This window comes from Nuphar pumila, chromosome 1 (genome assembly GCF_984573655.1).
Source record: "Nuphar pumila chromosome 1, dmNupPumi1.hap1.1, whole genome shotgun sequence".
Lineage (NCBI taxonomy): Eukaryota > Viridiplantae > Streptophyta > Magnoliopsida > Nymphaeales > Nymphaeaceae > Nuphar > Nuphar pumila.
In genome coordinates, this window is record NC_143249.1 from 26,366,200 (window position 1) to 26,438,288 (window position 72,089).

At 38.4% G+C, this 72,089-nt stretch overlaps 3 protein-coding genes across 4 annotated transcripts in view; 1 reads left to right on the top strand and 2 right to left on the bottom strand.

Moving 5' to 3' along the window:
- Positions 1-6,296: 6,296 nt before the first annotated feature.
- LOC149848451 (small GTPase LIP1-like) lies at positions 6,297-30,527 on the bottom strand. Of its 2 annotated transcripts, none has more exons than XM_089995495.1 (8): positions 30,239-30,527; positions 26,529-26,636; positions 10,991-11,082; positions 10,757-10,898; positions 9,414-9,715; positions 7,910-7,963; positions 7,305-7,435; positions 6,297-6,793 (listed from the first exon to the last, which is right to left on the bottom strand). In XM_089995495.1, the coding sequence occupies exons 2-8, from the start codon at positions 26,614-26,616 to the stop codon at positions 6,598-6,600; spliced, it is 1,005 nt and encodes a 334-aa protein (XP_089851621.1). In that variant the 5' UTR covers positions 26,617-26,636; positions 30,239-30,527; the 3' UTR covers positions 6,297-6,597. The 2 variants fall into 2 exon arrangements, with proteins under 2 accessions (XP_089851621.1, XP_089851612.1); XM_089995486.1 differs by having other exon boundaries at positions 26,529-26,647.
- A 31,386-nt stretch (positions 30,528-61,913) lies between these two features.
- LOC149848452 (uncharacterized) lies at positions 61,914-63,740 on the top strand. The gene is made up of 3 exons (XM_090011586.1): positions 61,914-62,190; positions 62,478-62,746; positions 62,855-63,740. The coding sequence occupies exons 1-3, from the start codon at positions 62,004-62,006 to the stop codon at positions 63,584-63,586; spliced, it is 1,188 nt and encodes a 395-aa protein (XP_089867712.1). The 5' UTR covers positions 61,914-62,003; the 3' UTR covers positions 63,587-63,740.
- Positions 63,741-71,495: 7,755 nt separating this feature from the next.
- Positions 71,496-72,089, bottom strand: part of LOC149848453 (uncharacterized) — a 1,342-nt gene continuing 748 nt past the window's right edge. Inside the window, exon 2 of the mRNA XM_090011597.1 lies at positions 71,496-71,759. Coding sequence (XP_089867723.1) covers positions 71,673-71,759 — 87 coding nt within the window. The 3' untranslated portion in view covers positions 71,496-71,672. The remainder of the gene's footprint in view (positions 71,760-72,089) is intronic.

A 72,089-nucleotide genomic window follows, 5' to 3' on the forward strand; every position in this document is an offset into this window, starting at 1 on the left:
GACATATTCGGCGAAGGCCTAATGATGCTCCAGTTAGAAGGTTGGAGAAATGGGAAAATATATTAGTTAAAAGAGGTCGGGGTAGGCCTAGGAAGACGTGGATGGAGATGATAGGAAAGGATATGAATGCTTTGAACCTCACCGAGGACATGGCGTTGGATAGAAATGATTGGAGGAAAAGGATTCATGTGGAAGACCCAAAATGAATTTCTTTTTTGGTTCATATCGCTGACCCCAATTGTTTTGGGATGAAGGCGTAGTTGTTGTTGTTTGTTGTACACACACTCACACAACAATGGATTTTACTTGGTTCGACTAAGGATGAGTCTACATCTACGACTCAAATATTTTCTCTCTATTTCGCTATATTCTTAAGAGATGAGAGGTTCCATATATATATATATATATATATATATATATATATATATATATATATATATATATATATATATATATATATATATATATATATATATGCTTGAGATGCATGGTTTTGAGATTGGGACTCATCTCATTAGAGTCCAATATACAATGCTTTGTTGGAGTTATCTCTAAGATAGAGTCTCTCTCTCTCTCTTAGGCATTTCATTTCATTTCATCTGAGATCTTCATAGGATTGGATTTTAATAGGTTTATCTTTTCCAATCTCATATCAACTGTAGAAGTCTGGACGTTGCTTGATTACTTTGGATTAGGATGAGCTTCCAATTTCATGACAAGTGTAGGAGTCTTGGAAGAGCCTTCTGGCATTTGGGTATATTGTAATAGGTTTGGATCTAGAGTGCTTGAATCAGATGTATAAGAGTGGTGGTCTGAACCCGACTTATCCTTAACAGCCCTCTCAAACTCAACAACCTTGGGAGGGTGTTGCAAGGTTGTTGAGTTTGTCTCGCAAGAAACAAAAATGGCCAAAAGAGCGGGGCTTGCTCATGGCATCCACAACTTTATCAATGGAAGAGATGTACCAAACCTGAATGTGGCGTTTAAGAACATGATCTCATATGAAATGAACATCAATGTCGATGTAGTTAGTGCGGTTATGAAACATGGGATTAGTAGCTAAGTAAGAAGCGTCGATGTTGTCACACCATAGTGTGGGAGTAGATGTCCAGAAGAAGACATGGACGTCTTTCAGTAGATATGTGAGCCAAAGAACTTCAATCGCTGTGTTGGACAAGGACGTATATTTTGCTTCTATACTGGAATGGGACACAATGCTCTGTTTGCATGCAGACCACAGGATCAAAGACTTGTCGAGAAAGACAACAAAGCTTCTAGTGGATTTTCAATCACCTATATTGCCTGCCCAATCCGCATCATAATAGGCATGAACCTGAAAGCCATTGTTATGTCGAACAAGTAGCCCAAAATGAAGAGTGTGCTTGACATAGCGTAGAAATCGCTTGACTGCTATCCAGTGAGTAGTGGTTGAACTGTGCATGAATTGTCATGCCCTGTTAACGGCAAATGCAAGATCTGGTCTATTGAAAGTAAGGTATTAAAGTGCACCAACCACCCGGTAATATTGAGTGGGATCAGAAAGATGATCACCCTCATGAACAGACAATCGAGTCGCGAAGAAGCCATAGAGACAAGCTTGGCACCAGTCATGGTTGTATGGTCTAATAGATCCAACATGTACTTTTGCTGAGATAGAAATAACCCATTAGTATGAGACTGAACTTTAATGCCTAAGAAATGGTGTAATGTACTCAGGTTCTTAAGAGCAAATTCAAACCCCAATTGGGTAATAATACGAGCAACATAGTCAGGTGAACTATCAGTGAAGATAATGTCATCTACATAGATCAGAATGAGCACAGTGAGATCGTCTTGGTGGAAAATAAATAATGATGTGTCAACACGGGAGCTCACAAAGCCAATGCTCAGAAGGAAACTGCTTAACCATCAGTACCAGGCGTGTGGGGCCTGCTGAAGTCCATATAGGGCCTTGGACAATTTACACGCATGGTCTGGATAACGGGGATCTACAAACCCTTGAGGTTAATGCATATATACCTTTTAAGAGAGAACACCATGTAGAAACACATTATGAACATCCAATTGATTAAGAGATCAACCATGTGAGACAACATTAGCGATAACATGTACGAATTGTAGGCGGTTCTACTTTCTAATTGTATCATTTTACAACAAGTCAAGCCTTATATCTTTCGAAAGTAGCATCGGTCCGACATTTGATCTTGAAGATCTGTTTGCACTCGATAATATCGGTATTAGGTAAGGGGACCAGGGTCCAAGTGTGGTTTTAAAAAAGTGCATGGAACTCATCCACCATGGCAGAGCGCTACTGAGAGAGTTTGTGTGCTTGAGTAAAACAAGTAGGTTTAAGGTCTAAGTGCAACTCAATAAGATAAACCAGAGGGTATTGGGTAGCAAAGTAGGTTTTGGGTTTTAGGGACCCGGTTTGGGATCGAGTAACCATAGAATGAGAGTGAGGGGGCGAGTCTGGGTGAGACACTAGAAAGTGGGGGTTAGGTTGAGTCACGGAAGAAGATGAGACAGAAATAGGTGGGGCGGGTGAGGGGGATGGGTCCACAGGACCCGAATCCAAAGGGGGGGTTGGTGGTGGGTCAAGAGCGGGGCCAACTGGAGAGGCGTGTGTAAGTGGAATAGGGATAGATACAGAGAAAACTAACGATTGGGAAGAATGGTCCAACTCAGGTAGATTTGGAGATTGTTTAAACAAAAAATTACTTTCATTAAATCGGATATTGCGGCTAATAAAAAATTTTCCTGAGTGAGGTTCAAGGCAAAAATATTCTTTGTATTGGCCATTATAACCCTGGAACACATCTTTTGCTATGAAATTGAAGTTTGTGGTTGTTGTATGGTCGAAGACAAGGATAACATGCACAACCAAACACCTTAAGAAACTTGTAATTGAGCAAAGTGCGGTATAGGATGTAATAAGGAGATTGTGGTGAGTAACATTGAATGACATTTTGTTAATTAAATAAAGAGCAGTCAGGAAGGCATAGTCCCAATATTTTTGTTATAAGTTTGCTTGAGCTACAAGAGTTAACCGAGTCTCAACTATGTGCCAATGCTTATGTTCTACACAATCATTTTGCTCGTGAGTGTGTGGATAGGTGATTCAGTGCTCAATAACACACGATTTTAAATAAGTAGATATAGGTATATACTCACCGCCCCAATTAGTTTGAAGAGCCTTAATGCACCGACCAAACTTGCTTTCTACAAGTTTTTGACAATTTTGAAATATAGGAAAAACTTGTGACTTTTTTGTAAATATGAAATAACCATGTAAATTTAAAAATAACATCCACAAAGCTAACATAATGAGAATATCCTTTGGCACTAGAAACCGAAGTTGCTCCCCAAACATCAGAATAAATTAAATCAAGTGGTCAACTTTGTGTGAATGTTTCAAAGGGTAGATTATGACTCTTACCCATTTAACATGATTCACACACAAGACTATGGTGCTTATTTAAAATAGGAAGACTATGCTTATTTAAAATTTGACTAATAAATGGAAAAGAAGGATGTCCCATCCTTTGAAGCCACTGCATCAATAGATGCACATTCACCTAGGTAGGTGGACACACCATGTCCTTCATTCTGTTGTCCAAGATTGGTGATGTTCAACCTATAGAGACCGCCATCATTTGTTCTTTTAGAACTGTTGTCTTTGTTTTTCAATCCTTAACACAACACTGATAATGATAAAATTCAAAAAACACATCATTGTCTTTAGTAAATTTTTGAATAGATAAAAGATTTTGCGTAATTGCAGGAGCATGTAGGATATCTTTCATAATAAACTTAGTGTTAGCGCTATGAAAACTCCCTTGATATTTGTTCTGGAGTGAGAGGTTGTTTAAGTCTGCTGTGACATGTTGGGTGGTGACAGGGTACTGTGGTTATAATTGTATTATAAGCTTTTGAGCTAAGAGGATATTTATGAAATTTTAATGTCTTACACTGCAATGCACCATGACCCTGTTTTTAACAGGCCTGACATGTAGTACCGACGTGCCCTTGATTTCCGCAAGCATGACATATAATAGGATTTATAGACCTGCTAGAACTGGACTAATTGAACTCACGGTTTTGGCCATTCTTATTGAATTGTTGTCCTCCTCTCTCATGTGAGGAGTTAAAGTAGTTTTGGTTACTACGATTGGCCTAAGTCTGACTCCCATTTGGCTGTTTGCAGACAAGATTGGCCATAAGTGGCTCTAATTCATCTAGGTCATGTACCTGAGCTTTATGGACAAGTAACGTACCAAGAAGATCTTAAGGAGAAACTGGGTCTTCTCTAGTGTTTATTACAGTTCTCAAAAAACCATATTCACTCGTGGGTAGACCAGCAAGAATATGCATAGTAAGATCATCATCAGTTATAGGCTTTTCAACCGTAGCCAATTGATGAGCGATGCTTTTAGCTTTGTGAAAGTACGTAATAATATTGTCAGATCCCTTTGTCAAACTTTGCAATTGGGATTTCAATTGTTGTACTCTAACTTTGGAGTGTGCATCATAAGTTTTCCTAAGCTTAATTCGTGGTCAGTCCAACCACTTGACAATGCAAAGTATTCAAAAGTGATAACAAAATCCAGCTCAACAATAGCTAGTCCATGTGTTCCCACTTGATAAACTCAGGGTTTTTCTTTTCCTGCCTGACTATTATATTCATTTGGACAAGGTTTTGAACCATCAAACATACTTTGATTTTCACAAGAGAAAGTTGTCTGACAAAAAATATTGTAGGCTAGTAGGAGCAGGAAGCAGGGAACAGAGTTCAGTTGCACTTGTAACAAGGGAGTTGTTTTCTGTAGCCAACATCACGATGTGATGATGATGTCAGCTTGAACTCGATGAAACAGGTCGTTAGAGAACGTGGTGCTCTGATACCATAAAGAAATTTATGTACACTCACACAACAACGAATTTTATGTGGTTCGGCTTAGGATGAGTCTACCTCCACCACTAAATTTTCTCTCTCTCTCTCTCTCTCTCTCTCTCTCTCTCTCTCTATCTATCTATCTATATATATATATATTCTTGAGAAATGATAGCTTCCATATGTATATGCTTGGGATACACGGTTTTGAGATTGGGACTCATCTCGCTAAAGTCCAATATACAATGCTTTGTTGGAGTCATACCCAAGATAGAGTCTCTCTCTCTTAGGCATCTCGTTTCATTTGAGATCTTCATGGGATTGGATTATGATAGTTTTATCTCTTCCAATCTCATATCAACTATAGAAGTCTGGACGTTTCTTGATTGCTTTGGATTAGGATGAGCTTCTAATTTCATAGCAAATGTAGGAGTCTTGGAACTTGGAAGAGCCTTTTGGCCTCTGGGAATCTTGTAAACGGGTTTGGATCTGGAGCTCTTGAATCAGATCTATGTGGGTGGTGGTCTGAACCTGGCTTATCCTTAACAAATAATAACTGATGGCAGTCTGCCTAACCTAAGCTTGCCTTAAAAAAAATGGTGCTTAATATATTGGCTCAGTTGGTGGTACTGGGCTTTAGTCAATGTTGGAAGGACAAGCCTCCGGACTGGTTCCCATTGGATACTGATGTATAGCTAATTGTTTGTTTTCTGATTTATTTACTGTTAATTGTGTATTCTGGTTAGGGGTGTCAATGGATCAGGTTTGGTTGGGACCCAGGTGGAACCAGACCTGGCCCCAATTTTTGTGTATGGTATTGGGTCCGGACCCAGGTCTAATCTGACCCACCATAAGAGAAGTCATACCCGGACCTGATAAAAACTACATGAACCAGACCCGAGCCATACCTGGTAAAATAATATTTTTATCGTTTTTATATTGAAAAAATGTGAAGGCCCAGGTCTGGTATAAAATTTCACAAACTATACCCTCTTCCATGTATTAATTGGACCTTCAGATCCAGACCTGGGTCTTAATCGGATCTTATTATTTATCACCATACCCAGATTCTATAGGGTTTAGTATAGGTCAGGTTGGGTCAGGTCCGGGTAAACCCGACCCGTTGACACCCCTAGTTCTGGTGGGAGTCTGACTAACCCCAGCATTGCTTATTCAAAAAAACAAAAATACGGAAAAAAAAGCTTCGAAACATGGAGAAAATGATCCCTTCGATTCTTGCAATTCACCTTATTTTTTTTTACCTTCCAAGAGTCCAAGTTGAAGCATGCTTCAAGAATAGAAAATTTTACTGGTAGGCCTGACTCATAATGGTTCCGTTTGGTTTTGATAATCAGCAGGTCAAACGTACTATTGAAAGAAGACGTGCAACACCATGAAAAGAGGATTTTACCAAGTCATTAGGCAAATCGAAGAAAGAATCAGTCACACAAATCCGAAGTTTATTTTCTACATCTCTCAAAGAATGGATGTAACGAACAAATGGGGAACTTAATTTCCAAAACAATCAATTGATACATTCAACAACCAAATGTAAACCTTCATGTAAACAAACGTATAAACTGGAGCTGATGAGATGGCTTCATATGCGATCATGAATGGAACTGGTCACCAGCTTCCATGTAACTTTTAATGCTCTTTTTTATGGTTGAGCTTCTTGTATTATCTATCATATGGAACTTCTTGTATCACACATTAATATCTGCACGTTTTGATTTCATGTTTGCCAGATCTGGTAGTGCAGGCATTGAAAATCTTGGGATACTGAAGTTTTCCTGTAGGGAGATTGGCTGCTGTGGATACAATGTTGGAGGTGGAGTAAGGTTCCGTTGAGCCGGAAGTGGAGGCAGAGCAGAACTGAACCTGTAGTCTTCACTGCTCAAGCTGCATCAAACAAGAACAGAAATAAGAATGCAACCAAGACTGCAAGACAAGAATACTGGTGCAAATCACAACTAAGGTTTCTTAAGCCAGTTGGTGTTCATGCTGTCTAAGATGATTAAGAAAAGCAAAATAAATCATGTTTGTCATTTTCAATACTATTAGGCTCCGTTGTTGGGAGCTGTAATGAAATCAATGGATTTGGCAACATCCTCATAAGGACGTTTTTGAAATCCACCTATTTATAACACCATCTCCCCTCCCAACACCGCTTTCATCTCAGGCTCCCCACCCGAATCTGTAACTCCAACCAATGGAAACACTTGGGATTCGGTGAGTCCCCTGTCACCACTCCCAACACCGGCTCCCAAACAGAGCCTTAGTTATGTCAACTTCTTGAGCACAGAAAAAGGAAGAAAAACATGATCTTAAATAGAAAAACAATTGCATCTGTAAGATGGTTAAGATAGCATCCAAGAATATATATATATATTAGATGGGCATGCAACTGAACCTTGCACGTGAGTACATTGGCTCATCCTCACTTAAGCTGTCACCAGACCGGTGGACTGGTTTCTGAACGGGTGTGACAGACCACGATGGCTGCTTCGGTAGCTCATCTGGAAAATACCTCCTCCTTATCAACTAAGGGAGAGAATAAGAAAAGAAAAGAAAAGAAAATCAGATATCATTAGGACTCTATAGTTTTTAATTGTGTCTATCTCCAGGTGCAGAGTAAGGTTATGCCAGCCAAACATGGCACACTCTAGAGCTCAGCATTAGTTTAGAGCCACATAAATTCAGATCAATGGGAACAGCTTGGTCAAGCTGCTCAGCTTGCACAACACGTGAACCTAATTCCAGACCAGTGCTGTCTCAAGTGAAAATCAGAGCCAATAACTACAGTCCAACTTAATTATTGACTCATCTAGGAGCCAATGTTTCCTTAAGCTGGACTGGCTACCTGAATGTGTTGGAGCTCAAGCCAGATTAACAGAGTCAAACTCAGTCACCAGAACACCAAATTGAGTTTGTTAAGAATTAAAAATGCCAACACACGAGCACAGAGGAAGGGGAAAAGAAAAGACAACAATGAAGAAGGATAACGAAAACACGCACCAAGCGAAAGAACTTGCTCACAGCTTCCTTGTCAAATCTTGCTTCTTTTACCGCCTGTGAACGGACAAAAACAGAATGTTTAGAACAGTTTCATGTCTGAAATCAGAAGTTGGAAGTTCAGTTGAATCTGCTAAGCCACTTGAATGGTTCAGACAAAAATCTGGTAGTGAGAGACAAATATAAACCAGTCATTGGAACAACCATGGGCTAGATTGCTAAATACCTCATTCAATTTGACAATGAAATTATTAACTTAACCCATGGTCAACTTCAATGATTTGCTGAATCCAAGTCATCTTCCCAAGCAAAAGCTCAGAATATTCTAGTCGTGCATTGGACACTAAGAAAGTTGCGTATTTTCAAGCAGCCAGCTCCCATTCACCTTGTGAACTAGGGAAAAAAATTAGGATTTATTATAACCGGCACATTAAATGATGGGCAAACATGGCAGCAATAGTGGCTTAAAATGTCTCTTTACGAATTTGCACTTTTAAGATGATGACGATGATGATTCTTTGTACAATTTGGAGCATGAATCGTCTAGTAGTGTTGGGAAGGACAATGCAAGAAAGGGCAAGAGGTCTTTTGATTGTTCATATCAGTTTGAGGACAGAAATGAAAATTGTTTTGATGAGGAAGATGAAGAAGAATATGACTTGGATGACTACTATTCTGAAGATGACCAAGATGATGAACCACCTAGCATGCATAAAACAACAGTGCTAACATTTAATACCCATTTTCTAAAAAGTCTTCAAAAAGTATTGCTGACCTGGATGACTCCACGTGAGCACTTTTGAATTTCAAATTAAATGTGAAAAAGAAAAGGGAAACCATCCGTTTAAATAGAGGTGGGAAGGGCGCTCCTTCTCCCTCTAAAGACTAGTTTTTCACCATGAACCCAGAATCTTCTCAAAAGTAATTTCTCTCACAAACTACTGAAGTACATCTAATGGCGCCCATCTATACTAGTCAGCAGCATGATATTTCAACAAAAGGTCACATTAGCACCTCTTTCCACTTGGAGTGATAGAAGACAAACCAACCCCTATTACAATTGGATTTAGATGTCAAGTGTCAGACCAGCCACCAAGTTTCAGGCCAATCAGCACCAGAAATCTTCATTGGTTTTTGTGCCCCATAGGTGCACAGACAAATGGTTGGGCCAAAAACTTATAGCACCATAAATCTTCATTGGTTTTTGTGCCCCATAGGTGCACAGACAAATGGTTGGGCCAAAAACTTATAGCAGCTCAGACATAGTCTGCACAATTGGATACCCTTGTAATGGTCAAAAGAAAAACTTAACAATTTAATCCCCACTAATTTACGTGGATCTCTTCTCTTCTCTTCTTGAATGGATGAACCGATATATCACCGATTCACCATGGCCAAAGAAACTGAACTGTGCATACATTTTCTTTACAAATATATATCAATGTCTTATCTCAGACATTACATGTTCCAATAGTGTGAATAAGTTAAAAGGGGACAAGATACTTACAGCAACAAGTCCACCACTTCCAGGAAAGCCTTCTGTCAGAGGTAGCTCCTCGCTTGATGGAAGCAACCCCTGTTTCTCAACCCAGTGGCGAGCAACATCAACTAAATTCCCACTGCTGCCCTTTGTTCTCTCACCAGAAATGTCAACTTTGTTTCCAATTACAATGTATGGGACAGGAAGGCCACCAGGTCCTCCAGAACCAAGGGGAGCTGAAAATGTTCCTGTCGTGGCAACTTCCACTGCCCACTTTTGCAAGCTTGCTTTGGTCCTTCGTTGTGAGAGATCATGTACAAATATAACACCTGCACATGAAAATCATGTAAGAAAAAGAACCTTTGTCTGGCATGCATAAAACCCAAACAATGCAAAAGGAAAAGTATAGCCTAGCTCTAGTAAAGCATAGCTCCTTCAATGGATCTATCTTTCCCCCTCTTCTTTGCTTACTTTTTTTTGGAAGGTGCACTGTTTGCCTGCAAGATTGAAATGCATAATGCAAAAAAAAAAAGGCAGAAGAAGGCAACAGAATGGAAGAAGTAAAACTTCTATAATCTTTTGAAGACTTTAAATATGAACAATCTGAAAGGTGTAGCAAGGGCCAACCACATAATCAATGGACAACAAGAAACAAAAAAGTCAAGGAATATATGAAATGATAAACTAAATACAATATATAATCATATAATTAACTGAATTAACAGAACATACAAAACAAATGCTTCATCTTCAATAGGGCCACTGGCCTTTGCTTTGAAACTTTTAAATGGCTCAAACAATGTCATAAAATTGCAACCTATTTGCTGTTTTTTAGCATCAAACACTTGTTTATCTAGAAATTCATAATATTTATTATACTAACCAGATGCAACCCTTATCAGCAAATAGATTTAGGAAGACAGAAAAAACAAGCACTAGAAGATACGATAATACAGGGGTACCAGCAATTTGCATCAAAATTACAGAACAATTTTTTTAAGATGTTACATAATCTCAAAAGTTTAAAATATGATAAAAAGATAATAATGTAGATAGAATAAATCTGAAAAAAAAAACAGAAATTTTGTCCAAAGATAATACTTAACAGCCAGCATGTTCTTATTGCTCTGTAGATCATGTAAACACAAAAAGGAAATAAACATCATAGTTAGCATGCACTGATCTAATCAAGCAAATCTCACCCTATGCCCCTACTATCTACAAGAAAGAATGTGCTAAATCACTAAATAACTCTTTAAGGTAGATAAAAAAACAAAAAATCAACTGCCCGAAAAGTAAAAATCACATGCCAAATGGTTTATTACATAATTTAAGCAGCTATCAGAAGAGCAATTTAAGCAGTCTCTCACCATTGATTTGTGTGTAGAAAAGGGAGCGGCAGTCTTTGTATCGTTCATGTCCTGACACATCCCACAGTTCAACAAAGAAGTCCCTTTCACCATCTCCACTTATACTACTGGAAGAGCTGGAAGAACTTCCATATGTGATGTGCTGGATATGCAAGTCAAAGAAAAATCAACTTGGTAAAGAGTCCAAAGCATAAAACATAGTTTATACTTCAGTTTTCCAAACCAAATAATCACCTTAACATCAACTGCACACCCAACTGTCTGTCGAGGGCGAGAAATGGAAAAACCTTTAACTATTAGGTGAACAAGAGAAGTTTTCCCTACACCTGCCAAAAGAATTTCAAAGTGTCGGTTTAGGAAGTTTGGAAAATCAAAGCAAATGATAAGCAGAAGCTTAAAGATAATGGCCAGAGATAATGAGCATCAGATAACCATGCAAAAGTTTCGGTGCTACAAGAGTTGCCCAACATGGTATATGAAACTCTTGAAATAACATGGAAACATTATATATCCAGGGTTCAAGTAATGTGATATTACAATGAAACACTATATCAAGGGTTCAAGTATTGATACACGAAAGTGTAAAGAGAGAAAGCCTGGAAGGGCATTGCCATCTCAGGCTCATAACGATTGGCACAATGCCCATGAACTAGAATATAAGAACAATATGAAGAATATGTAGCCTGAAAACCAGACATTACATGGCGAGGCATTACATTTTTCTTTACCAATATTGCATACTAGCAAACCCTTGTGGAATATTAGTTCCCTGAATCACACCTAGAAGCAAAGAGGAGAAAAGTGCTAGATTAGCTATTTACTCTCCCCTCATTAGGGCCAATGTGTAAAAATAGAAATAAAAGAATTTTCACAATGCATTTCTCTTACTAATAATAGTATCTTATTTATCCATGCAGCAAGGAATCCAACATGTTTTCTTCTGCATAACATATAGGAGAAAGAAAAGTATGAGGAATATGACAACCAAAACCTTAACACCCTAAAACTGCTTCCCTAAGATTGCACTGAATTTACAATGCAAAACAGTTCATAAAACTGCTGATGCATATTATATTACACAATAATACTCTATACTCCTTTTAACATGATATGAATTAATGGTACAATTCTGGTTATGAGTATCTGGCTATTTTCCAAAATGAGTCTAGGAAATTATATAGCATACAATTTTAGTACTAATTACTTTTATCTACTTACAACTTTCAACCAACAATCATTGATAATGCAAGCATCAGTAGAAAGCAAGTGCTACACTGAACACGCTACCAAGAAGAAACAACATATAAGGAGATGCAGCCACCATCTATTCAGTCAAAAGCTCTAGACGGTGGCACTCTAGCACTCAGGCATCACCTAGAAAACCAAAAGATATAACTACCTTCAGAAGAAATTTCTAAGAGAATTTATGAGGGAATCTGAATATCATAAAAATTAGCCAAATATGACTAAAAAATTTAATTCATCATAAAAGGATACGAAATAATTTGAATATTATGAAAATTTTCCACATGAATTAAAATTTCATTTAACATTATAGGAATAAAAATAAATGTCTTCATTTTGATTGCCGTTCCTAGGCAGCACTTGCCTAGCACCACATGCTAGCTAGGAGCTAGGCCAGCACTGATGTTCCCTAACTGTGGTTTATAATCTGAACAATCTGATGAACTTGAGATAAACAGGGAATGACTTATTGAACAGGTTTAAAATCTCCATAGAGTCACACACCCAAGTGCATAAGTTTCCAGCTGCAAAACCACCTAGGATTCAATATTATGCATCCAGCAACTTGCAGATATAGCTGGTGGTGGTGATGGGAAGCACAAATCCACAATACAAACAATATCAGATTCATTAGCCAATTTATTAGGTGCATGAAGGTAAGAAACTGACACTCTCAAGTAGCTACTGCCAGTCTGCCATAAGGTCCTGTTTGGATAGACCAAAATATCGGGGCAATCAAGATATTAGAAAAATAAATTTCTAAAACTTTTATTTTCTGGTGTTTGGATATCATAATTAGATAAACAAAAATCAGACAATGTAGAAAATCATGAAAAAAAATTCCAACTCACAGTTGGAATTACAAAAACTGGATAATTTCCAGATACTTTTTATCCTAAAAAGCGGGGCGTCCTGATTGTGTTCCGCCTTCTCGTGCCCTCAACTCTTGGCGTCCTCTCTCTCTCTCTCTCTCTCTCTCTCTCTCTCTCTCTCTCTCTCTCTCTCTCAATGGACGAGCCTCCTACGATCACATTGCTAACTCGTAGTGTCATATGAATGGTAGTTGTTAGTGCTTGCAGAATGCAGAACCCCGAATAAGCAACCAAACCAGAAAAGTTTAAAATCTTGATAAATTTTCCATATATTCAGGGTGCACCCAAACACCACTAGTTCTCAAGAATTTTAAGAACTGAAGTTTTAGAAACCCAACATTCAGAAAACCAGAGATTTAAAGTTTTGGATTTGCATCAAACCAGCCCTAAAAATAAGGTCTTATTCAATGATCTACTAATAAAAACATGTAGAAGAACAACATAAAACCTACCAGCCATCATTTGAATTACAACTGGAAACAATTTACTTTAAATACTATTATTTGACCACAAGGGGCTCCAACAATCTGGTAGGAGCAGTTTGTGCAAGTCAACATGTGATGGGAGTTGCAAGTCTGAACCCCACTGGTATACGACGTATGGTTGAATAACTGCCTGGTAGTTTGAACAGGCCTCAGGCCTGTCTGGGTTGGCTTAAAGGCTGTTTGTAAAAGGGAGGGGACCCTAATTCCCCCAGCTCTGTTATAGAAAAAAGAAAATACTATTATTCGAGAGGATACATCAAGAAAAGCAGTCTGTCCATATCAGTGCTTCCTCACAGCATCGTGAAGAGTGGCAAGGCAAAGCGTGGCTTAGTCTTTCATGAAATAGGGGTGCAACAGGCAAAAAAAGGAACAAAGAGCAAAAAACAAAGAAAATGGAAATTTTTGGAAACATATAAGAGTATAAAAGAAAAAGAAGAAAAAGTAATAATTAATGTGAAATTACAGAATTATTTGTGACACTAATAAAATCGCTTAGAACTCAATCAAATGAAAATTCAACAAATATTTTTAAGAAAGAAAAGCGCCAGCATATTAAAATTAAGTATTTGGCAAACAATAAACAAATTTTATGGCACTTAACATTGAAAAAATAAAATATTCCAGGAAAAAAAAAGGCAGGCGGGTAATCAAAGCAAATGATTTGAAAATATGCACTTGCATAATTCAGTTAATGTTTGAGAACTATAAACTAGAAGGGGGAGGGGTATGTGTGAAATATATATATATATATATATATAGTCACAGATATCGGAGATATTTTCAAAATATCATAATATTATCACTGTATTTTCAGCAAACGATATTAAAATTAAATTATCACAATATTTTTTGTGATAGTATCACAATATTCTCGTGATAATAACATGATATTATCAATTATATTTACTTTTTTTTTAATTTTCTACATCATAAATATGTTTCTCTTCTTTCCTTTACATTTTTACTTATTTTTTTTATTATATATGTTACACACATACGAGATTAATCCCAGCTCATCTAGATTCTACAATAGTCCTAAAACAACTTTTTAAATAATGGTCAAATTACTGAGAAAGAAAAGAGAACCAAAAATTGTGGAGTACCACTGCTTGTGAGATGCATAAAATGCTTATTACTCATTAGGGTGATCTGGCACATCTGAGTCAGAAAGGCTTTGATGACTCAAGTTCATATTAAGGAAAGGAGAGTGAGGGGAAGAGGGGGCTAACCTCTGAAAAAGTGGACAGGGGTGGAATCCAAGTAGGCAACACAAATAACAGGTTTCTATGTTTCAAGTGCCTCAAACCTGCTCTAGGCATAATAACGCTTGTGCCTTACCCAAAGATCAAACCACATGCCTCGTGAAACCTTTTATAAAAATGAGACAGGAACATTATATGATCCAAAATGATCACATCATCAAGGTTAATGTGCACAACACATAAAATACACTGTATTATAGATATAAAAGGATAAAGATATGAAAGAGGAGGAAAAAAATAACCACCAAGATAACATAAAACAGTAAATAAAAGTATCATAAATTTGTGATGTAAAGCAATACAGAAGAAAGAACACTGTCATTCTATACACACAGACGCTTCTAACAGGGCACTACACCCGCGTCGCACCCGCACCCAGGTGGGTGCGACACTTGGACACAGCTTCCTTTGTGTTAGGTGAAGTCCACCACAGTGAGGTCCATTTCTATCCAAAAGTAGATTCAGTTAACCCTAATCAAGTCCATTTTTATCTATATTATATATATAAATACATAAATGCACACAAATACAAGTAGTGTTAACTTAAAACCGTTAAAAATTATATATATATATATATCATCTCCGCACCCCCGCACCCAAGTTTTTTTAAAGTGCCGCATTGCCGCACCCGCATCCGCACCTATGTGACATAGATGGTATTCTTTTATGAGACAAATAGATAAGGACAATCAACATGAATCTGGCCCTTCAAATTCTTCAATCCACTAAAATCCACTAAAAAACTATGGAGCACATAACTTTAAAATCTAAACTGTCATTCAGGTGTTTTTTTTTTTTACTTTTGGGGCATCCCTATGGAGTAGTCAGATGTTTGGATGCCCAAGATCCAAGTAACTCTAGCACCACATGCATTTTCCTAAGCCAGAAGTCCAAACAAGCGTTCAACATCACAACCATTTGCTTGTCCAAACACAAAGGCAATGCAAGGGTACACCTTGTAAGAAGAAACCACCATGAATTACCATCAACAGCTCCATCCTAGAGGCGCTGACAATAGAATTTTTCCAAATAACAGGAAGTACACTACAAGGGTCTCAGTTCCAAAGTATGAGACACTGGGGAGAATATCAGAGGGAAAATTGAAAACTAAATATGAGATAGTGGAATCAGCTAAACTATTATATTATATATTAGTGGCATACAAATAGTTGAAGTGATTCATAAGAGAAAAACACCTATAAAACAGATTATTAAAGAATATTAATAGACATAGAAAGCACTGTTTTCAATGCCCCAAAAAGGAAAGAAAGAACTGCTCTTGTCAAATCCCTAAAATTTTAAAAGTTCAAAATTGAGTCAATAATTTTAAAACAAAAAACATTATTCTGCAAGTTAACTTCAATGATCTTCAACTGATCACATCAAGATCTGAGACCACATGAATGCAGCAAGATTTCTCAGCTGATCCAACAAATTCTACATAAGATGATCTTTAATTCCTCATTGTGTGCTTGAACATCACACAACACACATTTGGGATAAGATACCATATAAATCATGCAGCCCATCATCAAGCTCCATTCAAATCCTTGGAAATGTCCAACCAACAAATTCTACATAAGATGATCTTTAATTCCTCATTGTGTGCTTGAACATCACACAACACACATTTGGGATAAGATACCATATAAATCATGCAGCCCATCATCAAGCTCCATTCAAATCCTTGGAAATGTCCAATATTTACATCCATTTATTCTAACTTTCAAAAGGCTATTTTAGAATAGTTTACAGAAGATCAAGTCATCAAAAGCTTCACTCTCAAAAAAAGGCTTCACATGAACTTTGCAGCAACCTAGATTCTCTGATGTTTCATGAATTCTCTCAATAATGTACGTCAATAACTCATGAACTATGTAATAAATATGTCACCTTTAGATGTCCACAACTATCTCAAGAAGTAGGAAGAGAAAAGAAGAGGGGTTGCTGCTGAACCGATTCCCAATAGGGAAAACGTGGGGTATCATGCTCTATTTATAAAACACAACATTACAATCTTCTTTACATAAGAGTCCTTTCTTTATGCAATAAGGAAACTGAAATAAAAGGAAGCAATAAAGAAAGAATACAAAGTAGGAAAGTAACACACACAACATCTGATTTTGTTTTCTAATCATTGGATCTTGATCCAACTGATGTTATCTATTAATAGCCTCCCTTAAGTTGTACATGTTAATCACCATGGACAACTTGGACTTCAAATACCAAAATCTTAGATTTGTCAAACCCTTTGTAAAAAGATCTGATATTTGGTTTTCTAAACCAATGAATCTGCTTCAAGCTCCCTGTCTTCAATTTTGCTTCTGATGAAGTGTTGATCAATCTCTATATGCCTGGTTTTTTCATGATGCATAGGGTTCAATGAAATTCTTATGGCACTCTGATTGTCACACAAAAAAACTGATCTAGGGATTGTTTCATTAAACTCATATAGCAAATTTCGTATCCACGTCAACTCTGAAGCGGTTGTTGTCATAGCCCCGTATTAAGTTTCAGTGCTGGATCGAGCTACAACTCTCAATTTTCGACTTGACCATGAAACTAGATTACCTCTAACAAATACACAATAACCTGAAATTGACCTTCTTTCATCCGAATTGTCTACCCAATATGCATCTGAATAAGCCATAACTATGAACATATCTTCTTTGTGATTTCTTTTCTTATAAAACAACCCATCACCAAAGGTACCTTTCAGATGCCTCAAAATCCGCTTCACCACTTTCATATGGGTAGTTCTTGGCCGGTGCATGAATTAAGACACTTGGTTTACCAAATGCACAACATCTGGTCTTGTGAAAGTAAGGTATTGTAACATTCTCACAATACTTCTATACTCAGTCGGATCACCATACAACTCTCTATCATTGAACACTCAACTGTTGATGCATTGAAACATGAGTTAGTAGAGGTTTACAATCACACATACTTGTATTACGCAAGAGATCCACAATATACTTATACTGAATTAGGATCAACCCATCTTTCTTTTTATCAACCTCGATTCCCAAGAAGTATTTACACTTTCTTTATTTCTTGAATATGCTTATTTGAGTTCCCTGTAACAATGATGTCATCCACATAATGTAACAATTTAGCTTTTAGGTTTTTAAATGTAAGGAGAATATTTGAATACTACAAAGTAAATGTTCTAAGAGATCTTGGGTTTTATACCTTGCTTCTCCAAGTTTTATCCCTCTTCTTCTTCCTTCCTCTTCTTGTTTCTTCTATTGACTTGTCATCTTTTGTTCCCAATCTCTTTCTTTGTGTTGTTGCCATTTGATTGAAGATATATTCTCATATTATTGTTTCTTGATTGACGTCAATATTGTTTTCTTCTTTCTTTCCTATTTGACGTCACACTGGTTATATTTTCTTTGAATCTTGCCTTGCATGCTTAGTTTAACAGATCCAAAAATCTGATTCGCGATTCAGATCTAATATTCTTGATTGATGTCAATGCATAACCCTTGCCATATTGTTTCAGTTTTACAGACCTGAAATCTGATTTAAAAAAATGTTCTCTATTCAGATTTATAGATCTAAAAACAGATTACAGAAAATCTGTTTCGCTTGACCATGTCATCTTCTCGACTTTGATTAAAAAAAAAGGAAGGCTATTTTATATCAAAAAAGGGGGGAAAGTTGTTTCTGATCAGTGTGACTTCTTCTGTCCGCTAGGTTTACCAACAGAAAAAATGGTGGGTGCAACTTTGTATTGATGTGATTGATTAAGTATTCTTTTCATATTAGTTTGGTTTCCCATGGATTCAAATTCTCAACCATCCTTGTCCCTTACCTTTCAACCCCAATTAGTTTATGAAAAATTAAACATTTTTAATTTTTAACTTGGAAGAGGCAAATAACTCATTTTATTATGAGTCAAGATCTCTCTGGACACCTTGATGGGTCCATCTTTTCTCCAACAAAATATATCATTAAGGAGGACAGATGAAATTGAGGTTGTTATTGAAAAGAAGTCGTTTCTGGTTCCTAATCCAAGTCGGGTCTGGACCCGTTTTCTGTACTGGATTGGATTCAGATCCAAAGTGCTAAATGCCTGTTGTAAATGTGTATATTATTAGAGGGTAATTTAGTACCCTAAAAAAAAGGTTGTGTATTGGTTATATATTAAACATCTAATACAATGAAAAACACGCTGGAACCTATTGACGTGTTTTGCAGCCTCTTCTTCTCGTTTTTCTCTTTCCTACACAGGTGAACGTGGAGGTCTTCACGTTTCAACATGGTATCAGAGCAACGTTGAATGTTGGGCCTGAGATTGCTTTCCAGAAAGATCGCCCCTATCCAACTCCAACTCTGCGTGCGCCTACTTCCTTTTCTCTCTATTCTACTTCGGCCCTAGTAAGAACCCGACTTCTGGGTACGTCTCCTCCTTTTCAAATTTGGTAACCCGACTTCTGGGTACGTCTCCTTCTCTTTTTCAAATCTGGTAAAAAACAAAAACAAAAAAAAAACCCTCTTAGCGTGCGTTCTCTTCTTTTCCTTTCTGTTTATCTTCCTCTCTACTCTCAGCGTCGACGTGTCCTTATCTTCTTCAGAACTGATTGTCTTATAATCAGTTAACTGATCCCAAAGGTGATATTTGTTCTCTTAGATCTGCGTATTCAATCGTTAAGATTAATGCTTGTGGTGTTTCCTGTTTTTCGAATTATTAATTGTCTTGTTTCATGTTTATCAGATCTGAAACCACTTCCACATTTGATATTCATTATTGAACTGCTTTAAGTCTGGAAACTATACACTCAAAGATCAATATTGTGCTGCCACAGTTTGCAATATTCTGTTTCACGTTTTCACATTCCTTTGTGCGATATTCAGGTCGTGTCTTGAAAACTGTTTAATCAGTTACATCTCTGGTCATACCCGAATATAATAAGTATGTTTAACAAAAAAAAAAGGTGGCAGGATACTCGGGTGATTGAATTTTTGTTTGATTCAGACTTTTCTTTTCATTCCGACTTTTCTTTTCCTTTTTCTTTGCCAATGGACTCACCCTTCCCACAGTCAGGCCTTTCCTCCAACTTTCTTAGCCAATTGGTCTCTGAAAAGCTGAATAATTCCAACTTCTTGACTTGGAAAAGGCAGATTGTTCTTTTTATAAGGAGCCACGATCTCTCTGGTCATCTGGATGGATCAGTCTCAATCCCTCCAGAATTCACCTCGCAGGAAAAGACAGACGATAAAGGGGCACAATCCATCGTTCTTCTCAAAAATCCAGATTATGTTGCTTGGATGAAAAAGGATCAAGCATTAGTGGCATACATCACATCAACACTCTCACAGGAAGTTCTTGTTGTCATTCCCGATGATTGTTCAGCCAAAGAGTTGTAGGACAAGTTAGTTCAGATGTTCACAGATCTCTGAAGCAAGAATTGTGTTTCTCAAGCGATAATTTCAAATGTTGAAGAAAGATTCGATTTCTATTATGGAGTACCTGAATAAAATGAAAGGCATTACAGATCAGTTGGCTATTGTGGGATGTCTCGTCAGTGATAAAGACAAAGTGCAGCAGACCTTGAGTGAATTAGGGTCGGACTATCATGTTCTGGTGACATCCTTGTTGTGTCTCTCGGAACTTCCAAAATTTGAAGATCTTCGTGCAAAGCTACTACAGTATGAAATGACCCTGAAAGGGTTCTCTGAGGACACCCTTGTTCATTCAGGAACTCAAGATGTGCTGGCCATGGGACTGAATTATGGCAAAGGCAGAGGAGGAAATTCTTTTCGAGGAAAGGGAGGACAGGGGAGAAATGTCCTTGGTGGTCGTGGTATCCTTCCAACGCCCAATATACAGGGACAAAGGCCTATTCCTACCTGCTTCCTATGCAATAAGAAATGACATATTAAGACAAATTGTTGGTTCAATCCTCAAAATAAGGGAAAAACTCCACAAACAGAGGCTAAGAAGGATGGAGAAGTAAAAGAGTTGTTATTGGCAGCCTTAGCAGGCTTAAATATGAAACAAAATGATAAAGGCATTTGGTACGTCGATTCCGGAGCAGTGACATACGTCTCAGGTGATGTGGGTAAACTCTTAAATCTTAATCCTTATGTTGGTAAGAGTAGCATAGTCACAGGAGATGGTTCTCATCACTCCATCTCACATATTGGAAATGCCATTATACCCATGTCCAAGTCTTCTCTTAATCTTTCAAATGTTATTTATGCTCCTAATATCCAGAAGAACATTGTTTCTGTCTCAAAACTTGTTGATGATGTTAATGCCTCAGTTGAATTTACTCCTTCTGTTTATGTCAAGGATCTTCGCACGAGGGAGACATTCGCTGAGGGAAAGAGACGAGGCAACATGTACATCTTCCAAGAAGATCCTTCCTTCATTGTTCATTCTGCTGATTCATCCTTGAAGCCTCAATATTCGTCTTTTGTTCCTTCTAAATATGTATTTACCATCTCTGAATGTAATAAGCCAACTCTTTGGCATAGTCGTTTGGGTCATTGTGGTCGTCATTTTATTGAAAAACTTGTCTTGAATAATTTCATTCCTAAGTCCAGTCTGGGTTCAGAAGCCAGTGAAATAAAATGGCCTAGTTGTCATTTATGTAAGAGTCATGTTTTGTCTTTCAATTTAATTAATAAGAGAGCTTCAAGGCCTTTTGAGACCATATGTTCTGATGTCTGGGGCCCTGCCCCATTTGCTTCTGTTTCTAGTAGCAAATATTACCTCATTTTCATTGATAGTTATTCCTGTTATACTTGGATATTCTTCATGAAACACAAATAAGAAGTTTTTGGATTGTTTCAAAATTTTCATTCCTTTGTCAAAAATCATTTCTCTATCAATATTCTCAATTTCCAATGCTATGGAGGAGGGGAATTCTCTTCCAGTGATTTTGTTAGTTTCCTTCAGCATAATGGGATAAAGAGAAGAATGTCTTGCCCACATACACCTCAACAGAATGGAATTGCAAAGAGAAAGCATCGACATATTGTTGAGAGTGCAATGAGCATGATGCACGGGACTAATTTACCTATCACTCTATGGACAGAAGCTTTCCACTCCACAGTTCATGTGATAAATCGATTGCCCATGACCATTTTAGAAAATAAGTCTCCTTTTTTCTCTTCATTTGGAATACATCCTGACTACCATGAATTACGTGTGTTTGAATGTGTTTGCTATGTTCACATTGACAACTCATTGAGAAATAAGTTTCAGGACAAAGCATTGAAATGCAGGTTCATGGGATATGTTGAAGACTATAAGGGGTATAGATGTTATGATCCATTAAGCAAACGCGTCAAAATATCGAGGAATGTCGTTTTTGACGAGATGAACTTTGACGATCAGCCCGTTGATCCAAGTTCTCATATTGCTAGTTCAGGTCCAAGTGTTGAGGTGTACGATCCATGGTTAAATTCAAAACTCTTCTCCAATGCTAGAGAAGATTGTCCTGCAGATTGCAGCCAGAAGGAGATATGTCAGGAGTCATCAAATGTATCCCAAACAGAAGAGGTTACTACACAAAACTTGGAGCCAGTAAGGTATAAAGGTATTGTATACACCCGGCGAGAAAAAGAGCAAGAGCCCTCGTCCTTTTCTTGTGATAATGATTCTGGTCCTTCTACTTCCGCTCCACATATGTTGGATAACATCAGAAGATCCACCCGGGCCCGACATCCGCTGAACAGGTGGGTTAGTTATAAAAAATTTTCATTGGATTTTCAATTGTTCCTAATATCCATAAATAAAGAGGATGAGCCCCTCACATTTTATCAAGTTGCAAACTCTAGAAGATGGATCGAAGCAATGAATGAAGAGATGGAAGCTTTACATGAATGTGGTACCTGGGAAGTTGTGCCTAGATCACTAGATAGGAATGTAGTTGGGTCGAGATGGGTATACAAGATAAAATATAAACCAGATGGGAGCATTGAAAGGTATAAAGCGAGACTTGTAGCCAAAGGGTTCACACAAGAACAAAGACAAGATTTTGATGAAACCTTCAGCCCTGTTGTTAAGATGGGAACCATTCGTATTGTGTTGGGTCTTGCCATTGAACATGGATGGACGTTGAGCCAGTTAGATGTTAAAAATGCATTTTTACATGGGGACCTAAAAGAGAAGGTCTATATGAAACAACCAATCGGGTATGCAGAACAAGATGCCAATCATTATGTATGCAAGTTGAAACGGGCTTTATATGGATTGAAGCAAGCTTCTCGGTCCTGGTTCGACAGTTTTTCGTTGGAAATACAGAAGCACGGTTTCTCTCGGTCTCTTCTAGATCACTCACTATTCATCTACAATGAACGAGATGTAACCACTCTTCTGCTAATATACGTCAATGATATTATCATCACAGGGAACTACATAAGCCATATTGAGGAAGTAAAGAATATATTAAATCAGAGATTCAAAATGAAAGATCTCGGTGATCTGCGATATTTTCTTGGGGTGGAAGTTGATAAAACGTGTCATACACTTACTCTTACTCAACACAAATACACGATGGATATTCTTAGTAGAGCAGGCATGAAAGATTATAAGTCATTGGCAACTCCAAGCATCGTCTATCAAAAATTGAGTTCTAAAGAAGGGGATTTATATGAGGATCCCACAAGATATCGCAGCATCGTGGGCATGTTACAATATCCGACCTTTACCAGACCTGACATAGTCTATTTGGTGAATCAAGTATCACAGTTTATGCTTGAACCTCATACATCGCATATGGAGGCAGCTAAGTGAATACTTCGTTATCTAAAGGGTACAGTTGGTGATGGGTTGGTGTACAGGAAACGTGAATTAAATAAAGGTGGTCATGAAATCATTATATATGCTGATGCTGATTGGGCGGGTGACCCAGATGAATGACAGTCTGTATCTGGTTATTGTAGTTTCATTGGATCCAACATGGTCTCTTGGAGTAGTAGAAAGCAAAAGGCAGTCGCTAGGTCAAGTACAGATCGATGGTTGTTGCGACTGCTGAGGCTACGTGGATAAGACATCTCTTAACAGAGATGGGAGAACCGATTGTTCGTTCACTTCTGTTGTGTGATAATCAAAGTGCCATCAATATGTCCTTTAACCCCATCTATCACAGTCGAGCAAAGCATATTAAGATTGATCAACATTTCGTCAGAAAGAAGGTTGAAGAGAAAGAGATTGAACCTATGTTTGTGCAAATTGAAGAGCAAGTTGCAGATATATTCACCAAAGGACTGACAAAGGACAGATTCTGGTTTCTAAAAGGCAAGTTGTTCATGGTCCAGGACCATGCACAACTTGAGGGAGGCTGAAAAGAAGTCGTTTCTGGTTCCTAATCCAAGTCGGGTCTGAACCCGTTTTCTGTATTGGATTGGATCTAGATCCAAAGTACTAAATGTCTGTTGTAAATGTGTATATTATTAGAGGGTATTTTAGTACCCTAAAAAAAAGGTTGTGTATTGGTTATATATTAAACATCTAATACAATGAAAAACATGTTGGAACCTATTGACGTGTTTTACAGCCTCTTCTTCTCATTTTTCTCTTTCCTGCACAGGTGAACGTGGAGGTCTTCACGTTTCAACAGTTATTTCATTTGCTCATGTCAGGAATCCAGAATTTATTTTATGGATGAAAAGAGACTAAACTTTAGTTGCATATATTATTTCTACTTTGTTGCAAGAGGTACTCATTAGAGTACCTGATGACTGCACAAATCCACAGCTTTGGATTAGGTTAGTCCAAACATATTCTCAAATATATGAGTCCAGAGTTATATTTCTGAAAAAGAAATTTCAAAATTTGAAGAAAGGTTCTATAACTATTATGGAGTATCTCAATAAAATGAAAAATATCATTGATCAACTTACCATGGTTGGTTACGAGGTTTCAGTCTTAGATAAGGATATGGTTCAGCAGGCTCTGATACCATAATAAATATGACACCTCTAGATGTCCAGAACTATCTGAAGAGGTAGGAAGAGAAAGAAGAGGGGTAGATGCTGAACCGATTCCCAATAGGGAAATTATAGGGTATGATGCTCTATTTATAAAACACAACATTACAATCTTCTTTACATAAGAGTCCTTTCCTTATGCAATAAGAAAACTGAAATAAAAGGAAACAATAAAGAAATAATACAAAATAGGAAAGAATACAAAGTAGGAAAGTAACACAGACATAAATGTCTGATTCTGTTTTCTTATCATTGGAACTGGATCCAATATCCAGATTCAACTGGCGTTATCTATTAATACTATGGATTAATCATATCCACAAGGAAACCATTACCTCTCCTATTTCTAGGATTATATGGTGCATTTGTTCCAGAGTTACCAGTCGAGGAAGCGGGAGCGGGAAGCGATACGGGAAGCGGGAGCGGGAAGCGAGGCACTTTAAAAAATTTAGGAAGCGGGGAAGCGTGGGACCACTTAGAAGAAAATTCCGAACCGTCTCGGAAACGACCTAGGAAGCGAACCGGAAGCGACCTAGGAAGCGAACCGGAAGCGAGGGGAAGCGAAAAAATGAAAAAAATGGGGAAGCGAGGGGGAAGCGTGGGGGAAGCGCTTCCCATAAAAGGGAAGCGCGCTTCCCAAAAAAGGGGGACGCTTCCCCTCACGCTTCGGAAGCGCGACGTTTCGCGCTTCCGAAGCGCGCTTCGGGGAAGCGCGCTTCCCCTTTTGCCTAGGCGCTTCCGGTAACTCTGATTTGTTCTATTAATGTATTAACTTTACTCCATTATGGATGACATAACAAGCACAATGGCTATATGCTTTTCATCAACCATACAAGGAGAAGGAGAATCCAATTCTTTCATTAAATATTCCACAACCATAACCTATGTCACATGGGTGCGGGTGCGGGTGCGGGTGCGGGTGCGACACGGGTGCGGCGCAATTTCAAAAATTTTGGACACGGGGACTCGGCTATATATATATATATTAAAAAAAAATAAAAATATATATATATATATATATAAGACTCGGTCAAAGTTGTGCCCATTAGGGGACAGGTGATGAGTTGTGAAGGCATTCTGTACACTTTCTTCATACAGGAATAATTCACTTTTGGGCACTTTCTTCATACACTATAATAATTCACTTTCTTCATACAGGAAAAAACCACAAAAACTTGAGTTGTGCGCATTCTGTACTTAAAACTTGAAAGTGTACAGGTTTTTTAGTTGTGATGGGTTTTTTTCCTTACAGCTGTAGCCCAAAAAATTTAAAAAAAAAAATTCAAAAAAAAAAATTCCAAAAAATGGACCAAAATGACCCTGGGTGCGTTGACCACACCCAGGGTCGGGTTGACCGAGTCCGAGCCGCACCCGTGTCGGTGCGTGTCGACGCGGGTGCGGCGACCTTGGAGCCGAGTCCATGTGACATAGACCATAACATATTTGCATCCAACTTGCAGCATTTTCAGCAAGAATTACATAACGGAAAAGGTAATTTCATAAAAAAATAGATGCATAATTGCCTCACAACAATGAAACAGATCACGCACAACTACCAATGACATTAACAAGAAAAAAAGCAAGTTTCTTCTTCATATGACTATACGATGATCTCATCTTTCAGTACATTACTCCATTATGGATGCAGAAACAAGCACTATGTGTAAGTAATTTTTGGTTAACCATATAAGAAAAAGGAAATCCTGACACCATCGTTGCATATTCGACAATCCTAACATATTCTTATGCAAGTTAGAGCATTTTCAACAAGAATTACGAAACAGAAAAGCCAATAACTCCATTAATCACATAATTACCTCTCCGAAATAACCAAATCATCAACAACTACCAATAACAAATAGCAGTCCTTCATTCAGGTGAAAACCAACTTTAGGTTCAATTGCCACGAATAAATAAGCAAGCAAAGATAATGGAGGTTCCTGAATGAGGAATTTACCTGAATCACCCACGACGAGAACTCGCACCAGCCCACAAGGAGGGACGTCGTTCTGCTCCTTCTCCCTCTCTCTCTCCCTCCAAAACATCTTCCCAACACAATATCCACCTACTCATGAACTATGAATTAATCATATCAACAAGAAAACCATTAGCTCTCCTAATTCTAGGATTATATGGTGCATTTGTTCTATTAATGTATTTACTTTACTCCATTATGGATGGCATAACAAGCACGATGGCTACATGGTTTTTCATCAACCATACAAGGAGAAGAAGAACCCAATTCTTTCATCGTTCAACAACCATAACATATTCACGTCCAAGTTGCAGCATTTTCAGCAAGAATTACATAACGGAAAAGATAACTTCATAAAAAAATTAGACACATAATTGTCTCACAACAATGAAATGGATCACGCACAACTACCAATGACATCAACAAAAAAAAACAAAGTCTCTTATTCATACGACTATATGCTGATCTTATATTTCAGTATATTACTCCGCTATGGATGCATAGACAAGCACTATGCATAAATAAATTTTGGTTAAACATACAAGGGAAAGGAAATCCCGATTCCATAATTTAATATTCAACAATCCAAACATATTCTTATGCAAGTTAGAGCATTTTCAATAAGAATTATGAAACAGAAAAGCCAATAACTCCATTAATCACATAATTAACTCTCTAAAAATAACCAAATCACCAAAAACTACCAATAACAAATAGCAGTCCTCCATTTGGATGAAAACTAACTTTAGATTCAATTACCACAAACAAAATAAGCAAGCAAAAGCCAGACAATGGAGGATCCTGAATGAAGAATTTACCTGAATCACCCATGATGAGAACTCACAGCTACCCACAATGAAGGACGTTGTCCTGCTCCTTCTCCCTCCCTCTCCTTTGGCTCGTCACAGAAATGAGCCAAGCTTGAATACTTCAAGCTCATCTCGTTCATCTTGGTAAAAACATGTGTCCTAATCTATGTAACAGGGATTCGGCTAGCAGGGTGCCGCACCCGCGTTGACGCGACTCAACGCGGGTGCGTTGACAGCACCCAGGGTCATTTCGGTCCATTTTTTGGATTTTTTTTAAAAAAAAAATTGCCCTATGAAATGGGCTGCGGGAACCCCCGGACCCCATATATATATATATATATATATATATATATATATATATATATATATATATATATATATATATATTACATTTTTGCCCCTGCCGCACCCCCGCACCCGGGTTTTTTGGAAGTGCCGAATCCCCGCACCCATGTGACATAGGCCCTAATACTTTTTTTTTAATAGTCAAGCTAAGAGATAACGCTCTTCGGATTCAGACTCCTAAGTTAGTAAACTGTGAAATTATGATCCAATTGTCTCATTAGACCCTCATAGGGGTGCAAATGGGTCGGATTCGGGCCAGACTCTACTAGATCAGAATCTGAATTCAAAATGCAAAGAGTAAATCCAAATCTGGATCTGAATTAGATCCGAGGATGTAAGTTTGAATTCTAATCCGAAATACAATTGATAATAGTAGATCCAAAAAACTAAAACTAAAACAAGCTATTTACATGTAAAAAATGCAAATGGATCCAATTTCGATTCAGATCAATTCTAGATCCAAATTAAAAGACTAATCTGAATCCAACCCGAATTCGAAAGTAATCCAATTGAAGAGATCAGAATCCAACCCAAATTCGAAAGTAATCCATTTGAATAGATCTGAATCCAACCCGAATGCACATTCAAAATTTACATAAAGGATCTAAATATGTAAATAATATTCAGATTCTGATAGTGATAGCATATCCAACCATATTCGATCCATTTGCAGCCATAGCCTGATGCATGCAGAAGCAGAGCAAAGCGAACTAGGTCTAGCAGAGTCCATTTGGATTTATTTTAGTTTTAGTTTTTTTGTTATTTGAGTATTTGTAGTTGGACATTTGGATATTTTGTGTTTGGATACTGGATCATTATGTCTGGCCCATACTTTAGGATAAGTTTTATCTTTTTAAAAGGTTATCATAATAGGTAGTGTGTTTGATTTAGAATTAGGAAATATTTATCTATTTATTGATGAGATATTTTTATAGTTAGGCAGTTGAATATGATTTGATATATCAGTTACCTTTCCTTTATTTCAATTAACTTATTGCATTTTCAGTTATTTCCAGTTTTTTCTAAATAAAGTTAGATATTTGTAGATAATTCATAGTTTGGTAGATTCTCTCTGCAAATCCAGTGTTGGATTTGCATCATACCCTCATATACCCTAGTACTTATTTTCTTTTTGTTGGCAAACTGAGAGAACCTCACGGACCTGAGACCCTTCAACCATGATAGTTTGACATAACCAAACAATTGGACCCCATGTGTTCCAATACTTATGGCAGAATGATGATGATTCTTTTCAAAGGGTCATGCCATTCGTGACCTTGCACCATGACATAAATGGCAAATATTGATAAAGAATTTGATCTGCAGATTTTGTGGTTATTGGATTCGGCAAAACTGGAGTTCCACTAAATTCTAGATTCCAGGTAAGTCACATTTCATGATGTGGACAATATTTCCAAGGTACCACGATTTCATGATATAGCTTTAATCTAATAAAATGTTTGAAAGCTTGATATTTTTAGAATATCACATATATATAAGATATTAGAATATATTATCGCTATACTAACACTTTTTAAATCAGAATTTTGATTCTTTTATTTTTTTATATTTTTATATTTTTATATTTTTTCAAACAAACTTGGTATGAAAAATGAAGAATTGCTTGCTTCTTCTCTAGATTTCTTCCTATATGGTATAATCTCTTAAAGTGGGGTACATTTAGTGTAACAATTGTATCAGTGCTTTTCAAAATCTTGAGCCGCATTGATCTTGGGTGTTGCACTTCTGCGGGCTGACCAAAGATTCCTTTGTAACAATTATATGCTAATAACAAGGTGTGATGTAAACGATTTATTTCTAAAGATCAAGACACCTTGGTGCCGTCCGAAAGGAATGCTGCGTGTTCATATCAACTGTTTTAAGCACTAATCCTCCTCTTTTTTTTTATGCAGCTTGAACCATACGTACTGCCTGTTATCCAAGGAAATATCCTTACATTACTGAGATGTAGTTTGATGCTAGTTGCCTTTTAAAAATGGTGCACAATCTCTACAGCTAGAACCACTGAGTCATACAAAGGGGGCCAGGAAAGAAACCTAATTGTAGCTATGCATATTGGGGCGTGGAATGTGCCGAAACTCCATTTTAAGTCTTGCTGCCTCTCTAATGACTTCCTATCGTCCCTTCTTGTTGTCCTATTCAAGGCACAAATCGGATCACAATGTGACCTTTAATGGTAGTTCTGTTATTTTTAAGGTACAAGAATATGGAGAATAGGTGCTGAAACTGAAGGTTACACAGCAAATTTTGTTGAAACAGAGAAAATGCACCAATATGTGTTCCAAAATACCAAGATTTCCCAAGATTTTTAGGAAAACCTATGTATCCCCAGGAATAAACCCCCACAGTTCGGTCAGTTTGATCATCGTTTCAAATCCTCTAGGACACCTTAAGACAAAGGACTCCAATAGGAAAAGTAAATAAAGCGCTTCTATGTTTGGGATTCGGAAGATGAATAATGTAATCTCCAAAAATATATATAAATACTGAACGAGAAGGTTGTTCCCGATTGCTTACCAGGCCCCTTATTTTCTTCTGATCAATGACGTGGGGTGCCGCTGACGGAGAGGATGGGTCTCCGGATCGGACACAGGGGAAGGCGAGCTCGGCTGGGTGGGTGCTGCCAGAAGGGAAGAGGCTCTGCTCAGGTGGGTGCCGCCCGATCTGATGAGGAGGAGGGGAACGAGCTCGGCTAGGTCGGCTGTGTCGCAGGATCAGACGACGAGGAATGAGGAGGCTCGGTTGTGTCGTCGCCGGAGAGAGAGAAAGAGAAAGAGAGACCGTGTTAGGCTTGGAAAAGCTAAAACTACCCGCTCAACCTTTACAAATAACGGCCAAACCTTTATCCTATTTATAAGTATCCGTCTAACATTTAACATATTACAAATGGCCGAGTTGTTTAGAAAGTTATTCTCAAAGACCCGCTCACCCAACTCTTGTGCTTCAACCTCGGTCAGTCTCTGGTTTCTTAATGTAAATTGACTTTTTTACCCCTTTCACTGCCCTTCACGTCCCCCTCTTTCTTGTGGATGAAAACAACCATTCTGGCAGTGGACCAGGGCGGAGGTAGGGGGCAAAGTCTTCACCCCTGTCCGATCTCAAAATTTTGCCCTCCATACCCGCACAAATTTTGATTTTAACCTTTCATCCCCATTTCATGTCCTTCATCTTCGGTCCAAACGGGGTGAGGTGAGGTGGGGTCTCATTTCTCTCTGGTTTAATGGTAATTAATATGAAACTTATACCTCTTAGGGAGACCACTCCTACCATTGTATCTAAGTTGGTTAGACAATTTTAAATTGCCGGTCTCTTCTATTGTTACGTGTTTATTTCCTTCAATAGGCCAGCGTGGTGTGATGGTCCTTCCTTACCGCTGCAAGCCTATTTGTCAGCTCGCTTGTCAGTCGCGAAAGCTTGTAATAAGAGTGCAAGAGAGCAAGAGAGAATAGAGAGAGGAGAATTGCAATCACAAGAAAAAATCACAATGAGGGTGAACAAAAGAAAGTTCAACGCATTTACTTCATTCACAATTTTGCCCGCAAACTATTACAGTTCAAGTATATGGGCTGCCCCTTTGGGGTATTGATTCACCTGAACCGGGCAGCTTACATCAGACTCAACAAAAGCAAAACAGACTCTAAGCGCAACTTTACAATGTAAGTCACAAGGGAACATGCCCCCTCCCTTCAAATCATGCATCGTCCTCGGCGCCATCTGTTTCATAGTAAGCCCTGACTTCAGTCGAGTAGCGGTTGTTTATTCAGAATGCAGGCTCCCACGTTGGTTCTATTGTTTCCTTCCATTGCACTAAGTATTTCTTCGGTTCACCCAAGTAGATGACCTTGTGACGAAGGATCTTACTGAGGTGTCTCTCGGCCCGTTGTGTTGTCGGGGCCCTCTGCATGATGGGAGCGCGTTGTGGCACACTGCATTCCGGATCTCCATCATCTGGATGAAACTGCTTGATGTTGCACACGTGGAACACCAAATGCACCTTGAAGTCTGGGGGCAACTCCAGCTTGCCTACCTTCTTTATAATGGTGAAGGGTCATTCATACTTTCTGAGTGGTCCGCGGTGCCGCCCGCAGAAGATGCCTATGCGACCAGGATATAACTTTACCAACATTGGGTCCCCAACTTGGAACCTAGCGGGCCGACGATGCTTGTCCGCCCACTTCTTCATTCTCTTTGTCGCCTTGTGTAAGAATGCCTTTGCCAACTCATTTTACTCATGCCAGTCTCGAACAAACTAATAGGCGAAGGATGACCTTCCCTTTTCTTGTGCGCAAGAGTGTGCGGGGTCAGTGGCTACTGCCCCGTGGCTATCTCAAACGAGTTGTGTCCTGAAGACTCGTTATTCTGCAGATTATAACAAAATTGTGTCACGTCAAGGAGCTTCACCCAATTTTTTTGATTGGCATTAACAAAGTGCCTAAGGTACTGCTCAAGTATCCCATTGATGCGCTTTGTTTGCCCATCTGTCTACGAATGGGAGCTTGTTGAAAACAGCAAATTAGAGCCAAGTAGCTGAAATACTTCATAACAGAACTTGCCCGTGAAGCCAGCATCGTGATCGCTCACAATGCTCTTTGATATGCCTCAATGCTTCACCACATGCTTTACAAATAACTCTCTAGGGCACTCATTCGAAGCTGGGATGAAGGTGACATACTTTGAGAAATGATCCACCACAACCAGGATAAAGCTGAGGCTCTTTACCTTTGGCAGACTAACAATAAAGTCTATTGAGATGTTATCCCAAGGACATTCTGAAATTGGTAGAGGTTCAAGGAGACCGACGACCTTCTGGTTTGTCCCCTTATCTTGCTGACAGATAAAGCATGTTCGCACATACCCCTCCACATCGTCTCTCATTTGCAGCCAATAGTAGTCGCGCTCAAGGAGTGCTAAGGTCCGCTTTTGACCAGGATGACTGACTCATAGTGTATCATGGCACTCCTTAAGCAGTTCACAGCGGAGGCTTTTTCACTACAATACAAAGACGTGTCTTCCCTTTGTCACGAGGAGGCCATCCCGTAGCCAAAATCGTCAAGTCTTCCCTGCCTACGCCAGACAAACAAGGTGTTGCCCTGTCGAATCTTGCTGCGTACCTTCACGGATGCGGCTCAACAATGCCCCCTCTAAATGCACTTCAGAAGGCTTCACACGTGCAGCTGCCAGTTCAGCCCTATGGCTCAAGGCATCCACTACAACATTGGTTTTTCGAACCTTGTACTCCAAGACAAAGTCGAACTCAGCCAAAAATATTTGCCACTGAGCTTGCTTGGGCGTCAGCGTCTTCTGCGGCTGAAAATAGCTTGTAGCAACATTGTTCATCTTAATGACAAACTCAGCACCCAAAAGATAATACTGCTAGATCCTGAGGCAATACATAATGGCAGTCATCTCACATTCATGCATCGTGTAACGTCTCTCCGCATCCTTTAGCTTACGACTCTCATATGCGATCGGATGGCCATCTTGCATAATAACTCTGTCATTGGCAAAGTCTGAGGCGTTTGTATGTACTTCAAAGGGTCTCGAATGATCAGGCAGTCGCAACTCTGGCTCCCTCACTAAGGCTTTCTTTAAGCCATCATAGGCATCTTGGCATGCTCTTATCCAGAGCCATACCCAATTCTTCTTTAACAAATATGTAAGGGGCGCAACAATAAGGGAATAACCTTCTATGAAATGTCGATAGTAGTTTGTCAAACCAAAAAATGACCGCAATTCTAGCATTTTGCTTGGCGGAACCCATTCCTGGATGACCCTTAACTTTTACCCATCCATATGCAACACACCACACCCCACAACGTGGCCAAGAAAGCCGATCTCTTCCTGCCCAAAGGGACACTTCTCTCGTTTGACACAAAGGTCATTCTTCTTCAGCACCTGAAATACTGTTCGCAAGTGCCCAACATGTTCCTTCATGTTGCTGTTGTAGATCATGATATCATCCAAATAAACTACCATGAACTTGTCTAAGTAGAGGTAGAAGATTTGGTTCATTAAAGTCATGAATGTGGCTGAAGCATTCGTCAACCCAAATGACATTACTAAGAATTCGTAAGCACTATAGCGGGTGACGCAAGTTGTCTTCGGCTCATCACTTTCAGCAATCCTCACCTGCCAGTAACCCGACCGCGGATCTATCTTGGAAAAGATACGAGCACTGCCTAGCTGATTGAACAAGTCTGCTATCAATGGCAATGGGTACTTGTTCTTCACTGTGACCTTGTTCAAAGCATGATAATTCACACATAACCGTTTGGAGCCATCATGTTTTATTTGAAATAGGACTGGGGCACCAAATGAGGCTTTCGATGGACGAACGATGCCTGCATCCAACATCTCGTCTAGCTGCCTGCGTAGCTCTTTCAGCTCAGTTGGCCCCATATGATATGGAACCATTGTGGCAGGCTTCACTTTCGGAGTAAACTCAATCTTATGGTTGACCTCGTGTCTTGGCGGAAGATGCTTCGGTAATTCCTGAGGCATCACCCCCCAAAACTCTTTCAACATTGGGGCTAGGGTCGACGGCACTGCTGCTTCCACCTTCCCTTCTTCTGTGCACACAACAACTAAAAATGTCTGATCTCCATGCTTGACACCTTTCTTCAGCTGCATCGTCGATAACACTAAAGACTTGCCTTTTTACGTAAGGTACTGCACTGTGTGAGACAGGTTTGGCACCATGATCGTCAACGTGTTAAACTTTGGCAGCATCATAATATTCTGGCTCTGCAAAAACTTCATACCCAAAATCATTTTAAAATTGTCTAGGGGCACCACAGAGAAGTTGGCTTTGCCGACCCAACTCCCCACTTGGATAGCCACAAGCCCAACCGTTTTGCCTCTTCCTGTGAGACAAAATTGTGTGTGGCCTCGGAGTCTATCATTGTTGAAGTAGACTTTTCATTCATAATGACTTTCAAGTACATAAGTTCCTTACTGACCTGCATGTTTTCAACTGCGTAACTTTAAGCTACGTTAATTGATCACATAGCCCCCATCCCTGGTTGCATGGTCTCAGTGTCACTGCATTCAGTATGCATTCTTTTTATGTTGCATTGGCTTGCCCATCGTCCTTCACGAGGTGCTTGGGGCACTGCCTAGCGATATGTCTATCATCATAGAACCAACATGTCACAACCGCACCCTTATTGCTATTGTTATGCTTTGTATAGTTCTGTTTCTTGTCAGATTGGTGGCGTGTCGATGCCTCACCTTTATTGTCGCGTCACTCATCCTTCTTTCCTCCATGGTCCGACTTCTTCCGAACTTTGGTTGATGAGGTAAAAGGCTTACGTTGAGTGTCAACTAAGTGTTCGGCCGACACATACGCATCTTTTAAAATACAAGGGTTGCTTCTTTCTACTTCAGACTATACTCATGGTTGAAGTCCCACAATGAACCAGTTGAGCTTATCCTCTTCTGGCATATTAGGTAGCTCCAGTGTAACCTTCTAGAATGTTCTGACATAGTCTTATAACAAACAAGTATGTTTAAGCTCGTTAACCATCTGATACGCCTGCCTCTGCGCATTCATCAACATGAAGTAGTTGCGCAACTCCATTTTGAAGTCGTCAAAGATGTCTATCACGCATTGACTCCTCTCCATGTCACTGCGCTTTCGCCTCCACCAAGCGATAGCATCTCCATCCAGTAACGTTGTTGCAACCTTAATCTTGAGATCTTCAAGCGTCACATTTAGAATATCCAAGTAGTCTTCTACTTGGAATAAAAAGTTCTCAATGGCCTTGCTGTCCCAAGAACCATTGAACTTTGTGGGTCTTGGCACATCAATCCTTAATGGCCTCTCACCATTTCTACCATTTAGGGTCACTGACCGCTGTAATGTGTGGTTCTTCAACTGAAGCTTCCCTACTTTAGTTTGCAAGTTGGTTACTGTAGTCGTCAATGAAGTGACCTGCCCCATTAGTAAGCTCACTTGCTCTTGCAGGCTCACTACCGTATCATTCAGTCCACCGAATGATTCTATTGCGCGTGAAATAGCTTCCTTGTTCAAAGTCACATCTTCCACCAACTTGTTGACAGTTGCCGTCATCTTCTCTTGGCCTCGAGGTGAACCCATCTCCTCAGTTTCGGCAACTGCCTTGCCTTTGATGTTAAGCAAGTTTTGATAAGGTGCCACAATGTCTTGCTCACAAATCACAATCTGTCGACGTGTCTGTCAACACCGAATTTGAAGTCCCTTCCCCAGCACAAGAACGAGCTCTGATACCACTTGTCACAGGCCTATTTCCTTCAATAGGCCAGCGTGACATGACGGTCTTTTCTTACCTCCATAAGCCTACTTGTCAACTCGCTTGCCAATCGCGAAAGCTTGTAATCAAAGTGCAAGAGAGCAAGAGAGAATAAAGGAAGAAGAATTGCAATCACAACAAGGGTAAACAAAAGAAAGCTTAACACATTTACTTTATTCACAATTTTGCCCGCAGGCTATTATAGTTCAAGTATACAGGCTACCCCTTCGGGGTATTGATTCACCTGAACCAGACAGCTTACATCAAACTCAACAAAAGCAAAACAGACTCTAAGTGCAACTTTACAATGTAAGTCGCAAGGGAACACCTATAAGGAGCTTTTTTATTCTTGCCATGATGACGGGTATTACTTAGCAGTTGTGGCAATAGAGGTGCGCAACCCCTTATTTCAGAATTTGAAGACATGATGTCAAATGATTTGCTTGATGAACTGCCTCCAATAAGAACGGTCCAATATGTAATCGATTTTGTGCCTTGATCGAGTCTTTCAAATTTACTTGCTTACTGCATGAACCCTTACGAGAGTGCAGAGGCAATGTGAGGAACTCTTGTGTAAGGGTTTCATTTGAGAGAGTGAGTCTCTGTGTGATTCTTTCATTGCTTCCACAAAAAAAATGATGAGTCAAGATAATCAAGCATTCAATAAAATTATTGTTAAATATCAATTATTGATTCCTTGACTAGACGATATGTTGGATTTATTGGTTGGTTCAAAGGTCTTTTTCTAAGATTGATTAAAAAAGGGGTTATCACCAAATTCACATACGCCAATGAGATGAATGGAAATTCGCTTTTACAACTAAAATGAACTTTATGAATTGCTTGTTCTGACTTATTGAATGGCTCGAGTACATTTATGAGTGTGATGACTCAGGTTCTTTGGCAATTTTTTTGGCAAGTTAAGTTATATATTTTGATGATATTCTCATTTATAATCATTCTGAAATTGCCTATTTAACCCATCTGAGGCAAGTCTTAGAGGTTTATATTGAGAAAAAATATTTGTTAATGTTAAAAAGTGTTATTTCTTGATGCCTAGCCTTGTTTTTTCAAGGTTTATTGTTTTTGTTGAGGGTGGTAAAGCTGACTCCATGAAAATCTTGTAGATTGGTTGACTTCACAAACTCGTAGATTTCATGGGTTAGCCACTTCTTCTCATCTTTAATTAGAATTTTAATATTGTTGTGCCACCATGTAAAACCACCTCGACGAAATTGTTGAGGAGGGGGGGGGGGATAGAGTTAAAAAAAAAAGAGTCAAGGAGGGATGATGATAAACCTCACCCCCCACGATCAGAAGAGGGTGCGGGTGAGGTTTTCCTTACCCACTGTAGCCCTCACGGTGAGCCCTCTATCCTCAGATCAAGCAATGAGCGACAGAGGGAGAGAGAAGCGTGAGAAAAAAAAGAGAAAAAATGGAAACATGAAGTGAGCTTACTAGAATCGGGTTCGGTGACAACATGTATGGGGCTCTCTTTTTTTTCTGATTAAAAAGAAGGCTGGCAACCATGGTTGACGGTGAGTTGCAGAGAAACAAAAAAAGAAGAAAAAACTACTAGAGAAAAAGAGGGAGAGGGAGGGGGGGGGGGTCGGCCCCTCTGCCATAGAGTGAAGGAGAGAGAGAGGGTCGACTCAAAGGTTGACCCCTTTGTTTCTCATAATACGGAAGGGGCTCTGCCTCTTTCGCTTTATGTTGTTTTAAAAGAGGACCAAACCGAACCAGATATAAAAAAAAAAAACAAATCTGGGTCAAACCGGTTTGGCTCGAGTTGGCTCAGAATAAACCGGTCTTGATCGAATCGGTCAAAACCGGACCAGTTCAAATTGATTCAAACAGACAGAACTGGTCTGGTTTATGGTTTGGATATGAATAGATCTCAGTTTTTAGTTTGATCTGGTCTGATCTAGGTCAGATCGAATCTAGATTCAATCAATCTAGACCGATTCAAATAGAATCGGATCTAGATAAATCTAGGTTTGAATCCATAACAAAACTAGATCTAGTTCAGATCAGAATTGGATTTGGATCCAATTGAATATATCAATTCTGGATCCATATCAGAATTAGGTCTGGATCCAGTCTGGTAGTTCTGGATTCGGATTATAGTTGAATCCATATCCAACTCGTTGCTAGATGGACCAATTATGGTTTCAGATCAAAAATTGGTCTAGATTCAGTCAGACAGTTTTGGATCCAGATAAAAAATAGATCTGGATTCAGTTTGTGATTTATTTTTGCATTTTGAGAATAATTATCAAAATGACCAAAGTACCCTTGTGTGTACTCAAAACCCATTTTGGTAAAATAGGCATAATTTTGCACTCCAAACTTAGAGTTGGGTGAGGTTTGGTGCGTTGGACTCATATCGTAGAGGAGAATCTTTGTGTTTTAGGAGATTATTTTTGTGATAGCATATCTGTGTTATAATTTTCAAATAACATGCATCATAATGAGATTATGATTAGACTTGAGTCCCTTTATCCTATTCATATCATGTGAAGGTTTATATTAAAATTAGCATGCATAACCCCTTAAATCTCAAAAGTGGTGACCTGTGGTAAGGGATACTTGATTCACGACTATAGTGCAATCACCATGGAGAGTGGGTCGCCGGTGATTTAACAATATAGAAACTCTACATTGTTGTGTGCTTAGTATGAGATAAGTATTAACCTTAACGTTATTCTAAAATTGAAAAGTTAGATCTGTCGTGATCAATTCACAATATCACTCATGAGAGAATGCGTGAAGTATGAGCTTAAGAATGTGATTCAATGTGATGAACTTAATATATGACTTAGGGTTATACTCACACAGAGTTTGGGACTCTAAATGACCATGAATAATTAAAAACTATCATGATTAGGATATAACATGAACTATGCTGAGATTGAGATTAAGCCTGATCTGCTGACTAGCTACCGGTGGAGTCTCTTTTTTGTTTTACTGAAGTGTCTGGTAGTCCAAGAATCACTGGGAGTGTATAGTTCATTGTCTGACCAACATGTACAATTGATGTATCCTATACGAGTTGCTATGCCTATAGACGACTGTGACCGATATAGCCAACCTAGTCTTTTAGTTTGGTTTGAGTGAGTGTTTGAGAGAGTCAAATGAGAGATAATTAAAACATATAAACTTATGTGATGTGTCAAAAACTAAAATCAGACTAGGGGCTTAAAGCAAGTCATTATTTACTTATAATTATTTTTTACTCGGTTGTAGACTCATCCCTTGTATAATTACAATTGTACGTTTCAGGCACACTGGTATAAACAAGACGTGATCGGCTACTTCTACTTTAGCAGAGTAATTGGTAGTTTTATTTTCTTGTCATGGAACATTCATATACTTGTTATTTTCTTATATTATGAATGATGAACTTTGTGAAAGAAAGTGAGTTATTGGAAAAAGAATGAAAAAAAAATTTAACCATGTTTTCTTTTTGTGAACTCTGTATGCATTTCCTCTGAGAAGTAATACCAACAAGACTCGGACTCTCGAGATCCCAGATCGGGGTGTTACACACCAATTATTGAGTGCCTTGAGAATATTCAATTTCGTTGGACCCCTGCAATTGAAAAAACTTTTCATACCATCAAAGATAAGACGACCCATGTCCCAGTTTTGGGGGCCATTGAATTTTCTCAGGTGTTTGAAGTTGAGTGCGATGCATTGCATGTGGGCATTGGCATCGTGCTTTGTCAAAACTACTATCTGATAGCTTTACTCCATCTATAATTTGGATTTGTATGCTATAGCACAAGTCCTACTTTATTGGTGACATTACTTTTTTTTCAAGGAGTTTTTACTGTATATAGATCACGAGGCTCTCAAGCGTCTCAATAGTCAGAAAAGGTTAAATGTCAAGTACACTAAGCTTAGCTACTTGCAGAGTATACATTCACCACTGGGCATAAAGCTGATCCTCTTAATAAAGTAGCCTATGCACTTAGTCAGAAAAATAGTTTCCTTATTGCTACGTTTGTTCAAATTATTGGCTTTGAAGCATGCAAGGATCTATATCCATTGGATTATGACTTTAAGGCAACCTGAAAAAACTGTACCTCTAATGACTATCCTCATGACTAACCATTTCAAATTCATGATGAACATTTACTTAGAAGGAATATGTTGTGCATTCTCAATTCTCTCCTTAGGTTTATTTAATTTCATAATTATATGAGGGTGGATTGGCTGAACATTTAGGCCAAGATAAAACTTATGCACTTTTAAGTAAGCGTTGTTATTGGCTTAAAATGAGGCATGATGAGTGATTTATTCGAGGATGTCGTGTGGGTCAAGTGTCAAAAGGCATAAACAAAACATTGGTTTGTACATACATCTTCCCATTCTTAATCGCCCTTGTGAACACATCTATGGATTTCATATCTATAGATTCTCAAAGATGGTCATTTTTGTACCATGTAAATGCACTACAAATGTCTAGCTGGTTGCCTCATACTATTTCCGTGATGTGGTGCGTTACGTTATATCACGTCTGACCGTGATACACACTTTTTAGGCTATTTTTTAGATCTTTGTGGGCTCTGTTAGAGACTAAATTCAAATTTAGTAGTGCACATCATTTGGCAAACTGAGGTTGTTAATCACACTTTTTGTAATCTGAGTTTTGTTGGAGATAACCTCAAGACTTGAAATTTGATTTTGCCACAGGCCTATTTTGCATATAATAACACAGTGAATCGGCACTATGGTCGGTCGCCTTTCCAAACTGTATATGGGCTCCTATTCACATTGTGAATTTGGCTTTGCATCTAGAATGATTTTCTGTAGGGCTGTACTAAAAATTGAGTTCACGCAAATGTGGACATTTTTTAGTTTTCAAGTGGCTGAGAAGCAATGCATACCCGATTGAGTTGCTTAAAGATTGGCACATATCACTAATTTTAAGTGTTCATAATTTATACCAGAGTTACGGGCGAAGCTTATTAGGTAGGTGGGAAGCTGGCTTCGGAAGCGCAATACTCTTCCGCTTTCGAAACTTGATGGGAATCTCGATTCTCCCGCGCTTCTTTTATGCTTCCCATACACATGATCTATGCATACTATATGCTTTTCTCACATTTTTTTCCATCTTTTTCATTTATTTTTTTCTCACGCTTTCACTCACTTTCCATGTGTTTTTTTTTAATTGGTAACCATAATTGTTAGATTTTAACAAAATTTTAACTCTTTTACAAAAAAATCATGAAATATAAGAATGATAAATTTTATTTTAGTTTTTATTTGTTTCTTGTTTGATCCCTATTCAGTTACCATATTGCTTCATTTTTTATTCATATTTCGCTTTTAAATTGATATTTCGTTTCCGCTTCATACAAATTTTAAAATGCCTCGCTTCTCGCTTTCGCTTCTCGTATCGTTTCTCGCTTCCGCTTCCTAGTTTGGCCACCTTGATTTATACCCATATCATGAACAAAAGACTCCAAAATAAGAATCTTCGAAGATGAGAACGTGGTAGCTGTGGCATCCCATGACCACCTTCATCACGGCTTCTCGTTCTTCCGCGATGCCGGCAAGAACCAAGAACTCCAACTCCAATCCTAAGGTTACCCCCTTTTCTTTTGTGCCTTTCCTCTCCCCCCCTCTGTCAGCACCAACAATCCTTGTTGTCTTATCAATGTAATTTTTGATGGCGCTCTCTTAAGCGGTGCTGTTTGTCATGGGCTTTTTTTTAATTTCACGTGGCTTAAAATGCACGGATATTCTTTGTAATTAATCACCACTGGACATTGGATGGTGATTGTATGTGGGTTCTTGCTCGGCAATTTGACTTACAACTATAGCAGTCTCAAGCAATCACTCATCGTCCCTAGAGGTCAACTTTTTACATCCCTTTTGTAGTCGTTTCCTGCAAGAATTGTACAAGCAATAGGATAGTGGATGAACTAATGCAAAAAGACGAGGCAACACTTCATGTGAAAAGATTTTCATATGAAAATAAAACTATATAAAATTCATTTTTGAATGAAAAGTTTTTCTACTGTTTTGTTGGATAGGCAGGAAAATAGATGCAGTGAATCTAATTGATGAATTAATCTCGTTTAGTGTGTTGAAGGGTTTGTGGACTCAAAACGGAGCCTCTCGACCTCGGGTTCATGGGCGTTAGTTCTTAAAAAAAAATTTATCAAAATAATCTCCAAAGTCATGTCAGATTTTTTTCTTAATTAATTAATGGTCCATACATCCATCAATAGCAACTATTACTATCCCAAATAAAATTATCCAAATTACATATGCAAAATAAAAGGAAAATATAAGATGAATAATACTCCAAGTATTGAGAAGTTTGATAGTAGCTTACTCTAAGTCCACAGTCAATTCCTTTAATTGGCAGCAGTCCTTAAACCTATAGTTGTAACCAAGAGAGGGGGTGAGTTTACAACTCAGTAAGTTTTCATTTACAAATTAAACATGACCGTTACAACTGTAGTGAGCTCTAAGTTCCTAATCTTAGTTTAGTTTGCTAACTAAATACACATATTATTTATGAATTCTACCCTCTTTACAAATTTTTTATCATTATTCTCAAAGTAGATATTCGCATTCTACTCTAATCAGTTATTCTGAAAATAGCCTCATTGGGCGTAGCAACCCATGTAGACAACTCAGAGTCTACAGTATTGGCCGAACATATGAACCACTCACAAGAACATAGTTCAAATCTGACAAGACTATAGACTCACAATCGCTGCAGTTGCTTACTGGTTGTAAGTCAAGAGCCACAAAATGCTCATCGTTAGCTAGTTGAAGAGCTCAAGAGGTTGTACTTACCCCTAAGGTACACGATGAGCTATATATGTCCCTAAGGTGTTCGAGAAGCTCTACCTGCCTCATCCAATGTGTCCGAGAGAGGGGGGTTACTCCCTGTTACTTTTAGATGAGGCAGAGCCCCTCTCTCTCCCACGTATAGGTAGTGGAGAGAAAGGAGGGGGGGGGGGGGAATGCCTTTTAAAGAGGAAAGAGGAGGGCAGAGGGGTAACACGCCTCACCCATGGCTATAAAAGCCATGGGCCCTCTCTCTTCCTCTCAGTTTCATTTTGTGAGGAAGAGAGAGGGAGTGATTGAGAGAAAGTGGGAAGAGGAGGGGAGAAGAATAAGGGGAGGGCAAAGAAAGTTGCCATCGGTCAACCAGATAAGTCAGTTCTCTTTTTCTTTTAAAAAAAGAAAAAAACTGGCAACCGTATGGTTGCTGGCGACTACAGGTTCACGGAGGAGCAGTGATAGGGAGGCGATTATGTCCCTACCGCCCCTATTGAGGAGGCGTAGAGTGGGTTCCCTCTATCCTCACAACTGACAACCAACAGGTTGTCGACGATAGAAAAAAAAAACAAACAAACCAACAACTGCGAGGGTTGCTGATACAATTCAGAAAAGAAAAATGGTAGGGACAGGGGTTGAACCCTGCCGCCTGTCACTTTCAGTAGGGGAGACACAGAGGGGATCATCCCCTTTGCCCTTATCATTGGCAACTGCATTGTCGGCAACCTGCTATTGCAGAAAAAAAAAACAGGAACGCCAGGGTGGATAATCGTCGATCACCGTGCTGCCACTACATTCATAGTGGAAGGCAGGGAGGTTTGCCCTGCCTTAGCAGTCAGCAACCGTGTAGTTGTTGAAGGAGATCGTAGTAGAGAAGAGGGGGAGACAAAGACTTTTGACTCTCTATCACGACCCTGAGTGATCGGACCATACTTGGTTTGCACAGAGTGGCAGACCGAGTTTACCAGGCCGCTCAGTCTGGGTACGACCTAGACTAAGCCGGGCCAACATCAAACTAGGTTGACTCAGTCTAGGCATGCCCAGACCGAGTCCCAATAAGTAGGCCAGCCGACTCAGTCTGGTAATGGTACAGACTGAGTCAGGCAAAGAAGAAATGAAAAAAAAATGACAAACCCACTCGATCTCAACAGACCAAGCTGGATCTATTTTTTTTTTTGCAGACCAGCTCGGTCTGGACAGACCGACTCGGTCCAGACTAAGTTGGGCCAGCTTTTGGATAGACTAACTCGGTCCAGACCAAGTCAGGTCTGACAAACTGACTCAATATAGACTGTGTCGGCCATATTTTAAAAAATAATAAAAAATAAAGAATATATATATATATATATATATATATATATGGGTATTGTAAACACCCCAACTTTTCACCCTCATCCAGTGTTTGTCCATTTCATGTGTCATTGCATATCATTGTATGTATTCTGCATATCATTCCATCGCATTGCATAGCATTGCATGTCATTGCATTTCATTTTCGAGATCCAGCACTCCTATTTCAAAACATTCAATCCAGATTTGAATTTTAAAGCTTTTATTTCAAAATCAATTTCAAAACCTGGGTTTTTATTCAATACTCTGTCATTTTCCAACCCCAGGACTTTATATTTCGAAATATTTTCTCAAGGAAACAATCTGGATTCATTTCAAATTCAAATTTTAATCGATTTCAATTCACAGATGAGACCCATTGAGGTGGTGTCGCTTCTGAATTCTTCTATTCATCAAATTTCTTAAATTTTTAAAAGTTTCAGTCCGATCAGGACTCTATCCCAGAGTCCTAGTCCAGTCAGGAGTCTGTTTATATTCCATTTTCATTTATTTCCATTCGTTTTCAAAAATTAGGTCATTTCGTAGAGTCCAGTTAATTCAGGACTCTATTTCAGAGTCCTGATCGAGTTAGAAGTCTAACCCTGACTGTGTTTTTGACTTATTTCGTCAATTTTTGATAAAATCTTTCGAAAATTCTTCCATTTGAATTCTAAAATCTAAAATCTCAGAATCCTAAGAGTTCAGGACTCTAATTCGGAGTTCTAGTTCGCTTGAGACCCTATTTTCAAAGATCTTGAATTTAAAATACTGATTTTAACCCCTTTTCAAAGCCATTTTCAGTGTTTATTTCAAAATTCTTCAAAACTCGATGTGGGCCCACTCAGTTGGCACCATATCCAGAGGAATTCTAATTCAGTTAGAACCCTATGCCATTTCAAAAATTCTACTTTTAAGATTACTTTTGAAAATCCTTTTGAAAACTCCTTCAATTTCAAGTTTTAAAATCATCTTTTTGTAAAAACTCAAGTAGGGCCCACTCGGGGTGGCGCCATATTCGAGTAAGTCAGGGCTAGACTAGGGTTAGTCAGTGTCTTGGTTAGTGTTAGAGGTTTAGAAGAGTCAAAATTTATTTTAAAAACTCATTTTGAAGTTTAGTTTTTAAAACTAGTGTTTTTAAAGGTTTTTAAAAGGTGTTTTAAAATTCAAATGTTAAAAATGCCAAGTGGCATTACATTTGGGGATTTTTTAGGAGAGTCTAGGGGTTAATTAGGTATTAAATAGGATAATTTAGGCTAGGGGTAGGATAGTCTTTACACCCCAAAATCGCCCCCCTTAGAGAGTCCAAAATTTTTAGAAAACTTGATTTTTTAACCTAAACAAATTTTCTTTATAAAGAGGCCCCATGGGGGATGATTTTTCCAGCCACCTCCTATTGGATTCTTGGAGCTTCTCTCTCCTCTCCACCCTTCCTCCATTGCTGCAACTCCAAGGTAAATAATTTCTTCAATTTTTTATATTTTATTTAGTGTTTTTAATGATTTAAACATAGATCTAGGCTTGGACACCCCTCCTTATAAAGATCCAACCATGGTTTAACCTCAAGAACCATCAAGAATCAGCAAGAACGATCCAAGAAGGTGATCTAACCCTGTTTTATGTGATTTACAGGGATTTTAATCCACTAGAATTGATTTTAATATGATTCTTTACATTATTAACCAATAAAATATATGATTTACTCTTTTAATGGGTTAAATCTATGTTTTAAAGGTGATATCAAATTCCAGCCATTGATTCCCTATTTTTATTTTATTTTCATGGTTTATTCATGTTTGTTTTACGTTCTATAGCATAGAAATAATTTTTATTTACTGTTTTATGGTTTATTTTATTGATTTACATTAGTTAATGCATGGTTTTTCAAGTTTCTTAAATTTCTGTGTGTTTTAGGTTTAGAACAGTAAAGATAATGTTATTTCAGATTGAAGTACTCATTGTTTATTTCTGATTTTTTTATATGTGATGCATGCATGAGTTATTGAGTTACTGTAGAAAAATCAGAGGTTTTGGATCTCGGGAACCCTGTCAAAAAAATCAGACATCAAATCGGGGTTTTAAAGCTTTAAAATCGTGGTTAAAATCAAGAAGGTAACTTGCTGTGATGATATTTCTCTCATCTTATATCCGATTTTAGATCTGTAAAGTGCTATGGATTCAAATTGAGTAGATCTGTATGCTGTGAAATTTAATGATTTTTTGATCACTGTTTATATTTTTACTATTTCAGATAATCTGTTTTTAAATTTAAAACTCGTTAGGGTTTACCAAAACCCTAATCAGACTTGTGTTAGTCATAAATCCCAAACCACAGATCCGATTTTAGATCTGTAAAAAATGTGTATTGTTATTTTTCGGTCTACTGTTCATCACTAAAATTTCAGAGATTTTTGTTTAGTATTGCTATTTATGTCTGTATTTTCAATCTGAAGTAGCCGTTTTAATCCCTGTTAAAAGTGATATATTTTAGCTCAGATTGCCGGAAGGGTTTCTCCCTAACCGAAGATGCTTTTTCCGATCTGTAAATTGGAAAATCTCTGTTTTTCTTCTTAGTTAGTCTCTGTAAAAGTTCATAAATTTCCATGGAGATTTGACCCCTGGTTCAGGTCTTGGACTGAGACTGGTTGGTGAGCTAGGTCAAAAATAGCATATTTTTAGGGTTTAATGCAATTTTTGGATTAATTTAATGCCAAAAAAATATTTTTATAATTCAAATTTGATATTAGGGTTATAACAAGTGCAGGTACCAATTTTTATGGATTTTGGAATCCATTTGATCTCTGAATTAAGCAAATTGCAAAACTGGGACCCTGAAAGATCCAAAAACACTGCTAAAATCACAGTTTTTGTGATATTATTAGATTTTCGTGCATAAGCATATATTTTTAGGGTTTAATCATGTTCTTAATCATATTAGGATGCTTTAGGTTTAATTTTGTGCTCATTTGATTTCATTTAGTGCATAAAACCTAAGTTTTTACCAAAAATCTATTTCTAAAAACCCTGATTTCTAGGCCATAGTCTTGCTATCAGAGGCAATTTAGTCATTTGACCTAAAATTTGAAATCCCTAACCTTAATTTTCATGTGTTTAAGTATGTCATATCATATTTTAGCCTAATTTATTTGCATTCAAATTTCAAAACTTGCATTTTATCAAAATATCTTTCTAAAAACTCTAATTTCAAGGCCATAGTCTTGTTATTAGGGGTATTTTGGTCATTTTGACCCCAATTTCGAAATTTCATATCTTTTCTTTCATATTTATTCAATTTTATTTCATACTTTATCATTTTGATTTAAGGGAATCATGGCAAAAAGGCTTATATCTAGCAAAATCCAGCAATTTCCTGATATTGCTGGATAAATCTAGAAAAGCCAACATATCATCACTAACAAAGTTTTCTAGTTTTGCAGGTACATTGAAGACTTTATTTTTCATATATTTAAATTCAATAGTGATGTAAATTAAATTAAATTTGGAATAAGAATTTCAATTCCTGCTTAGCTTAGGTTGCATTGCATATAGTTTATTTTTATAATTTTAATGTGTGATGGATGATGATTCATGCATATTTTTACAAATTCACCATGGTCTACACGAATGGCACATGCACTAGCTTCTATGAAGTTTATAAACTTGGTGGAATTTGTATTTATGGCCATAGTCAGAATATGAATGATACCCAGATTTATGATCTTCACATTAGCCACAATCAGCCTACACTCTTAGGCTAACTTCAAAAATGCACTGCATTTCTCAAAAATACAAAAAGTATTTCTCAATTCCTCAAATCCATATTCATTCATTTCATGCATTTGCCAATTCCAATCTCAATTCAAAGAAGTTCATTTTCTCAAAATCTCCTAAGTCTTATAGCAAAATCGATTTTCCCAAAAGCATTGAATTTCAAAGAATATTTCAAGTGTTTCTCAAGTTCATAAACTCAATTTTCCAAAGTTATGCAGTCAATTTCAAAGTTTGAAGTTAGAATTTTTCTAAGTCTTATTCAAAAGAATATGGATTTGCCAATGATATTTCAAATATTTCCCAAGTTCCAAATTCAAATTTTCTAAGTTAGAATTTCAATTTCAAAGTTTGAATTCAGAGAAACCAAGTTTCTCAGAATCGATTTTCACCAAATGTCAAGGATTCCTCAAAATCGATTTTATTTCTCTCAGAAGTACATTTCAAATCCCAATTCACGATTTTCCAAGATTTACATTTTCTAAATATTTCAATCATTCAAAGCAAACATCATGTTTTCAAATGTGCATTTTCTGAAAATTCATAGCACATGCCTGATTCTATGTGCATTTAGAAATTAGAATATGATTTAGACAAGTTGAATAGAGTAGAGCATAAGATTGATCCTTGGTTCAATTACCCCTGTTAAAGGTGGCAGGAATGGTTGAACCTCGTACCGACAGACGAGTCCCATTCTACGGAATTATCCCGCATTTTAAAAACGGAGGTGAGTTATTTTCAAAATCTTTTTCATCTTATGTACATATAGTGGACCCGAAGCAAATTGGATCCAATTGGGTTTAGTTCAAACCCAAGTCCTTTCCATCATTGACGCCACACTTGTACCAAACATATTATGAACTAGGTTTGGATCAGTCGTACCAGATCCAGAATTCAATCAGGAATATGTTTGAAAAACTTGAATGAACCGCATTAGAATAAGATTGGATCTGGATCAGAAACTCAATCAACAAATTCAGTTAAACTAAATATAAACTATAGTGAATGTGAATTAGGTGTGGTATAAAGACAAAACAAACTTGGAAAAAATTATATGAACCTAAGGGTGGTCAAAGAGTGAAAAGATCAGTTTGCCTTTGATATGCTCGATTAATAGATTAGGCATAACTTTTTACCTTGATACTGGATTCAATGAATTGTTAGATCCTTGAAATTTTCTTTTGAATAGGATCCATTAGCAGGGAATAAGATGACAAACTCTGAGAAAATGAAGTTAGAGTTTGGCATGAAAGCTTAGGGGTATTTTTATAATTTTTATAAAGACAAGACTTTATATGATGATATAGGATTTTTGTCTATTTCAGATCAGAATTTGTGAGAAGACTAAAGTTATTCCTTAGAATTTGCAATTTAAGCATTTAAAGTAAGTGAACATTTACAAATTTCTCTGTAGTTAAATAAAATATATGTTGGTTAGTTTAGGCATCTTGCAATGTGATTCTATGTGTTATAAGTATGCTAGTGCTATCATATTTTGAATAGATCAACTGAGTAGTATGCTTAGAAATTCATAATCTCGATGTTCAATATGATGCTTAAATATGTTAATACATGTTACATGTTTCTAGACTTATGACATGATTTATATTATGAATGTATCCTGTATGGAGATAATCATAATCTCGATGTTCAGTATGATACTTAAATATGTTGATACATGTTATATGTTCCTAGATTTATGACATGATTTATATTATGAATGTATCCTGTATGGAGATAATCATGATATTGATGCAAGTAATATGTTGTTAAATGTTGATGTAAGACTTTAAAAAATGAGAGTAGAGTTCTATAGTTTCAGGATAAGGACTTATCCTGAGAATATCACGTTTATGCCTTGGGAGAGATATTGTAAGTGTCATAATATAATGAGTTGACTCTGTGGTGGGTTGTTATCCTTAGATATGTGACATGTGTCCACATGTTAAAAGTAGTTAGTGAACATACATTGATGATTATATAATACACTAACACCAAGAAGTGAAAGTTAAAAGAATAATATACATAAGATAACAATACAAAACATGATAAGGAACCCTACTAGGTAAGACATAGTCTAGGGCATTGTTTGGGTTGTGTATCTCGTTTGTACCTCGGTTGAGCAACTACAACAACTATGAGTCTATAGTCTGGACTGATTTGGACTATGTTGTTGTGAGTGGTTCATATGTTTGGCCAACAACGTAGACTCTGAGTTGTTTACATGAGTTACTACACCCAAAGAGACTATTTTTGGAATAGCCGATTGGAGTAGAATGTGAATATCTACTTTGAGAATGATGATAGAGAAACACTAAAGAGGGTAAAAGCAATAAATAACATATGTGCTTAGTTAACAAACTAAACTAAGATTAGGAGCTTAGAGCTCACTACAATTGTAATGGTCGTGTTTAATTTGTAAATGAGAACTTACTGAGTTGTAGACTCACCTACTCTCTTAGTTACAACTGTAGGTTCAAAGACTGCTGCCAACCAAAGGAATTGACTGTGGACTTAGACTCAGCTACTACCAAACTTCTCAACACTTAGAGCATTTTTCATCTTATATTTTTTTTATTCTAAATATATAATTTGCACACTTTTATTTGGATGGTAATAGTAGTTGTTGATAGATGTATGGACCTTTAATCATTATAAAAAAAATTCTGGCATGATTTTTGAGATTATTTTGGTAATTTCTCTCTAGGAATTGATGTCTACAAACCCAGGCTCAGGAGGCTCCGATTTGGGTCATTACAGTTTGTTTTTTTGTATATCTTTGTATAATTAGAACTGATGTGTTATTGATTGTTTTAGAAATTTATGTTTTGGGTAATGCTTTCTTTCTAGTTTATATTAAATAAAGGCTGAGTGTTGGCATACTATATCAATTTGGTCTTTCATCTTATTAACTGTCTCACAGATGACTATCAAATTATGAAACCATTAGGCATACTAGGGCATCAAGATTCAGTTTCTAATTTTATATATGGGTTAGATTACGAACTCTACAAAAACAAAATCACCTTCAGAGAGGAATAATCACAACAATTTACCAAAGCATTGCCATCCATAGGAAACTTTAGTGTCTCGTCTAATATAAAATTTCTTTAATTTTATATATGGTTCTTTTTTTTTCTCCTTCCAATCTTATCTTCTTTCTTTTCTTTTCTTCCTCATCTTCTCTCGAATCCTTTGATTCTTAAAGACTAAGAACTATGACCCAACACATTGTTTGATCAGGGTTGACGTTAGCGCTACTGATGTTGATCTAGCCATATTTTGGCTAATCTTAGTCATGGTAATTGTCTTCATACTGAAGCAACAAATCTTAAACCATAAAAAATAGGTAGAGGCTCCCTAGACATCAAAGAGGAAACTATGGAACTTAGATCAAAGCCATTGAAAACCATGTCTATTGTTAAAAATTTATATATATATATATATATATATATATATATATATATATATATATATATATATATATATATATATTTATAATTTCTCTTGTTTGAGTAAGGGGTATTTTGGTTTTTTTTTCCTTGTAATAAACTTTGTCCACTAGGGACAACCTTTTCTTATCTTTTTACTTTTAATTTTTCCTTTTGTCTTTTAAATAAAGATTAGGTGCTCTTTGGTCATTGGACTAAAGAGTAGTTGGAGCTACCCAACAATCATATTTATGACCGTTGGGAGCTCCAACGACTCTTTGGAGCTCCCAATGGCTTCTCTTTTATGTGTGGTATCGTGTATAAATAGGGGTTAAACCCCACTTGTTCTTTTAATGCTTGTGTTAAGCATTTGATCAATACAGGCTTATATTTTTTACATTCTTGTGTATTTTTTTTGCCTTATTGACTTTTGTATTGTCCCATAGTGGACTTGTGCATGTGCACTTTTATGATTGTGATCATGTAAGCCCTTAGTGGCTAGTGTTTTGTGCTTCCACATATTTCATTATATGGTATTACAATCATAGTACTTTGGGATTTGTGGAAAGTTGCCATCAAGTCATCGTGTTAATGACAGAGTTTTCTAAGGGACCATGCTCTCCTTCTCTTCATTCCGTTGTCTTCTTCTTCTTTTTCTCTCTTTGTCAAATAATGAAGACTAAAATCGTCCTTTCATTCAATCTCAATAAAAAAAATTACATGATGTGAGCATTCATCATGGAAAACAATCTCAAAGAAAAGAATCTTTAGGGGTATGTGATGGGCACTATCTCTGAACCCCAACTCAAGCTCACAAAAATTGAAAGAGGTCAAGAGATGAGTTTAGAGGAAGATGCTTGTGCCAAGGCTATTGAGGATTATCATAAGGAAGTAAAATATTGACAAATCAATAAACAACAATTCTTGCATGGTTCATGAACAATGTCAAACTTAAGGTATGTTAAAACATTGCTAAATTTCGAAAAGCCAATGAAACTTGGTTTTTTATGAAGAGTGTGTATACTCAAAAAGATCTTGCAAGCTTGTAGCACGCATTACACTAATTAATTTTACTACTCTGGTCTTTTCCCATATATTAGATGATGAGCTTCTAACTACCTTCTGGAGTTACTCAAGAGATTGAAACTTGCATTAAGAAGTTTCTACGGGCAAATGTTCATGACAAGAAGTACATCCATTTATTATATACCATGGGAGACTGTTTGTAGGCCAAAAAAAGGAAAGTGGAGTATTATCATGAATTTAATTTAGCTTGTGTATTAAAATTGATGATTGCTTTAGTAAAAGAAAAGTATCTAAAAATAGAATTACTTTGGTTTCCAAAAAAAATAACTTCAGGAATCGTGGTCTAGGAAAAGTCTCAAAGAGGGCATGCAACTTAGTGAAGAGAATGCCAAATGGATCCTTGGTGATGGTAAAATGATTGATTTTTTTCTTGAAAGGCACAAAAAAAAGAATGATTTTTTCTTGAAAGGCACAAAAAAAAAGATTGAATTTTGGTTTAACCCATGGGTTGTTTTTTTTTTTTATCTGCTTCTTTAATCATGACCTTACTTGTCATCTTTACATGTGATTATGTCACAAGAAAGTTGCAGATTTGCTTAATCCCATGTCAAATGGATTCTTTTATAACATTGTATCAGTGGCTTCTGTTGTTTCGGATCCTCTGGGCTAATAGTGGGCCACCTTGATTCCCTTAGTTTTGTCATTACGTGGCTTTCTCAACACTGTTTGCAGATTCTCTTCATCATTTTGATTTGTTGCTTCATTTTCTTCACCTATGCAACAAGGGACATGATGGGCCTCCAACCAATCAAACTTTCGTTAACATCTTCCATTCTGCATGCATAATTTTTACGACCCTAGGGTTATTCTTCTAGTCTTAAATCTTTGTGATTGGCAACTGTGCCATCATCATATCCTTGGTGCCAAAAAACAAACTTGGTTCTCGGTGGCTTAATACAATTATCCAGTGTTGGATTTTGAATCCACTGAAAAAACTAAATGGACCGTCAAACATGTTCTCGCTAAATCGTTAAAATCAAAACATAAACTGAATTTTGATGCGAAAGCGTACCTGAATTCATTGGTACTCTGATAGATCTTTGACATGTATGATCTTCCAGAACCTGTATACGTGGCCCTTGCCTTTTTCTAAACCTTATGAGAGAGAGAGACTGGTTTCTCTTGATGATAATGGAGAGCCTGAAAAGAAGGCTACTATATAAGGTTTGGGGACCATAACCTAATTGTAACTACCTGAGAGTCCATTTTCAATTCAACCCATCATAGAATTGAAAATTGATAGATAAAGGCATAAAAGTTCTCTTCACATAATAACACTGCACCATATGAGATATCACATGACCCAACTATATTAGATCACTAACGTGTGACTTATCATATGCAGATCCACACTATTTTCCTAACATCCATATCTTCTTATTATTCCTTTATAGTTGTGATGTAACGACTTGGTCCTTTCTTAGCTCGTTCATGGACTTTTTTTTTTATTTATCACCAAAGAATCTGTCTACTCGAAGACCTGGTTGTGTTGGCTCAGCCTGTCATGCCAACTTGGCTCAGAGATGAACTCCAAAGTTAGGACCCTCGCCCCCAGAGGCTATGTTGAACGTCAGCTTGCACAAAGAATTGACGATTGCAGGAGTCGGTCTCAACCGCCCTTCTCATGACTATGCCAATCCCCCTCAGAGAAGCTCACTCGTGGACTTGCTTACAACATTATTTATGCCACCACTGCTCACAACTCTCGGTCTTCACACACATCATCCGGATGAGCCCACTGTGCTCATTTTTGGATTGTTACCTTTACTGGTTGCCCCTCTCCAGGATTGGTTTCAACCAATACTATCATTGACCTTTGTTTGGTCGTGTAACAACCTCTCTCAGCCTGACTATTGTTGTTCTTACACGAGTTCACTGTCTTTAAAACATCTTGAGATTTCCATTATGGGTGTGAGACAATCACCATTGAAATCTCTCAGGAGAAAACAACTCCTGGATTTCTTTCTTAAGGCAAATTCCATTGGTTGCTAGTAAGTTTGTAATAATTAATGTCAATTTTAAGCGTGATGTCTTTGTTATAGGGCACGTCCTGAGATAATTAAAGGCAATGTTCACTAAGAATATTGTAGGGCATGTCTTGACAAGCACACGATCTTGTGTCAGGCAAAATCGGTTACAGTTTGTCTGTCTTCTTGTCATCAACCATTCATAATTTCCTGCAAACACATGCACGCTTTTGAATAGAAAGCTTGTTATGGATATCTAGCTGCACCGTATCTCACAAATATTAGTGTAAGGTGAAATCGAGGCGATGGGCTGACATGTTGAAGCCGTGAAGCCCCCCCCCCCCCCTTGCCTCCAATGGAACCAGAACCGCACACTTTTATGTTGTGTGGTACAAAGCCCATTGAGCTTTAACTGGCCTGCTGTTTTGTCCAAGTTAACATTATGCATTCTGATAAGGAAATGGACATCGACATTTATCTCCGGCGGTGGTGACGGTGGGATGTGATGGGTTGGGTTGGGTTTGCTGTCATATAAGTACACAAGTGACAAGACAGAGGCCTGCCTGCAGCATGACATTGTTATTGTTGGTGTTGATTTACATGACTGCACCCGCATGCATGTACAGTTGATTGTTCTCTAACGTGTTTTCATTTTAGATGCAGATTTTTAGATCATAAAGTTATCTTTATGATTGCTTTTTTTTTCTCTTGCCAATGGGACATTATATGAGAAGAAGGAAACCTGTAGGTCTTGGCCAGAGACTGACCAAACAAAAACGTGGAAAGGAATTAGTTACATCAATGCCGTGTAGGGCTCTAAAGACATAGAGGGACGCGGAAAGCAATGGAAGAGAGAGAGAGAGAGAGAGAGCAATTAATGTTGGGCGGTTCTGTAAAGTTGTGTGTGTGAGAGAGAGTATTTAATGTTGGGCGGTTCTGCAGGTCACGTGAAGCTGACCTTCTCCGCTATGTTCTTCCCCCTCCCCTCCAGTCCCGTCCCCCAAATAGAACACGCACCAAATATCGCAAAAGTTTTCTAAAGATATGTACAAAGTCGCAAAACGGTTCAGTAAACTCTTTTTTTGTCAAACTAACCCCATGGGGGGTGGTGATCTATACACTTGGGGGTGGCAATCGTGTCGGGTTGGCTGGTCAGCATACCTCAACCCGAACCCGACCCGTTTATTAAACGGGTCGGCTGTGGCAAACACGAACCCAGTCCGTTTAATAAACGGGTAACCCGGCACGATCCGCCAACCCATTTAATAAATGGGTTGGGTCGGGTAAACAGGTTCTCAGGTTCGCGGGTCGGGTTGGCAGGTCGATGGGTTGGCGGGTCGGGTTGGCAGGTTGGCAGACGGGTTGGCGGGTTGACCCGCCCGCCTAACCCGTTTATTAAACGGGTCAGCCGGGTTGGCGGGTTGGCATACCCCCAACCCGAACCCGACCCGTTTAATAAACGGGTTAGGCGGGTCGACCCGTTTATTAAACGGGTTGGCTTAAGCCCAACCCGAACCCGCCTAAGAGGCGGGTTGGCGGGTCGTGTCAGGTTTTGCCACCCCTATATACACTGCCTTTTGGATTCCTGAAATCTGACTTTGGCAGAAAGGGTCCGAATTAGGGATGTCAACAGGTCGGGTTACAACCCGACATTGGACTCGAATCCGAGTCCATTAGGCAGGTTTGATAGCTAAAATTTAGATCCGAGTAATAATCAGATTCGGGTTTGGTATTAAGATTTTCATTCAAACCCGAATCCGAATCCAACTAAAACTCAAATCCGACGAAAAGCATGTACGAATTAAGTGTAAATACCGAGTTTTAAACTGATCAGGCTGGGATTTTGTTTTATCTTTTTCCATCCTAATGTTATTCTGATTAGGCCAAACCCGGTTAAGTCGGATTTAATACTGCTTAGATCAGACCGATGTTGTCAGTAGTATCGGTATTGGCCCTGAATAGTTGGGCCACCGATTCAGCTGTATATCGGCCCAACACCGATACTCAGCTGAATCGTTCAGAAAATAATAAAATGTGTCAACCATAATGTGACACATGTTAAAACCATTAAAATAGTATTAAAAAATAATAAATTACTTTTTGGCATTTATTTATAAAATAGCCGATTCAGGGTGAAACGTATCAAAATTCTGCCCGATAAGCACCGATACTGATAACATTGGATCAAACCCAAATCCGACCCCCTTACATCCCTAGTCCCAAATGATAAAGATCGTCCTTCGTTTGACTGTCGGCAAATGACAAAAGTACGAACTGACTCCCCGTGCTCGCATGCATGAGTGGGGGATTTTCAGTCCCCTCCAATTCTGCGTCTGAAAATTTCTGTCCAAGCGTGGTTGATGGGCGGTGTCGTGAGCTTCCATCGTTATGACCTAATTCACAATGTTTGTCAGTATCAATAAAGCCAGTCTTCTGCGTTTCATGGTCAACGCTTGTGGTCCACCCCCACTGTGGACCCGGACCCATAAAGAGTAAAGAAAGTGTAAAAAGTAAATTTTCAGTTACTGCAATAGACAAAATATGTAATGCAGATTAAAGTCCAGATCTAGAGAGCTGTAGAGTGGAGTCCACATTCAATTCCCCAATCATCCGAGAGGATGGGTTCCATCATACATTCAATCCTATCCATTCAATCTAGTAGCTACTAGATGGTTCTGCTGCATGGCTAGGATTGAATTGAATGTATGATGGAACCCATCATATTTCGAATGATGATATCCGTAGGAGTCTCCCTTCGACATCCATAATGACGACGGTGATGATGATGCCCCTTCACTTTTTACTGAGCCCTGTCCCACTTTCATTCATCACGGTGCCATGCCTGTCTGTCTCTTTTGGCTTTGACCAACGATCCCCCGAAGAGCACAGACCGAACGTTTCATCATGCGACGTCCGAGACTGGACACATTCTTTGGCGCTCGTACCCTTCACGCAGTGCATCCTCATCATTCTCTTTCTCTTGCTGGACGGCTGAGATGAACTGCCCAAAACACACATTCTCATCTCCACCGCTTATTTGCACAGGGAGTGGAGCCTACCTATGATGTCATCAACAGCTGTTACCGTTGATCATGATAATGAGAGGTGGAGATGCCAAAGAAAATGTGTATTTGTCATAAATATTCATGGGGGCAAGGGTCCTAGTTTTCCCAGCTTTTCATACATTGGTGGCATACTCTTATTGACAAAGTCTAAAGTAAAATAATTTATGACTTGATACATTGGATTGGCAAGGCTATCGGGTTCACTTGATGGGAACATAGGTTTCGAGATTGAAGTGTTGACCAAAATTTGTATAACACTTATCAGAAGGTCAGTCCTAAAGGGAGCCCATCTACCCTTGGAACCTTCAAGTGAGTATGCTTGAGCCTAATTAATTAGGATACCTAGGTTTTTTGTACTTGTTTGCAAGTTGTACTTGTTTGTAAACTTGATTGTTGTCCTAAGCCTAAGCCTAAGCCTAAGCCTAAGCCTAAGCCTAAGCCTAAGCCGGGGTAGACCTAAGAAGGGTCGGGTTCATTGTGAAACCAATCTACTTGCCACCGGATCAAGGCTTCTCTGCGTAACATATCAAAGAAAAAAATTGTTAATTTAAGGCGCATATCAATAAATCTCCACCTTCACTTGAATTCTATGAAACTTCCCTGCACAAACACACAGTGAAATTTTTTTTTTTATCAAATTTGCTCCACCTCCAATAAAGCCCCTCTAGGCTATCAAGTGTTGCACAAGCTAACCAGTTCAAACAACACTCGAACTTGGTCACTAGAAGAGACTTCATCATCATGTCAGTTGGGTTGAAGTTTGTATCAATCTTACTCATCAAAATGTTACCTTATTTGTAAAGCACATCTCCAACAAAGTAATACTTGATTTCAATATGCTTTGTCATCTCATGAAACATCGGCTCATGAATAACACTCTAGCTATCACAATGGAGAACTGGAGCATCCTTTCTCGAACTGAGCTCACCAAACAAACCTCTCAACCATATAGCTTCCTTCATTGCCTCTGTTGTAGCCATAAACTCTGTCTCAATGGTAGATAGAGCAACAATAGACTATAAAGTAGATGTTTAACTGATGTTAAACACATAACCAGTGAGTGACCTCCTCCTATCATGATCACCTGCAAAATCAGCATCACAATAGCCAATAACACTAGTAACACATCTTTTAAACTCAAAGGACACATCTGAGGTAGTACACATATATTTAAGGATTCATTTTATCCTTTTAAGGATTAGCCATATACCTGCTAACCGCACTAGAATAAAAGTCTTGTTGAGTATATACCATAGCATACATATGGCTCCCAACTGCTCTAGAATAAAGAACATAAGCCATGTACTCCTCCTCATGCGATTGTGGTGACATAGCTTTTAAGATCTTGAAATAAGACCTAAAAGAATATTTTTAGACTCTGTTCATGCCAAAATGCTCCAAGACATTCTCAATATAACCATTCTGAATAAGATACAATTTCCCGCATTAAAGACTTTGTATATTTTCATGCCAAGAATCTTCTTATCTGCTCCTTGATCTTTTATCTCAAATTCACCACTTCACTAAACTTTGAGCCTTTTAATCTCAAACATGCTTTTTGCTACAATAAGCATATTGTCAACATAAAACAACAAGTAGTCAAAGGACCCATTAGATAATTCTTTAAGGTACACACAACGGTCACCAACCATAAAGGAGTAAACCGTTTGCACCACTATTGAGATAACTGCCATAAAATGACTTCTTCAACATGCACACATGATCTTCCTTTCTTTCCACTTCAAATCTCCTAGGTTGTTGGATATAGATTTTCTCCTCTAGCTCACTATGCAAGAAGATAATTTTTGACATCAAGTTGTTCTAAATGTAGATCATGCATGTTTGTCACGATCATTTCAAATGTATACTTAAGGCTTTTACACCACAGCTGTGGTTACCCATGTGGTCAGTGAGGTCTTGTATCAAGCTGAAAGCTCATAATCCCACTGGTGCATGGGGCTGCAGCGTATGACTGAGTGGTCGTGTCCTCAACCCCAACTTTTATCTTGCATGGAGGCAGGCCCATTAAGTGACCTCGATTCTCTGAGAGGTTTTCCTTCATCGTCAAAAACAGTATACTTGAGGTTTTCACGTGAAAAAAAAGGAGCTAATTAAGTGTTCTTGCTGCTTATTGATTCATGTTAACAGAATTATACATACCACGACTCAGGGCTCATGCTATGCTTACTCTTCCTCCTCACTAATCAAAAGAACTGTCACATCCCTCGATGGTTTTCATGTCCTTTTTTTATACAAACAAGCAAAAGAAAAAGAAAAACAGCTTGTCCAACTTGTCCTGGTCCATGTTTGCAATTTTTAAGGAAAAAGAATGAAAGGCGTCACCGATGCAATATGGTTCTGAATGATAGTCTTGTTGTTTGGACCGCCTCCTCCTGGGTGAAAACTAGCTAGGGCCAACTCTACTCCCGTTTCTATCGTTGATCAGTCTGACTTCCCTCTCCTTGATCAACGCCTAGACAACCATCGATTGTGTACGAGTTGGGATATCATTTAGCTAGTAAATGTAGGTAACGGAGTAAAAAACTCAGGCGAGCATATTATTTTACCTGCCACTGTAAAAGAGACTCAGCAGAAGCAAACAAAGCCACTAGCAGATAAATGGATTGACCTAGACAGTGGCTCGCGCAGCTGTCCGACTCGCATAGGTCAAAGCAAGTCACAATTAAACGATCAATGCCCCGAGAGAGGACATAGAGACACAATTTTCTTTCTATCCAAACAACGCCACTCAGAAACGCTTTGCGGATAGTGAGAGAGCTCTGTAATGCATTGTCAAATATATGTTGCTCGGAATGATCGTAGAGGAACACGGCGTAGCCCTGTGAGAGCGGTAAAAGTATCAATAATTATGTTATTGTGGTGTTCAGTAGTTGAGAGAGAGCTCGAAGAGCAATGAAAAGAGATGAAGATTTGCTGCTCAGACCACAGCAGCAGCAGCCCTATCATGATTTAAGTGGAAGACCCACCACCGCCACCATCAATTTCAGTACTAAATGCTACCAACAAAGTATTAATAACAGAGATCTCCATTTCATTTAATTATTTTGCATTTCCTAAGAACCAACCATGAAAAAATGTATAAGAAAATAGGAAATAAGAAAAAGAGACTTGGCTATCACAATAAATAATTAAACATGTGGTCACGGGTTTCCCTTGACTCGCAGATTTCAGACACTGTCCAATCCTACTACGAGGAAGGAGTTACACCCACCATCTCGTGCAATTGTGGTAAAAAATGAAAATACATAAGGGTGAGGTACAAGTTTCTTTTTTATTTGCAGTAGAGCGTAGTAGAAACAAGAGGGGATGGGGGGCCCTCTTCCGACTGCCAAGATATTACTCCAACGCTTCTGCTTATATACAGGCTCGTCCCTCTCGCAGGTTAAAGGTAGGGCTGGAAAATGAAATGAACGGCGCTTGTGGTTCAGCTCGTAAAAAGCTCGTTCAAACTTGTAAAATAAGTTCGGCAAGCCAAACACGAACAATCAATGTTCGGCTGGGATCGGCTCATATACCCTTGTTAATTAATAAGAAATACATTTTACATATATTTGATATCATAGAATGTGTTTGGCCTGCAAGCAATAAGTTTAGAGTTCAAAACCTATTGCTCACAAGTTTGAAACAATTATTTATTTCGTAAACAAACCACTTCAAGGTTGGCTTAATAGGTCTGGGGACCAAATTCTATTATTTTCAACTCCGAGAAAATAATATCCTTTTGTAAATGAGCTGGCTCGTTTAACTTGGGCTCTTCATGAGTTCAAGCTCCAACATAAAAAATGAACTGATCTTGAACACCCTCTGTTAAGCGAGTCCGAATAGAGTGCAATCGCATGGCACAAATTTTGTGCATTAAGCACTTGATCGCCATCCATCAGGCATCAAGATAGAGGGTGATCAGGTGCTTAAGCACGGATATTTTTGCAATCTTATTGCACCTGATCTTTAGCTCATTTACCAGCCCTATTTAAACACCTTTAGTGCCAAAGTAAGTCCTGATGATTGGATGGACAGCAATGCTACAGATCTTGATTCCTCCGCCTGCTGTCATGTCGGATATGACATTATATTCCATCACCACCACACATCTCACTTGATGGAGGTGCGCGTGGGCCTCACTCTCACGCATGTGGGATGTCTGTTAGGGATTTTATATACCCGGCTACTGGTTATATACATCTCCGAGGGTTATTTTTCTTTCCTCCACTCGTGTTCTGGTCCAACTTTCCATTAGTTCTTATTTACCTTACGTTCTTGGGATCTTTATTTCTTGTCAAATCTTGTTAGAAGACATTTTTTGCCAAACTTTAATTTCTGAAAAAAATTATTATAAGAAAAGAGAAGAGTGGGAGAGATTAAAAAAAAAAACAAGAATAAAAGACAAAAAGAAGAAAATAGTCTCCACATGCCCATCACCAAAGTGTTAACACTTGTATAAATGAAGGGAAGATTTGCAGCGGAAGCCGCCTCCCACAGGATCTGCAGAGCGTGATATTCGTTTGTCATATTATGCACAAGGAGTTGTTTGGATTGCAGCCATGATCGGGGATAAGGATGAACTCCATGAACACGAACAGGACATGGTGATGCCTGGTTTTAGGTTTCACCCAACGGAAGAGGAACTGGTCGAGTTCTATTTGCGTCGAAAGGTGGAAGGGAAGCGCTTTAATGTGGAGCTCATAACCTTCGTCGACCTCTACCGCTACGATCCGTGGGAACTTCCAGGTTCAATTTCAGTTATCACTGTCACAGCCGTGTCTTATTTTATCTGCTCTCTCGCTTTCCTAATTTCCCTACCCCAGTTTTGAGGGAATCCATTCTATTATTTTCTGTCCTATTTCTCTCTACCCTTATGCTGGTGCGTGATTCTTTTTAATTTCCTTCTTTTTTTCTTGCACCCAACCGTTTGCTTTGTTTCTCTGAGAAATAAAAAGGAACTAAGTAGGCCTCTCTCTCTCTCTCTCTCTCTCTCTCTCTCTCTCTCTCTCTCTCTCTCTCTCTCTCTCTCTCAGCGTTGGCGGCCATTGGGGAGAAGGAGTGGTTCTTCTACGTGCCGAGAGATCGCAAGTACCGAAATGGGGACAGGCCGAACAGGGTGACGACATCAGGCTACTGGAAGGCCACGGGCGCAGACAGAATGATCCGCAACGAAAACCTAAAGCCAATCGGCCTCAAGAAGACGCTCGTCTTCTACTCGGGGAAGGCTCCTAAAGGCATCCGCTCCACTTGGATCATGAACGAGTACCGATTGCCGCACCACGAAACCGAGAGGTTGCAGAAGGTCCGTACAAATCAATCGCCCCCTCTCCTTGTTGACGTATAATAACCACAAGACCATGGCAGGAAAGTCTGAGGCAAATTAATTAAACTGTTTTGCTTCGTGTTGCAGGCCGAAATCTCTCTTTGCCGCGTGTACAAGCGACCGGGAGGCGAGGATCGCGTGCAGACTCCCTTGGGCTTGTCATCGTCCAGGTTATCTTTCAAAAAGATTGCACCGGGGAGTTATAAGGAGAATATCGCATCCGATAAAAAGGAGGGGATGGGGAAGCATCGAATCGTAGGAGGTGGAGGAGTTGCTGCTTCTATTGTTTCTAATGCTACCGGAACGGATGTTGCCACTGCTACTACTCGAAGCTTACCTGCCCACGAGACGACGTTGTTGTCTTGTCATCAAGTTGGCCATCAAAGCTTTGGCGGTACAATTTCTCACGTCGATCGGCTAATAGCAACAACAGCAGCAAGGCATCGAGACCGACGCGAGGAGGAGGGTGGTAATGGTGCGCCGGCTCTCCTGTTGCAGCAGAAGCTGGCGGGAGAGATTAATGGCCTATCGTTTCCTCTCGTTCCTACGGCAATCGGCGGCATAGAATTGATTACCTCCTCTTGCCCTCCAACGGCCACCTTGGTAGAAGAAGATATGCGTAGATTAGTGGAGTTCCATCACCAGTACCAAGGAAATATCAACGCTTATCCTAATACTACACCTCATTTCCACGCTTCCCATGCCCAAGTAGCATCACCACCCAACACTCTCCCCAATTCCTTGTCAAGCCTGACAGAGAACCTCTGGGGTTGGAATCCCATTCCGGACAACGAGAGGGATTATCGATTCAGGGGTTAAATAGAAATCTCTCTCTCTCTCTCTCTCTCTGTGCGTGAGTAAATTCACAAATATTGTTAGTATGATCGATGAATGTACGACTAGTTGCTTTTCTGACAACAAAATAGAGCTAAAGACTGGAAAACGAATTTGATTATGCAACTCTTTTGTTCTGAGATCGGTTGACAGCATTATACACCTTTGGGATGAATGGTGCATGAATATTTCAGGACGTATATAGCGAATGTGTCAGTTGACACAAGCTAAAAAATGGCAAATGGCTGCTGTGTATGTTTCCCTAAGGTTGTTGATCAAGGGGGCTCAGTTTTGTGGTATCATAATCAAAGGTATGGAATTCATCTTGAGGATTATATTCAGGCAATGCATGTGTGTGTGTGTGGTCTCCTTCACAAGTCAGTGGGTAATTCTCACACAGCTCGTTTCACTTTTTCTTGTTAATTCTTCCCCAGGTTCAGGTTCCGAATGCTGAAGATTAAATGACAATGTGTTTGATTATACTGACAAAAGTGGCGAGCTCAGGTAAGGAAGGATAACACCAGCATGTTTATACCCGATATGGTTTGCCTCCATCGAGAATTTCAATTTCTGGCCGCTGCTTTTATCAAATAATTTCGCTGAATTTCTGATTAATCAACGTTCTTACTCGTGTTTAAAACTTTCAAGTGGAAGGGCATCTGGCTAATCGAGAAGGTTAATCAACGTGTTGCTTCACGTATTTATCAACTAATAATCATGTGTATATTGCTTTGAATGTCTTTTTGCCCTCATTTCTATCATGTACTTGGTTCCATAGTTACCGGAAGCCGTTTGCTATATGAGGAGGCTAGCTTCTCTAGAAGTATGCTTGGGAAGCAGGAAACTCCTCGACTCCATGAAACGAGAGAGGCTTTGGAAAACCAACTTCTAAAATATGAGAAACCAGCTGCTCTTTAGTGGGAAGCTTGTTTCCCAATTTGATTCTCCCTAGCTTTTCCCTCAGTTCTTATTTTTTATATTAAAAAATAATATTTTTTCTTGTTTCTCTTCGCAATAGACTTGCAGGCAGTATAGAACAGTTGATTGTATATTGCTTTCTACTTGTTTTCATGTTATTTTTTAATTTCTTCTATGCTCCGACTTCATATTGCTTGCTATGGGTTTCCTTTTAGTTTCTCATGCGCTTCCTTAATCGCTTCACAACCATATCCCTCTTCTTGCAGCAAACTGTTTTTTGACACTCTCTTCACCGCTAATGCTTCACACAATTCAAAAAAAGATCATTTAAAATTGTAAACCAAACCTAAAATATTGAACTCATCAAACCGTAAGCAAACGAGAGGAAAGATAAACTCTCTATTAGTGAGTACTTTAAAGGAAATGTACTAATATTTTGTACTCCACACAGAGTTCATGATTTCATTTGGAATTTCCTGCTCAATAGTAGAATGCAGCTTGTTCTGAGTGGTTGTGGTCTCAATTTCAAGGAACCTCACAAACATTGCAGCATTGCAATATTTTTTAAGATGTTCAACTCATTGAACAAGAAACAAAGGAATAATAAATTCTATATTGATAATTACTTAAGGCGTTGCTTGGGAGCCTTGAATCAGAAGTTTGCAGTTTCCCCCAATGCTTTTATGCTCTTTGTTGTTTGGGAGTAGCGGTGTTGCCAAAAAACTGCAATGGGAATGGAGTTGGCACCATTCAAAAGACAATGTTTTTGGCAACTCCATCCTCAACATCACATTTTGGAAGCAGATGAAAATGATATTTCAATCTCAATATGAGGCTCACAAACAAAGCCTAAGAGAAATTAGTAATGTTTTGTACTGTGGACTTAATGTTGATTTGATTTAGAATTTGTGACGATTGGTAGGATGAAGCTTTTCTTTATAATAGAAAAATGTCTGTGCACAGGTACACGTAAAAGGGGAAAAAAGAAAAGTGCCTAGAGGTACCAACGGCCCCTTGTCTGGTAGCTAGTGCACGTCACCTTGTGTTGGGACGTTGCAAGTTCAAAACCCAAGGGTGAGGTTGTATAACGGATGGGGGTCTGCCTAACCCTAGCTTGCCTATCAAAAGAAAAAAAGAGAGGAGAGAATATTGAGAGAGACATGGATGGAGGGTGTTTATTAGAATTGGCCAAAAGAATGAAAAGAGAGGAAGTGGCATTTCGTTAATGATGCCCAAATGTTTAGGTGGAAGATAATAACTATTTGTATTTGATTGTGATCACTGATGGGGAATATATTTTATTACATTATGTCATTTAAAAGCCTTCTTATTACCTAATTACCTATTAGCTTCACAGCTCTAATGTAACAACCAATCTTTTTTACTTTGTTAGGCTAAACAGTTTAGCATTTTAGGTCCATCCACTAGGGTTTTCTCCGTCATTAGCATGTGGGTTCTACCAGATCTAGAAGAGCAGCATCTCCAATGTTTTGGGTGTTGCTTGATCTGGAGAGAGGTGTGGAGGCATCTAATCATGCTAGGTGGGCTCATGTTGCTGAATGCACTCCCTTTGCATCTTCTCCTTTGAGTGACCTCCACTACAAGAAAATCATGGATTAGCGACGGACTATATCCATCGCTTATCCGTCGCTAAACTGTTTAGCGACGGATTAGCGATGGATAGAGGCCATCACGAATTTTTGCTCGCTAATTAGCGAAAAAACTTATCTGTCGTTAATTTCGTCGCTAATTTGCGACAGTTTAGCGACGGACATTATCCGTCGTTAAACTGTCGCTAATTTTTTTTTTAAAAAAAAATTGATCCCTGTCGGGCGGTATTCTGGCAGCAATAAGCCGGACTTATACCGCGCCCGATAGGCATTGCACAGAACGATCGCTCTGCCTCATCGCCGGACTTGTATCGTCCTCCGTGAACTGGTGCTCTTCGGCGTCGCCGTCCTTCGTGAACCAACATCGTCGTCCTCCGTGAACCGGCGTCACCGTCCTCCGTAAACTGTCCTCCGTGAACCGGCGTCGCCGTCCTCCGTGAACCGGCATGCTCTCCGGCATCGGCGTCGGCGTCCTTCGTGAACCGGCGTCGTCATCCTCTGTGAACCGGCATCGCCGTCCTCCGTGAACCGGCGTCGTCGTCCTCCGTGAACCGGCGTCGTCGTCCTCCGTGAACCGGCGTCGCCGTCCTCCAGCGATCACTCTGCATCATCGCCGTCCACCATGAACTGACTTGCGATCACTCTGCATCATCGAAGTCGGTTTAAATCGAGCACGGTCGATTTAAATTTCGAATTGGGAGAGAGGGAAAATTTTGTGCTCATTTTAAATAAAAAAATTGTGAGGGATTTAGCGAGAAAATTTTTCCGTCGCTAATTAGCGATGGTAGCGACGGAAAAATTCCCTCGCAAAAATGTTTTCTTGTATTGAGAATTAGCGACGAAAAAATTGTTGTCGTTATTCTGTCGCTAATTAGCGACAGATTAGCGATGAAACAACTTTCATCGTTAATCCGTCGCTACTTAGTGACGGATTCATGAAGAAAGTTTTCTCTAGCTAATCTGTCGCAATTTTGCGACGGAAAAAATCCATCGCAAATTTCCGTCGCTAATTAACTGTTTTCCTGTAGTGCTCCTTAATGGGTTTGATCATGGTTGCAAGGAAGATGGTGAAGGTAGAGTTCGTCGTTGGGCTGATATTGTTAGTGTATTACCTTTACCTCCAAACCTTAAACTGCCTCCGCCCTATGGATGAAGATGATGAAAGTAAATCTATTCACTTTCCCCCAAGCATACTGTGAAAAAAGGAAAAAAGAATTTTTCTTTTTCATTAGTTTGCAAATGGGATGGGAAATTAATGGTGCATGATTTTTCAAAAATATGATAACATGCACAACCCAAAACCAGGCACACAATGAAGACACACATAACTCAAACACAGAAACACATGGTTTTTATGTAGTTCAGTCTTAATTGACCTACGTCAATGAATTTTCTCTCTCTCTACTTTACATTGCAGAGAGGCGGAGGGAGTCGCTCTTTATTTATAGAGTCAAGTACATGTCCACATTTAGAGATGTCTCTCAAGAAGTTCAACCTCTCTAGAATACATCCAGTCTTGAAAAGCTTACAAGATTGGCCTTTAGAATTTTCATTGGATATAATCCTTTCATTAACAAGAGTCTTCTTCATGCATGACTCGACGTTGGAATAGAACTCTTCCTCTTTGGACTCCAATGTTAGATCTGCATCTGGATCTTAGTTTGGAGTAGGATTTGGATAACTCATCTTAACACACCCCCTCAAGACAATTTCCATGTGATTGAGCTTGTCTTTGAAGGAACCAAACTTAAGTCCGAAAAGAGGCCCGGTGAGAATATCAACATCTTGATCTTGAGAAATAATGAACTAAACATTAATTTCTCCTTTAGAGATCGTCTCCTAAACAAAATGGTTGTCAATCTCAATGTGTTTAATTCTGACATAAAATACTAAATTTGTAGCAAGATATGTGCCTCCCAAATTATCACACCACAGGATTTGAGTTTCACATAAAAAAATATTGATCTCTACCAATAACTGCTCGAGCCAAAGAAGCTTCAAAATTTTCCTTGCAAAAGCTTTGTATCCAGCTTCAGTACTTGACTTGGCAACTGTATGTTGTTTAGTTGAGCTATAAGACAAGAGGTTGGACCTCATATAAGTAAGATAATCACCTATTGATTTTAGATAATCAGGACATCTTACCCAATCAACATCAGAGAAAGCAAACAAGCAAATATTAGGAGATTTCTTGATTTTAAGTCCCAGATTTATAGTCTCCTTGAGGTATCTTAAGATTCTTTTGACATCCATCCAATGGTTATGATTTGGTTCATGCATAAACTGACATGCTTTGTTTACTGCAAAGGCTATATCAAGCCTACTAAACGTGACATATTACAGGACACCAACAACAGTTTTGTACTGGGTAGCATATTCAAATAACGATTTATCATATCTAGATAGAGTAACATTTATCACATATGGAGTTACAGCTAGTTTACAATCTGTCATCCCTGTTCTGACTAAAAGATCTAGTATATATTTTATCTACCACAAAATGATTTCTTATGGCCCATGAATCACTTCCATTCCAAGAAAATAATCCAGAGGACCTAGGTCTTTGATAGAAAATTCACTGTTTCAAGCTTGAATAACATGTTTATTATTGTCATATGAATTTTCTGACACAATGATGTCATCAACATATACTAAAACAAACTTATTTATATCATTATTATGGCAGATAAAAAGTTATGGGTCAGCTTTAGATTTAACAAAACCCAGTTTTTCCAAATAAAATCACAATCTTTTAAACCATGTGCAAGCAAATTGTTTTAAACCATATAGAGCATGATTAAGTCTGCACACAAAATTATTGTGGTTCTTGTCTTCATATCCTGGTGTCTGGGACATATAAACTTCCTCCTTCAAGCTGCCATGAAGGAAATCAGTATTCACATCCAATTGATGTATATGACATCCAAACTGACAACTATGGATATAGTCAACTCCTTCCTATTGACTATAGCTTTTGGCAACAAGACATGCTTTATATCTAGTAATGGAATTATCAACATGTTTCTTGATTTTATAGATTCATTTACATCCAACAATGTTATATGTTTTGTCAAGAGGAACAAGGGTCCAAGTTTAGTTTTGGTGAAAGGCCTTGATTTCTTCTTATATGACTTGACACAATTTTAGTTCAAGTTTTGCTTGGTTAAAAGAATTTGGTTCTTGTTTTTCTTGGCTCATCTCAATGAAAAGAACTATGAGATATTTCGACCCAAAGAATAATTGTGGTTTCAATGTCCAATCTTGAGACCGAGTGACCATGTGATGAGATCTTAGTGAAGTTTGGTTTAAAAGGTCAACAACAAGATTTAAACCGGAGGGCGCAAGACTTACAGTCATATGGGGTCCACTAGGTTGACCTAAATAATTGGACTCAGTAGGAGTTGGGTTTTCTAGTTCATGAATTTCAGGTTCAATTGGGTTATCATATTCTATGATGATGTCATTCTCTAGAATTTAAAGGTGGGAGGATTCATGTAACATATTTGATTGAGGGATTTCATGAAGTGATGTGAGATTAGGTAATAGTGTAGGACTATTGAGCATAGTGACAAATATCGCGATATTTACAAAATTCTCACAAAAATGCCTACAACGGTTTCACTCATATGGTAGGGCGACTTGTGAATGCTACCAAGTGGACATGACGTTATAAGTTTAAAAGCTAGGTCCCTTACCGCAAGGTCAAAGCTGGGTGTACTCCCCAGTAGGTAAGGGAGACCTAGAGAGTTTTACCAACCTGAGGCCAACCAATATGCAGCAGGTGAAAGGTTTTTTTTTCTTGAATTATCCAAGTCAGAACCGTATATATAAAGAGCATTGGAACATAGTTAGATGTGATTCCAACCGACTCATTTTATATATTCTATAGAGAAACTCATGTAGTTGACCCATGTCTTGTGGATCCAGTGTCAAATAAGGTTGGATGACATCTGGATTTGTAACTCTACCACGTGATTTTAGTCAGATACGGATCTGGAACTAAACCCACTCATAAAAAGTTGGTTCTAGTATCGGTTCAAACCAGATCATACCCGGATCAAACCCATTTGTAACCCTAGACGCTGTTAGTGGCTTTTCAGAAGTGGACACTCATCCGCCAGGTGGCAAAGTAGGTATCATCCAATTAGCAATCAAACTCATTGATGTTTGGGTTTCTTCATAAACCAGACATTTTTGTTTAACCATTATTCAGTTAAGATAAAAATGTCATATATAAGAATTTTTTTGTATATTTAGAAACACAAATATCTAAGTGTTATTATTATCATTATTTTTAACATGCAGCTTGGTTTGGATTGTTTTGATCGTCGCAATTTAAAACTCCACGAGTAGCCTCCCCCTACCCACCAGAGAGAGTTATTCAATGGCTTGAGCCATCCTTTGATCATGTTCATTGTAATCACAATCACCATATAAACGTTGTAATTGTATGATTATTTTTTGTTGTTTTTGCTTTAATTTTTTTGGATAATTCAAGAAAAAAAACCCTTTCACCCGCTGCATATTGATTGGCCTCAGGTTGGTGAAACCCTCTAGGTCTCCCTTACCTACTGGGGAGTACACCCAGCTTTGACCTTGTGGTGAGGGACCTAGCTTTTAAACTTATAATGTCCCATCAACTTGGTAGCATTCATAAGTCGCCCTACCAGATGAGTGAAACCGTTGTAGGCATTTTGGCCTTGAATCTTGTGAAACTTGAGTTTTGTTATTGGATATAATGATAAATGCCTGAATTCCTCTCACATATCCAAACCATTCATCGAGGACTTTCGCAAAGACTTCTCGCTTTGACATCAACATGCCTCCTTGTGCATAACATATTTTATCATCTTCAATCTCCATAGATTGCATTTTGTTTTGCACATCGATGATATATAATCGATTATCAATAACTAATGATAATGTACAAAATAGATTGAATGAATGTGGCACTACAAAATGTGAGTTACTTATATACACTACAACAGAGCAGTAGATTAGCGACGACCACCTTCCGTCGCTAATCCGTCGCTAATCCGTCGCTAACCATGTTAGCGACGGATTAGCGACAACGCGGCGACAGTATGCTTACGTCGCGAATATTTCGACGCTAACTGGCGACGGAATAATTCCGTCGCCAAGTCCGTCGCTAATTGCGACGGAATAACGAGCGCTATATTCCGTCGCCAATCCGCCGGTACTAAACGGCGACCACGGCGTGGCGACGGATTTAATTCCGTCGCTAAGCCGTCGCTAGATTAATATGAATAGCGACGGAATCATCCGTCGCTAATCCGTCGCAAAAACGAAAAAAAATCAAAAAAAATTTATTTAAAAATTAATTACGGAGAACTGTACAATTTATATTTCCTGTACAATTTATATTTCCTGTAAATAAAAAACAAACCACACAAAAAAATTCATATAACAAGTATCTATAATAATTAATCGTTCCACCTTAAAACTAAGAAGTTTAATTATTTACAATTCAACAATTACAATTAGGAAAAATAAAAAAAATAGAACTTCTTCAACACAGTCCTCTAATCATCGCCAAGATTTTGTGCGTCTTCTTGTTCATTGTCTTTATCTGTCCCTTCAGCTCCACTACCCTGATTATCGCTAGCAGCCTACACAAGAAAAGAACAGTCAGTATTGATAAACAAAATATAATGAAATAAATTACACACTATATGTGATTCTATCATGTGCTCATGTGTGATCTAAGGCAATAAAAAAACTCTATATGTGATTCTATCATGCTCATATGTGTGCTAAGGCAGTCAAAAAATTGAATATGTGATTATAGCATGTTCATATGTGTTCTAAGGCATATAAAAAAACTCTATATGTGATTCTACCATGCTCAGATGTGCTTTAAGGCAAGCAAAAAACTATATATGTGATTCGATCATGCTCGTATGTGTGCTAAGGCAGTAAAAAAATTGAATATGTGAATA

Bases quoted from the DNA above. Each gene is read 5' to 3' on its own strand.
- LOC149848451 (XM_089995495.1), bottom strand. From the start codon at position 26,616: ATGTTTTGGAGGGAGAGAGAGAGGGAGAAGGAGCAGAACGACGTCCCT. The intron at 10,899-10,990 runs GTGATTATTTGG...TTGCATATCCAG, and splicing joins GGTGTGCAGTTGATGTTAAG to CACATCACATATGGAAGTTC. The intron at 7,436-7,909 runs GTGCGTGTTTTC...TCTCTCCCTTAG, and splicing joins TGAGCAAGTTCTTTCGCTTG to TTGATAAGGAGGAGGTATTT.
- LOC149848452 (XM_090011586.1), top strand. From the start codon at position 62,004: ATGATCGGGGATAAGGATGAACTCCATGAACACGAACAGGACATGGTG. The intron at 62,191-62,477 runs GTTCAATTTCAG...TCTCTCTCTCAG, and splicing joins CGATCCGTGGGAACTTCCAG to CGTTGGCGGCCATTGGGGAG. The intron at 62,747-62,854 runs GTCCGTACAAAT...TTCGTGTTGCAG, and splicing joins AAACCGAGAGGTTGCAGAAG to GCCGAAATCTCTCTTTGCCG.